Raw genomic sequence first — 66,836 nt, forward strand, 5'->3', positions numbered from 1 at the left:
CACCCTGGTGACAGAAATGAAGAGTGAGGCACCAGTCGGCGCTGATCAGAGGTCTGCTCCTCATTCCTCACTAGGTGTGCTAATGGCCTCAGACAACACTACGGGCGACAGGCAGGCACTCGGTGTCAAACAAGTCTCTACAGATCGAGAGATGAAGTTGAGTCTCTTTACATATGTGTGACTGAATCTGAAAAGACTTTAAATACGTAAAATGAAGTCCTCGGTTTACCATCCTGAGACCAACAGATAGTCACTTCCTTTATGTCTAATGAATATTCAGACTTGATTCTGGCTTTTTTTCTACATTTTCCTCACCTCATAAACAAAATTGTCTATTTTTTCATCAAATTACACAAAGCAGAGCAGAGCACCATTAACTGTAGCCTCTCTAAAATGCATGTAGTTTTATTGAACTGAATATAACATTTATTTCATTAAAAAAAGTTTGTTGAACTGAACAAGAAAGCTACAGCAAAACATGCTTTCCTTGTAGACTATTTGGATAGTTTTTAGTTTTTATTCAAAGAGAGTGGCACTAAGGCTCTTAGTGGCACAGTTTCGTTAGATTTAGCTAAAAGTTCAAAACCAAAACACATGCACTGCACTAATGTAGGCATGTGTGCTACAATGTTTAAGCTTCGTCTACTAAATTAACCCCTGGAGGGTCTTGGGTCGATTTGTGGCTCTAAGCCCAATAGTGTATGCATTTTTCTAGGACCCTCCAGGGGTTAAAAACGTATTTATTTTAATAAATGAATTGTAAAGGTTATTGTAAAGGTTAACGAACATACAAAAGTGTGCTTAGAGGAGCTACTAGTCAGATTTTCTTCACCTTCAGACAGCACCAGGCCGACTACATGCAGAAGCTGCTTAACCCTAATCAAGTTTTATATTTCCAAAAATCCAGGCCAATTCTTTCACACGAGCCAAGCTTGACTGTAAAATAATCAAATGAGGCCGATGCTGAGGCTGTGTTTTGTGTAAATCATGTTTAACTGATGCAAAAAACAGAAAAAATTGCACTGCAAGAGACTTTGAAACATGCATATAGATTATATATATGCATGTTTGGCAAACTTACAGCAAAATGTGCTTTCCTTGTGGACTGTATTGGGACATAAATGTCTGCAGAAACAGTTCAATTAGCTGATAATAAAATGTAAAATCATCATTATTAGTTAGATGAGTTGGACTCCTGACTTTATATGGGCTTTCTTTCTCAGGAGACATGTCGCTGTATAAGTGCGGATGTAAAAAATGAGATCTTTAAGGTGATTAATGTCCCTGGGAGCACCTTTGCTTTTCCTAGTGTGACTGTGAAAAGGCCTGTTGCTGTATAAATCCTGCCTTTGACCCCTGAAATTTATTGGATCCACCGGATCTCATAAACAATAATAAACACATAACGTTCAAGAACAAATCGTCCCTTCACCAGGACATTAACAAAACTAAAAAACTGGTTACGAAGAGCTAAAAACTGAATCGGTATGAACTGAAGAAAAAGTAGCTTGTGTAGCATTTCCAAAAGATGTAGTATTTAATGTTTTTGTTGACATCTGTCAGAAAAAGGGTGCTCTCACATTAACAAAGCTGTACAATCGCCAGTTCATATTTTAAGTGCAATTAATAGAACAAAAATTAGCTTAGATTTAAGGATGTTGTGGCGAGAACAACGAGAGAAGAGTTTTATGTTGACAGTTTGAGTTATGGAGCTCTTGTTAATATAGTACACTGAATGCTACTGCACCACATGAGTGTATGATCTCACATCAAACAGCAGAGAAATGCTTTCAGGTGGCAAAGGAAAGACCCCTGCTGGATACTGCAGATATTACAACCAGCTTCACCCTGACCCCTGGTGTTGGACCACTCATACCTCTGTTTCCCCTCAGTCCGCGTTCACCTTGAAAGCACATTTCTCTTAGTGTTTGGGAACTGTATTTCCAGAGATGTTACTGTAATGCAATGGTGTGAAGGATGGAGCTCAGACAACTCAAGCAACAAGCATGTAAATTTTTGAGTGTGACCCCTGTGCACTGAACCGATCATCCTTTATTTAAGAGCTTTTGAACTGCAATACAAGAAGAAATAAGAAGAAAGATTTCTGCTAGGGAAATTCTTATTTATTAAATGTCGAATAGGTTTATTGTAAATGTTTTTTAATTAATTAAAATTAAAGCTTATACATGAACAGTCTCTGCCGTGTTGATGTTGTCCTTTTATTCAACTGATGCAGCAACTTTTTGGGGACAGTGTAACAAATGTTTTTGGTCGCTATCATTTACAAACTTCCCTTAAATGCAGAACAATAATGAATTATGTACTTCACAAAAGAAGAGACGTTAATTAAATTTGGCTGTGCAGAAGATGCAGACTTTAGGATGCCGTGTTCAAAAAACACAAGTAAGTGGCTAACATCATTTATCACAGGAAACCAATGACAATAAATAAAAAGATCTCTTTCACGCCCCTCCAACTGTTTGTTTAATGACCTTGGTGTCAGTGTCAGAGGTAGCATTAGTGTTCAGTTAGGGCAGTGGTCCCCAACCCCTGGGGTTTTTATTGTTAACTCGGTTTCACTGGGTCTTTTCCCGTGTTGTAGCTGTGTGTCTTATTTTGAAAGAAATATTTAAACATTACCATAGCGACCAGAGAGCATTAAGTGGCAGAGAGGAGGATGTTACTCTCAATGTTGTTGGCGCACTTCAGGAGGACGCTGCTAATAAACAAAATAAACCACAAAATACCAGTTTTTGTCTTGGTCATATCGTTTTATTTTGTTGTATTTATCCACGACACCTTAAAGGCCGGTTTGTCTGACGTTAAACTGGTCCGTGGCGCAAAAAAGCTTGGGGACCGCTGGGTTAGGGTGAGATGGGTTTGATATACTTAAACTTAATTTAGAATGCTGCATACAATCTTTGCAATAGTGGATAACTTAATTGTTTGCATTTATACGTGTGGTGTGTATTCATTGCTCTGCCATCACAAGCGAAAGTTATCACAGGCTAATAAGGTCTTTGTTTCTGGATTTACATTTCTGGGAAGGTGGATTCTGTAGCAGATTCAGCAAATAATAAATTGAGGGGTAAGATATTTGTGAGTGCTTTAATGTCATGGGATGTCCTCTCAAAGTTAACAAAGATGCATGCCTTTGTGTATGTGTGCCCCTCTCCCAAGAAAATGTCTGTCCCTCAAACTGAGAACAACTTTCAGGTAAAATGTAAGACGCACTCATCCAAATGATCTCAGAGGCAGTGCTGCGGTTACCCGATCCCTCAGCAGAACACCATCCAGGTACGAAGTAGATTGAGTGGACAGTTTTTGAGATAAGTAAACAAGTACAGCACTGTAGACGATCAGAGAGTAAGTATTTAACCAACTACAATTTTACAGTCAGACAGAAAAACAGGGAAAATGACTTTTTTTTTCTGTCTATTGTCAGTCAGATGCTTTCCAGATGATATTGCAAGGTGAATCAAAATCTGATGGTGCTTTTCTGCATTCACTATTTCATCAATCACCAACAAGATCACCAACACTTTCTGGCTGAAATGCAAACCCAAACTATGACAGAGCCTCCACCATGTTTTAGAGATGCCTGTAGACAATCACTGTTGTACCGCTGTCCTGACCTCTTCAGTACATACTGAAAAATTTGATCCAATGATTTAAAATTTGGATTTATCACTCCATCAGACCTGTTGCCACTGCCAAAAATACTACTTTATGCCTATCAAACTGTTTTATCTTTGACATTTTCTATAGTGTCACCAAAGAAATCAGAACAAAGGTGTGTTTTTGTGACAGGCTGTGAGCATCCAAAAGAAGAAAGTTATTTTAGATGCAATTTAAAAGTTGTTTGTTTTGACACTGATTCACTCCTTCAGTTATGAGCCTTTTTATGCTTGAGCAGTTTAAAGGTCAGTGTTCAGCGGCTTAACGGCATTTTTAAAAAAAAATAAACCATTTCTCTGAAAATAATCAGGTAAAAGGAGGGACCTTCAGAACACTTTCCTGTCTCACAGGAAGCAAAACACACTGTTCAAAAAAATTAAGTGTGTCAGTGCCACCTGGCAGTTTGCTGCCCTCTGTTGTCTGATTGGCAGATGAATCTTGAAAATGAAATAGGTGTGCGAAGTGGGCTCTGCTCTCTTCAGTGGGAATTCAAGGACAGAATGGTCTCACTCTTGTGTGAGTGTTCATGAGTTATGTGTGGCCACAAGTTTTGATTGGAAGGATTCGTAGATTTGTCAAGATTTAGCATGTGGTGAAAGCCCTCCAGCAGGCCACTGGTGTGAATGTCTCTGACCAAACAATGAGGGTGCATGAAATGCTACACATATAAAGGCTAATTTACACCACTGAGCCCTGCTCTCAAAAGATGACATACATGTAACTCTGTCTGTGAAGCCAGATTTTAAAAAATAAGTGCTTACAGTTAAAGTTTTAAAAACATGTTTAGTGCTATCTTCTGTCAGTATGGAACATGACATCACGTGGTTGGTTGCAGCTAATAGATTTACATTAGTTTATAATAATTTTGCAGTAAAATTGTACATTGTCTCCTCCATGTATTACATTTGTTGTTATTGTTCCTCTTGAAATAAAGTTGAAGGAAAAAGAACTTGTGCTTATGTTAGCTAACTAGTGGCAGAATCGATAACTCGGAGGAAAATAAAGACACTAAAATGAAAAGTCAGTTTAAGGGGATCACTTTGGTGCTGCAACAATGAGTTTTGTGTTAAAACCCAGGATATACTGTCCACTTTCACTGACTGTCTCTTCAGCAGTAAGTGGCTGGTCGCTGTCAGGGGTGGACACTCCAGGCCTCAAGGGCCGGTGTCCCTGCAGGTTTAAGATGTGTCCTTGAACCAACACAGCAGATTTAAATGGCTAAATTAGCTCCTCAACATGTCCTGAAGTTCTCCAGAGGCCTGGTAACGAACTAATCATGTGATTCAGGTGTGTTGACCCAAGGTGAGATATAAAACCTGCAGGACACCGGCCCTCGAGGCCTGGAATTGCCCACCTCTGGGCTAGCTGCACCTATACGGGAAAATCCAGCTGTTAGCCGTAATGTTCTGTGTTGTAAAGCTATTTAAAAGTAAGAAGAGTGTGTAGAGTCTTTGAGCCAGGTGACAGGTGGTTCACGGACCCACAGAAACGGATTTTTCCTCCTCTGGCAGAGGATCAGTGCTATTTTATGCAATAAAATAATCTTTCTCTACTCAAGCATATCAAGACAGTTCACAACATAACATCCCCCTACATGCACACCACACCAGAAATATAACCAAGTTTCTTACCGAAGCAGGATCGGGAATCCCATCAGACCCCATGCAGGGAAAGTAGGTCGATGTGTGCGAAGGGGGGGCGGACTCTCCGAGGAAAAGTTACTACAATTTTGGGGACCTTATGTGTTTTTTTTCTCCCATCATCTCACTGAGCGGATTACTTCATATTAGAAGTGAGGAGAAGCAAAGCCCAAATGTAAGTGAAGGAGATTGTAACATGGAGATTTTTTTCCCTTGCGGAAATGCTAATGGATGTTAGGGTTTCCAATCGTCTTCGGTAAGAAACTGCTGTTTTTGGTGTGACACGCATGTTGTAAACTGTTTGATTGTTTTTGGAAAAGCGCAAATATTTTATTGCGTAAAATAGCACTGATCGCATTTTGGCGACATCTGCTTTGCTCGCTGATTGCACTTCTCGGTGTACCCGCTGTGTTGACATTTCTGCATACATGTCAGGGCCATGCAATGCGTTAATTCGCATGCCCACGTATGCGCACTGTCGAAAACCACGTGTATATGAGTCCTCAGCTCATCAGGGTGCCATAGGATAATTGCCATTTCTATCAAATGATGTCACTTCCTCTCCTTTCTAACACATTGCCATGTCCACATCAGTATAGATATACAGCATGATAACATTCAGGAATGTTAGATGAGCAGGTCTTATATTTCACTTGAAAGTTTATCTCTGTTAGACGGATACATCGACATGTTTGACTATCTTTAAGAGGACATTAAATATCTTTAATAGACATCTTACCTTTCAGTTTAAGAATCACAACTAATGCCTGATTTAGATGTTAAATTCGCACCATAGTATGACATCCACCTTCCCAGAATTATAACTACATGTAACAGAGATGCAGACCTGACCTGTGAAAAGCAGATTTGGCATCAATATGCAGTGTATCCACAGTAAATTGATTAGCACTAAGATAATAACTTCATCACAAAGTAATTGGGCCTAAGTCCATCTAGCTTGTTCATAAGTTAATGCAATAGCTAGTATTCTGCCAGTGTAGACATATGCTGCTTTCTCTTTTCATAGTTCTGACAATATGCATATGAACTGAGTGTCAGTTAAGGCCTTTTCTCTGTATGTCAGTGAAAGTAATGTGACCGACGTGTTCAGCTCACTTTCACAGCTCTGTGACGCAGATCCACTGCAAGTATAAATGCAAACACTGAAGTCACCCACTATGGGAAAGATTGTATGCACCGCTATAAATTGACCAAACCATACCTTGACCTGAAACTAATTCTCTCACCTTAAAACCAACTCCTTACCATTAACTGGGTGTCTGAAGGGGTGTGAAAAATAGTTTTTTTATTTGTTTCTTTGGTTTCCTGTGACCAATGATACAGCTTTTTCCTATGACCCACTCATTTTTGAATGGTGAAGACTGCAACCTACAATTTACACATTTTTTTTTTTAAATCAAATCAAATCTGCACAATCTGTACATTACATTAGTATCTCCCTAAAGTTGCCATCTTTTGAAACATCTCTTCTTTTCTACCTCAAAACCTGTCCTTCCAATCCACTTCGAAATTGGCACTTGTACTACCAGGGTCTGAGGAAGTACAGTATTAGCTTGGGATCCTTTGGATTAGTGGGTCCTAAAAGCTATTACCAGGACTCTCTCGTAATAGCTTTTCTTTATTACGAGAGACCATCGTCTATGTCAGAGATAGCCAAACATACATGCCTGCATCTGTATGCATGTGTACCTCTCTCCCTATCTCTGAGAAGACAGTCACAGATATGAATCTATTGAAAGTTTTAACGTAAGCAGTCATAATGCTTAAATGTCAGTTTAAGCACAGCAACTAAAGTCTGAGTTATAGTACTATGTTAAATCTAGGCCATAGTCTAACATCCACCTTCCCAGAAGTCTAATGGCATGTTGCAGAAATCCATACTTTAACAACTATAAAAGGTCTGCAATAACTTTCATGTGTAAAGAACTAAACAATGAAGTTTTCCACTTTGCCAGGGATTGCACAGTGTGCTTTAAATTAAGTGTAAGTGTCAAACCAAAACCTTACCCTGAACCTCATTCTAACTCTAACCTGAACAACAAGTTCATTAAACAGGTGTCTGAAGGGGTGTGAAAAATATTTTATTTTTTCTCTTTGGTTTCCTGTGACAAATGATATTAGTCACTCACTCATGTTGAGAAAGCTGCAACCTAGAGTTTGCAAGTCCTCCACAGTCATGTTTTGAACAGGCACAGCTATTTAAATAGTGTCTCCCCTTTTTCAAATATGCAAAATTCTTATCAATTCCCATCCCTAGTCCTGGGGATATCCTCCCAGATCTGGACCAGGGCATCACTGAGCTTCTGATGAGACTGAGACACAACCTGGCAGTGTAGAATGGACCAAAACACAATGGTGCTCTGTTGATTTAGGTCAGGCTTGTGGGGTCCAGTCAGTGTTATCAATTCTTTAATCCTCCAGGAACTGCCTATTTGCCATATGAGGCTGGGCATTGTCATGCATCAGGAATGTTGCTTCTCCAGACCCTTTGACGTCTGTCATATGTGCTCAGGGTGAACTTGCTCTCATCTGCGAAAAGCACAGGTTGCCAGTGGTGGGCCTGCCAATTCTGGTATTCTATGGCAAAACCCAGTCTGGCAACACAGTGCCGGGAAGTGAGCACAGGGCCCTCTAGAGGACGTTAAGTCCTCAGGCCACCCTCATGAAGTCTGTTTCTGATTGTTTGGTCAGAACCATTCACGTTAGTGTCCTGCTTTGTAGTTATGGTAGTGCTCATCCTGTTCGTCCTTGCACAAAGGAGCAGATACTGGTCCTTCTGATGGTTAAGGGTTTTCTACAGCCCTGTCCAGCCCTCGTAGAGTAGCTGCTTATCTCCTGGAATCTCCTTCAGGAAATCTTCTGCCAGTGGCACATATTGATGTTGGACTACCTGTGTAATCTCTGCAGGGGCCAGGTATCATCTCGTTATACCAGTAGTGACACTGCCCCTAGCCAAAAGCAAAACTAGTGAAAAAAGATACATTTTTTTCTTGCCCAAGGATACTTGACATGCAGACGAGGAGCCAGGGATCAAACCACTAACCTGATCAGTAGGTGACCTGCTCTACCTCCTGAGCTGCAGCCACAATGATGAAGTTAAGGCCTTGAGTTTGACTCCACCATCTGGCTGGGACCTTTCTGCATGTTCTCCCTCTGCTTGCATGGGTTCTCTCTGGGTACTCCGGCTTCCTCCCACAGTAAAACGATATGCAACCAGGGTGTACCCTCCTGTCCTTTGATAGCCAGGCTAGACTCCAGAAACACGAGAGAATGGATGTTTGTGCAGTGTGTAATGCTGAATTCACTATGACCCCAGCTGTACAAGTGCCAAGTTTGAAGTGGTTTGGATGGACAGTTTTTCAGATAGCTAAAGTACAGTGTTTCAAAAACAGGGCATCTATAAGGAGACACTAAGGAGACCTACAGGTTGTGCACATTTAATTTGATTAATGAGATGTGCAGAACATGCTGATTATAGGTTGCAACTTTCTCCATTCAACATGAGTGGTTCGAAGAAGGAAACTGCATCATTTATCACAGGAAACCAAAGGCACAAATAAAAGACAATATTTTTTTCACACCCCTTCAGACACCTGGTTAATAGTAAACACTTGGTTTTAAGGTGAGAAAATAGTTTCTCCTACTGCGGCATGTTTTCTTTTATGCTCATAACATCCTTCGTGTTCAGGGGGCAGCAGAAGTGAAGAGGAGAAGGAAATATTCCAGCTGTGTGTCACACATCTTCCAAGTGTTATGGTATAGTCGTATTATGGAAAGCATCTTTTAAGCTCCTTCCCCTGCTGCAAAAGAAGTGCAGTAAAAGCCTTGCTTAATTATAAACAATCTCAAGTCTATTTCTTCTTTTATGTCCAGAAACTTCCAGTGGTCTTTTAAAAGAAAGGGCATCTCATAATAAATGCAGTCCCAGTAAAAACACAGTCATGATATCACCAGTTTAATGTAATGTATAAATACAGTATGTGCAGATTTCCAACCAGCTGGATACTCATTTTCCTATTAATGACATATAAACAAAGGATAATATATTATCTCCTCTTTTAAATATGTGATTACTGAACATTTGTAACTCTTATTTAGATTACAGGTCAAAAACACATACAAAAATGTTAATAATATATATGTTTTGGAAAAAAAAATTTCAATGATAACATAACTAAAGCAGACAAATTCTGTCTTTGACTTTAGTTAGGCAAAAGGAATTGAAATTCTCAATCAAGAATCTCTTAGGCAAACGTTCTCATAAAGAGGAAGCAACAGATATCAAGTTGGAGTACTTCATTTTTTGGACAGTTAAATATATGTTGTATAGTGTAGCCCAGGGGCAACCCCAGGCCTCGAGGGCCAGTGTCCTGCAGGTTTTAGATGTGTCCTTGATCCAACACAGCTGATTTCAATGACTAAATTACCTCTTCAACATATCTTGAAGTTCTCCAGAGGCCTGGTAATGAACTAATCATTTCATTTAGGTGTGTTGATCAGGGTGATACCTAAAACCTGCAGGACACCGGCCCTTGAGGCCTGGAGTTGCCCACCCCTGGTGTAGCCTGAAGTTAGATTTGCCTGGATAAAGAGTCTGTTGTAACATATAAACTGAGGTTTCACAGTGGTTCTCCAGTGGAGTCAGGGTGTGCCAAAGGATACACACAGTATTTTTCTATTATCCATAAAATTGTGGAGTGTCAATGAAAACTGAGCACAGATGGGAATCAATAGAACCAGCTGTTTTTGTCCATTACTATCTAAACCTAGATTGTAATGGATAGTAATGCACCTTGTAGGTGGTCCCTGTGTCTGTGTGTGTGTAGGTGTGTCTGAATTAAAGGTCTGCTTAGATGTTCAAAAGTTTTGAACCATTGGAATCAAATTCTATACTCAATATAGAACATTTGCACACATAGCAGTTAAGGACACTGTTTTTTATATTTAAAGTCATGTGTTTTTCCAGTTTCTAGAACTATATATATGTATATATTCTTTACACTCTTTTTGCTCTATTTTGGTCTCCACCACTCCACCAAATTTTTTCTCAAACTCAATTGCAGTAGATCAAACTATCACAAAGCAGCATCCTGATAGAAACACCACAGAGAAAAGCAATTTTTAAGTCTTAAAGAGTTTAGAGTTTGTTGGGGGAAAAAAGAAATTCACATAAAAACAGCATATTGATTTAAGTAATCTAAAAAATTAAATGAATAAGATTTTATTGTATTTCCATTAATGTTTGTTGGGTATCTGAGGATTCCCATGAGCCAGTCACGGGTGTGCAGAAGAATCAAGAACAGATCCGCAGCACTATCTTCACTCTCCGAGTGGTTCATACGTGCTGTCCAGAATATCCACGGCTGAATATCCATGATCTCGTCCTTTCATGTGGTTTTGTCCACTCATTTCTGCAGTCTCATCTCATCACCACAGAGTTAAGTTTTCAAGATTAGCAAACCCTGGATTCTCTCGAAGTTTCCAGTAAGTCCCGTTTGTCAACCACACGTCCCGTCCAGAGGAATCTTTGGATCTCCTGATGATGTAAAATAACCATAAAGAATAATAATTTGCACACCGGCATTTCTACAGTTCATGAATTTGCATGTTGTTGATGGCAGAAATGATTTTAAATGTTTAAATAATGTTACTGAAGTTACAAAGTTACCATATAAAGCTGCAAGAACTGAATGGACTGTAAGTATTTTTACTGAATGATTTATCAGAGGTGTGGACTCGAGTCACATGACTTGGACTCGAGTCATTAATTTTATGACTTTAGACTTGACTTGAAAAAATGTTCTAAGACTGTGACTTAACTTGGACTTTTACACCAGTGACCTGGGACTTGAATTGGACTTGAACCGGTTTACTTGAAAAGACTTGATATTTCACCCCAAATCTAAAATTTAACACACATATTATATAGAAAGTGTGCACCATTAATTCAATTCATTCATTCATTTATTCCAACCACACTCCGTACGTATGTGTGCATGAGCTGTAGCACAGCAAATCAAATTAACCAGATTTTTTTTTAAGAAGAAAACAAACGCTCAAAAATGCTGCAAGGAGTTATTATTTTCAGGTACATAAACTATGAAGTAGTCAACAAAAAAAACGAAATGCAATATGCAAAACATGCAAGCAGAGAATCACAGACAGCGATGGAACAACTTCCAACTTTGTCCGACAGTTGAAGTTGCATAAAGAACGGTAGGTGGTGCTTCTCTTTTGCTACGATGAGATAGCTGACTTCATCTAACTTCGTGATGTCAACTAACTTTAATGTGTATGATATTTTTGTCATGCTATTTTAAAGCCGGTCCTACAAGCGCATCCAAGAATAACATGCAACTTATCTCAGAATTGTCGGTGAAAATTATTCTTGGAGCTAAGTTTATTTGAGCTGCATTTTATAGAGGTGCAATTTCACAATTTGTGTATATTTTCTAAGTTCACTATTTCGTCATGTGTTGAGAAAAACAGATTTAAAAATCACATGGTCTAATATTTACATGTAGCATAACTGCGACATTTTTTTTTTCGTTTTTTTTTTTTTTTTTTAAAGACTCGAAAGGACTTGAAATTCAAAGTTTCAGACTTGTGACTTTACTCGGACTTTTACACCAGTGACTTGAGACTTGACTCTGACTTGCCTGACATTACTTGAGACTTGAGGATAAAGACTTGAGACTTACTTGAGACTTGCAAAACAATGACTTGGTCCCACCTCTGTGATTTATCCATGTACTAAAGCAAATTTCAGTCTATGGAGCTGCCTGCTTTTTCCTCTAAAAGCAGTTGTTTTTAAATGTGGCACACAAATAACCTGAACTGTACAATTACTTCAAATATACAGACACAAAGATATAACCAAATATCAAGGTTGGAAGACTACAATTAAGATAAATGGAAATTATCAATGAACCTGGATTTTAAAGGGAATTGACTTACTTGAAAAAACGAGGAACATGCTCTTCACCCCTTTTGCCGAGCTCTTTTCTCCGCTCTCTCTGCCTTTCTTCAATCTCGTCCTTCTTTTTGTCAGCTTCATCCACCCTTCCATCCTCCAGCATTCTGCAAGAAGGTGACATCAAGCTTACACCATATTTACTCCGTGTTTCTGGATGATTTTAGCTTGTGCTACACTATAGTCTGTACAGTATTGCAGAGGAGTGCTGACTTTTACATACAAAGCCACTCTTACCTGGCTCCTCCTACGTAGTTGTGAAAACAACCATTATGGCCTTTACAGCCATTGCTCTCTTTCCCCTGAATGCACAGAAGGACTTTAAAGTGCTAGGGGAGTTTTCTGTTTGCCATGTGACAACAGCTACACATCCTTGATCTGAATCTCCTCTTCATCCACATCCCAAAGATGCTCTGTTGGAGTGGGATCTGGTGACTGTGAAGGCCACTTGAGGCCATTTGAACTCACTTTCATGTTAAAGAAACCAGTTTTAAATTGTTGTGAGCTTTGTGACCTGGTGTGTTATTCAGCAGGAAGCAGCCATCAGAAGATGGGTACAGTGTGGTCATAAAGGGATGGACATGGGCAGGAACAATACTTGTTTAGGCTGTGATGTTTAAATGATGGTCAGCAGGCCTAAAGTGTGTCAGGAAAATATCCCCCACACCAGCAGCAGCTTGAACTGTTGATGTAAGACAGGATGGATCTATACCACAGGTGTGGAACTCCAGGCCTCGAGGGCCGGTGTCCTGCAGGTTTTAGATGTGTCCTTGATCCAACACAGCTGATTTAAATGGCTAAATTACTTCCTCAACATGTGTTGAAGTTCTCCAGAGGCCTGGTAATGAACTAATCATGTGATTCAGGTATGTTGACCCAGGGTGAGATCTAAAACCTGCAGGACACCGGCCCTTGAGGCCTGGAGTTGCCCAACCCTGATCTATACCGTTCTGCCAAATTTGAACCTGAACATCTCAATGTTACGGCAGAAAATGAGACTCATCAGATCAGGAAACTTTTCCCAATCTACTGTTGTCCAATTCTGGGGAGTCTGTGTGATCTGTTTCCTGTTCTTAGCTGACAGGAGGGGCACCCAGTGTAGTTTTCTGTTGCTGTAGACCAGGGGTGTCGAATTCCAGGCTTCGAGGGCCAGTGTCCTGCAGGTTTTAGATATCACCCTGGGTCAACGCACCTGAATCAAATGATTAGTTCATTACCAGGCTTCTGGGGAACTTCAAGACATGTTGAGGAGGCAATTTGGCCATTTAAATCAGCTGTGTTGGATCAAGAACACATCTAAAACTTGCAGGACACCGGCCCTCGAGGCCTGAAGTTCGACACCTGTGGTGTAGACCATCTGCTTCAAGATTAAACATGTTATGATTTCAGAGATGCACTTCTGCCTACCTTGGTTGTAACAATTTGTATAATACTCTCTGTGACTAGGAGTCAGTTTCTGAACCCAGTGTCACAGAGTTGTTCTTAAATACCCAGTGCTTAAATCACATTTCTTCCCCATTCTGATGCTGGGTTTGAACTTCAGCTGGTCGTCTTGACTATAACTGCATGCCTAAATGCCCCGAGTTGCTCCCATGTGATTGGCTTTTTAGATATTTATTTCTGTTAAGGAGCAGTTGAACAGGTATGCCTAATAAAGTGGGCAGTACATGGATCTATCTACTTGTAGATAGATAATATTCCAGAGCATTGTAATGGACCACAGCTGTGTTCAAATCCCATCTAGTATTGTTTTGGTTTTCCCTTTTTATTTTTTGCATTGGAAAGATTTCTGACCTTTGGTCTGGGCGCAGGCGCGTATCTGTAGGAGGCAGAAGAGGCTTCAAGTCTGAAGGGAGTTCATTCAACTCCATGGCAAAGCTGGAGAAACCATAATACAGCAGGTAATCCTTTGGCTGTTGATCTGTGGGGTGATAGAAGCCTCTTAGGTGAACTGAGGCACAAACGTGACACTTGGCTTTATCCTGATTAGCTATTTTGGTAGAAAGAGTACCTAATCATCTCACTTAACCTCCATTTAAACTTCTAAAGAGACGTTTTTGCACCCACCACGTGACTCAGACTAAAAAGAAATGATGGTCAAAACTAAACAGACAACATTTAAGGAAGCATGTCTTAGTTATTTAGGACTCACTTGGCTTCCAGATGCATTTTGGAGTCGGCAGAGTGTCACAGAAGATGCCTTCATGCCACAGACCTCCAAACCGGTGAATGGCACTCCCACTTTGGTCCAACACCACACCCTGAACCTCATTCTTATTCGTTTCTGAACCCCAATAACGAGACTGCGGCAGAAGAAAAACCTGTTAATCTCGCATCTAAAGAGTGTAAGACACGAGCGCTGTGAGTGGTCCCTCACCTTGACAAAAGTAATCTTGCATGTGCAGATGTTACTTTTGAGGTTTTTGATGATGACCTCTCCATAATGCTCCAGATAGCGCTGCTGGCTGAAGACGTTATGGATGCAAGTCGCTACTTTGTTCCACTCATAGTGGTCAGCATACCTGAGGAAAACCCACAAATGCAGAATATTTGGTCATCACTGACACAGATGGTCAATTTTAAATAAAAAAAAGATGGCAAATAATTCTGATTGCAGCTTTTCAAAAGTGAGGATTCATACTTTTATTTGGGTTTTTTAAGGTTTTGAACATGTGTAATTTAAAAAAAAAATCAGTTTCCAGCAGCGACACTGAGTTTAGACACAGCACAGGAGTCCACAGTATCCAGACTGTGGCGAAACAATTCACGGGTATGACCAAGTGTTTTATTCTTTTTCGTTTAAGAAGTTTTTCTCATGGCAATGTAAAGCTTAACTACCATCCTAAGGTGTGGCCCTGAGGGTGAACCACTGGAATTATGGCACCTCAGATGGTGTGCCAGCTCAGTGCTTTGAAATCACTTTCTTTACAAAGCCAAACCAACTGCTGTTCACTGAATACTCTACTCATTCGATTTTCTGGCTATATTATTGCCCCTAAAATGGAATTTTAGTTGGAAAGCTACCTTTCTGACACAGTGGGAAAGACGCAGATGTGCTAGTGTAAATGGTCTCACAAAAAGCTGCTATGCCCCACCTGGAAGTGGGTAGCATCCAGGGCCCGTATCCCTAAAGATTCTGAGAATCCTCTCAGAGAGCTCCTAACTTAACCTAAAAATTCCTTGCCAGGAGTTTTAGCTTAGAAGTGATTCCAGAACATTTTCAGTGAACTCTGAGCAAGGAATGGATGGAAAATCCTATCTTAGTGAGGAGGTGTGGTTGACCCCGTTGCTAGGTATGAGTCATCATTTCAAAAGCCGTGATTGGTTGATCCTACAAGTTTGATGGAAATGAGCTTTTGGTGATAATGAGCAAAGGATATACCCTCAAATCAATAAACATAATTATACACTCTAATCTTATGCTGACTGTAATTGTAAATAATATTTCACATTCAAGAAAATATCTGGAAAATGAATAGTAAGCTGTAGGGGTTATAGCCTAACATTAGAATCTAAAATATGTGAAAACTTAAACTCATTACACCCTGTTCAAATAATGATTTGTGTCTTATTTGCTCATATTAATATCCTAGCTGACATATTTTGTACTTTCACTCCCATATGGACCCTGTTGAAAACAAGATGGCCTATCTCAAGGGGCTGTCCTTAATGAAGTAGAAATCACAACGTTACAAGTCCAGTGTGGTCTTAACGAGGGTAACACGGCTCAGCTTTTAGCAATGTCTGTGATTGCAGACCCAAGTCATCACTGCTGCATTGTTGCATTTTCCCGGATGCCAAATACCTCGGGGTTGTGATTACTTTCGTCTCCGGTGTAATAGTGTTGTGGCGTCGAGTTGGTGAAGTAATTGCATCTCTAAGGAGATCCACCACAAACATGATTCCTGCACGATCCAATCTGTAGCGTCTCAATAATTCCCTGTCATCCAGTGTTTGCAGGACATCTCTCCTGCCTCTTCTGTTGGCCATTTTGTGCAGCTGCTTAGGGGAACTCCTAAGCCACTAAAAGTCCTCTTCCCTGCTCTTAGCAGATCTCGCCTTAGGAGCCCTTTTAAGCATTAGGAATCTTGAGGAATAGCTTTTATATTAACTGGGATTGTCGTGTCACTTTTAGGGGAAATTCTAAGAAAACGTCATGACTCTGAGAATTTTCTTAGAATTTGGCCGCTAGGAGCCACTTTTTGCACAAAGATTCTTTAGGGATACGGGCCCAGATGTCTAAGTCACACCACACCACCCACACTTCCCATGTGTGGGACTAATAAAGGTTATCTTATCTTATCTTTGTATTTTATATCAGGAGCTTCTCATTGCATCTCATTTTAGCTAAACATTTAAATCTACCAACAAAATTTTCAAATATCAACAATCGCTGGTTGGGTTCTTTTATAATATGTCAGCCAGAGAGGAAAAATTGAAAATAAAGCCAGATCGTTTACCTCGGCAGAGTCACGTTTACCATTCCTGTTGGCAGGATCTCCAGCGACTTTCCCCAGAATTTATTTTTCCATCGCTGGTCTGTTCAGATGTAAGAAAGTATTGGTGACACTATACAATATACTCACATCCTTCCTAAAAGCATAATTAAGTCAGAAGACCGAAACAGCTAGTTACAACAGATAAAGAGAGTGTGCTGGTTTGATAAAAGAAGTTGTTCACCTTGCCAGAAGGAGAAGTTCTCTGAGTCAGCATGGCAGGCAGAGATGGGAGGATGGTGGCAGACCTGGGCAAGTACAGAGACTTCATCACAAAATTATGTCTTAACTATTTCATCCTCAACAATGAAACAAAGTTCCCAAGTTAAAAAAGCAGGAAACATTGTGTCCATTTAATACATCTTCCTCATTAAACCAACAGATTTACCTGCAGCAATTTTACCTGTATGCACTACAAAACCAAATCCTATTCCACCGACACTTTCCCACCAACCAATCTAGAGCCGGTTCCATGCATTCAATCCAAAAAACTAGAAAATTGACAGCCCAGACTAAAGACTCTACCCCGATCCTCTTACCATTGAAATTACCTAGATTTCTAATTCAGATTAGGATTGCTAATTAACACTGTCTGTTGAATATGTGGTTCTTAAAAAGCACCAAGGCAGAACTAATGCCGCACCAGCACTAGTGTTAGTATCAGCCTTTCATTTGCTGCACTTCATGGTATGGTTCATGCTCTAAGAAAGCGTTTCCCAAACGGTGTGACCTGAGGCAAGTTGAGGTATGCGGTGGGATTTTGTATCAACCGTACGATGCATAACAAATTTATTCGATTTTACAAAGATATTTAAAGAGATATTTCAGAGATCTGTCAAAAACCTGTTCAAAAGTAAAAAATTATTATTGATAGGCTTAGACAAACTGCATGCATTTTTTATACCCAAATATAAGCTGGAACACTGGAGTTCTCTAAATTAAAAAGAATAATCATTAGCTCTATGATTATCTATTATTAATTAATTAGATTATCCTTCCTAATTCATCTTTTCCTACTTTTCTATATCTGTTCAGCTGTATAAATATCCCTTCTAGGTAACTGAGTGTTTTCCGCGTATAAAGATAACCATGATACACCTGATTAAGATACCTGCTCACTGATGAGGCGGAAACCTCGGTCCTCTCTGATACACTCGTAGGTCTCCCCCAGAATCGGGTTAACGGGCTTGTAGCGGTTCCTGAACGTCGCAGTGGAGTAGCCAGAGATAGCGAAGGCAGCAATGTAAACCTAAACGAGATAAAACACAAAACATAAAAGGTCGCTTTGTTTATCCCCATGTAAAATAATTTTATTTAGTTATTGCTTTCTATGCTATATTTTCTTTCTCTTGCGATTTTAAATATTTCCCCTTTAAGGTCATCTCCTTGTGCATCTCTGGATCACTTCAAAGGCCCCTGTAAGTTCTAACCACCTGCACTTGTCCACCTGGAGTGCATGCTGGATCTGCCCCACTCTGTCAAAATTTCATTTTGGGTAACTGACAGAAAGTTCGATTTGATGAGTAGAGTAAGTGATATACAAAGCTTGTGTTAATGTGGAAAATACCAGTTCATAGCGAAGTGAGAGTTTTAACTTAGGTCACAGTGTGAGAAAGCTGAGGGCTGTTTTTTTATAGGCTGATATGTAGGCAGAGGTCTTTTTGCAAACAGAACAGCCGCCTCTTGCTGGCCATCACAAAGAATGCAGTTTTAAGGCACTTCCTTTAATCTTTTACTACACACATTGAGCTGGACGTATATCTTATGGTATGTTAACTCGTTTTAAGTGTGGACAGACTTACCATCCTCTGGTAGGGGTCTGATGTGTTGTTGGCAGTATCCAGCAGCTCACTGTACTCCAGCTCTTCACACAGCCTCTGCAGCAGGTTAATGGGCTCATTGAGAACAGCTGGCATGGACACTCGAGCCAAGTCTTTACCTGTGAAGAAACAAAACAGAGGGCTCTGAAAACTGCCACGAAGACTCTTTTCTTGCATATTATCAATTCGAGTACTGAGTAAGTCTGGATTCCTGGTTCTTACCTATGTTGTTATAGAGTATGGCCACGAGCCCCACGTGGCTATTGTCAGGACAGTGAACAGGCAGTTTTGTTCGACGTCCAGTGCTCTTGGGAACAACACTGTTGGGAGTCCTGGAAATGCTGGCACGGTACTTCCGGGTAGCTGATGCTGCAATGTTGATTAAAGAAAATAATATTATTATTATCAAGAATAAAAGTACGGCTGGATGTTTCTATTCAGGCAATAACAAGAATAAGAGTCTGCATCAGTGCCAGTGGTTTTCAGGTTGTACATAGTGTGAATTGTTGTTTTAGTTAGTACAATATTCACATCAAAGAGTAGATACAGAAAGAAGAGTAGGTAGAACTATTCAGCAATACTATTCAAGTACATTAAAGCTATTTTTTTTAGGATATAAAAAAACCCCACTGACTTTTTATACACTTTAAACCCTGGTCACTGATACTGGTGTACCCACTGTGTCCTTCCTCCGGCTCAGAATTGGTGGTGCTTCCGTCACTTAGTCCGGATTCATCAGACACCTCAGAGGAGCTGCCCCACAGGATGTCATCACTGGCATCAAAATATTCTGCAGCAGAGTCTGCCACTGAAGGAGGTCCTTGGGATGAATGCCTCACTGCCTCAGGCTGGCACCAGGGGAAGAAAAAAAAAGGAATGAACAAAGAAAATCAGCCACCAAGTATAAAAAACCAAACAGGATAAAGTGGGACAGAGAGTCCAGATGACAAATCTAACCTGAGCTAATGTGTTAGACTGGTGCATGTTGTTAGCATCCCAGACTGCCTGCAGCTTCTGCCTCTCCTGGAACAGAGTCTCATGCACCGACTTCAGAGAGTTGAGCACTAAAGGAGCATTAAACAACAGTTTCTGTTGAACAGGAAGGTATCTGTGGCATTTACATATTTTGCAATAAAGCGATTCCCAGGATAAATGTGCTCAAATTAACTTTTGTCTACCGGTAGATGACATATTTGTGTTTATATGTTTCTCTGACCTCGTTGAGACATAGCGTAGATGTCCTGTTGGATTTTCTTCCCTTCGGGCGAATTGACCGTGGAAGGGGAGAGCTGAGAGTACACGTAGTCGGGGATACACGGGACCGATGCACCGAGGTGGGCCGAGTTGCTCAGGTGACTTGAGGACAGCTGTGAAGTGAACAGAGGAAGGACTGTGGTTGATTCCCTTGCTATCTATCTTTGTGTGAGTAGATGTCACTGTTGTGTTGTGTTATCCAGCACAGGTTTAACTAGCACTATGAAGGGAAGTCCCAATGTTTATACCAGGGAATGGGAATGCACCACCAACATACAGAGATCTTCACAAATCTTACTAGTACTGCTGAAAGTGGGAGTCCTGTTTTACTGCCCATCTCAGGTTTGTGCTTACAGAACATCTGAGAGGATCCAAATGATCTTTGGGTCTATTTGGGACATCTGTGTGTTGTATTTGCATGTCACCTTTAGGCCTCTTTGGGTTTGTGAAGACCTCTAATGTTAGGGGTTAACAGAGACTACAAAAGCACCTACAACGGAGCGGAAAGAATAGTTTAATATTGGGGAAATGTGTGCTCTTTTAGATGAGTTGGATGAGTAGACTCCCATCATTGTCTTCACCTGCTGTTGATTTCTTACACCTTTGTCTTATTTCGCTACATAAGTCTTCTTACGTAATTGTCCACATTGTGTGTATATATAGTCATTTTTCCCTCTGTATCCTTTTCCCTGTCTGATTGTCTGTGATTGTGTGGATTTCATACATTAGGTTTTTGCAGTATTCTGTAATTGTTCCTAATAAAGCTTGCTTTTTGTTTATTGAGCCTATTTATCTACATTAACATGTATTTGTACAAACTAGAATAAAATCTGGAGCTTTTGGGTGTTACACATGATGTTAGTTAGTTAAGATGATGGCTGAATTGCACCGAATTTTTATTATTGTTATTAAATACTCCTATGCTTCTGGCTAATATAAAGACATGGCTAGGAGTGTAATCTATAAAATTACAACATTCTAATCAGTGACATATTAATGTCTTAAATGTGGATGTCTGCTACCACAGTCCTGCAGGTTTTCTGTCTTACAAGCTGCTTATAAATGCATTAATTTGCCATTTTTTAGTTTGATCACTTCCTGTTGTTTGGTAAGAAAGAAAACCTACAAAGCTGTAGAATAGACAGCTGACATTACTGGAGACAGGAAAAGCAGATTTGCTGTAAACAAGTTTGTTCATACATCTTACAGTCATGCCATTGTTATGCTCTTTTTTGTGCAAAACGGTTGATTACATTGTAACCTAGAGTGGAGAGACTCTTTCTCCACCTCCAGGGCTCTAAGAAATATGTTCCAGTCAAGATTAACACAAGAAACCACTCATACATTGTGCTTATACAGCCACAGCGTGAACACCATAGGTGACACATCTTCGGTTGCCGCTACCTGCTGCATTGGTCGCTTTGAGCAACAGCGATGACATCACACAGTCACACCCATTTATGCTCACGTTATGTTACAGCACAGGTAACTGCAGTATTCTCCTGAACAATTGGAGTTCAATATCAGCGCTGGTATAGAAGGAGAGGAGGCCAAACCAGGATCAAAGAAATTGCTGAGTTTTTGGGGTTTTTTTTCAACATTTTGTCCACAAAATCTTTCCAAGCAGTTGCAACAACTCCTATATCATCTTTGAGCTTTTGTACTTTTATATCATTAAAATGTTAGCAAAAACCACGATGATCATACGCCAGATTACAAAAATCGAGAGGTGCACAAGCAGCACCTTAGTCCTCGTATAACTAAGGAAGTCTCAACACAGTAGAGAATATGGGTTACACTGGCAGTGCTGTTTTCCTTTTTACCCTGGAAAAAAAACATCATTCATGAAGTTATAATTCATGGTTAGGAAGTCTGCTGTAGAGTGTGACTGAAGAACATTCAAACATTTTTAAGCATGAAGTTGTCTCATGTACTAATAGTGACTCACCGATTTAGTAATCCCACGAATAGGCTTTGGATTAGATTAGAGAAAGGTCCCAAAATGTTACTGAAGAATTGGGATTTCATAAACCCAATATGCTGACTCAATGTATAAATTCAAAAACCAAGATGTACTATATGTCAAATTGAACATGAACATTTAGCAATCTTGTTGATCGTGTCCTTTTTAAGAAAGTGAAGGTTACAGACCATTCTTACCATTCCCAGGGCCTCCACTCTGGACAGTGTGCGGGAATGACCCCAGATCTTCCCTGATTTCGGCTTCTTCGGTTTCTCCAGTGACAGATTCTGCACCAAAAAAGGTTTATTTTCTCATGTGATTATTGCTGGAGACATAATGCAGTATATACAACATGCTTGAATGATCAGCCTATATGCACCTGTATGCTGATGATCCGTTGCAGGTCTCCATTAGTAAAGGCCTGCCCCACCTCCAGTGCCTGCAGCCTCTGGATTAAGCGGTTTAGCTCAGAAAGGTCCAGATGACAACGGTTCAGCTCTGGCAGGAAATATCAAGGAAGCAAATTTTTTTAACTAATTAATCACAAAAGAGTCCTGCTGGCCACAGAGCTAATATACAGAAATAGCCGTTGCACTGCCTAAAGAATTTGCATACAAAATGTAAGATATAAAAAGTTTACAATATACTTTGATTTAAATCAAACTATCCAACAGTACATACATTATTAATGATAACTAATATTAATTTTAATGTTCCAGCTTTTTCTTTTCAACATTTGTAATAATTGAGATGTGAATGTGATTTTAATAGGTCTGACGAAACTCTGGATAATTGTATTAGGTTTCTTTCACCATTTTATCAATCAGTAATTCAATGAATTTAGTAAATAACACTTGTCTTATTGGAACAGTCGGAAAAATACCTGAACTCCAACCAACCTCAAAAGCAAATGTTAGTTAGACATTTTGCACACCTAATAAATAATCTAATAATAGTCACATAGGACACATTGGTCATTTTTAAGTCACCTACTTTAAGTCTTCTTTTCTGTAAATACTATTTGTGGGTGTTTTATATGGACACTCAATTATTATATATTATCAAAAAGAGAAAACCAAGTTGAAGAACAGAGGATGTCAGGCAATATAACCTAATGCTGAAACTTGAAGACTGTACTCAACAAACTGCCACTTTTAGAATCACCTGTTCAGTTTTGTCGTTGCAGCTAGGATTATTAGACAAATACCTTGAACACAGATGTCTGGATTGTGGCTTTGTTGCAGCCAGGCAGACACCTTCGTGTTCACGGCTGTGTTAGCTGACGGCAGCACGCCTGACACTCCAGCTGAATCTGCCATCCCCGTGGCGCTCTGATAAATTAGAGGCAAGAGAACACCGGGTTACTCTCGGTGGCCTGTAACAACTGTGGCTTTCAGTCTGACGTCACTTTCTTACTCCATTATTACCAAATCTCCATTTCTCTGAGCTTGTTCAGCCGCAGTGGGAAGGGACAAAGTGTGGAGGACGCTGCTGTGAAGATGAGCCGCCTCATTCTTCTTGTACAGGCGGTGAGCTTGTAGCTTGGTTACCCAGATGTAGAAGAGTTCATGACTCTTTGCCTTCATATGATACAGAATGTCCTCTGCATCCAAATCAATCCGATTTGATTTCTTGTTTATCGATATTACTGCGAGGCTAACATCTAGCGAGCCCTGGACTCGTCCCCTGGCCACCTGTCAAAAACAAAGTGATATGAAAGCTTGTTATTAAGATTATTTACTGACACTGAATAAATCAGACATCACATTAAAGTTGGGTTAGAGGTGGTGTGGTTTGGTTTGAAAGGTCAATCCTTGCATTGTCTGGACAAACATAAAATTTCACTTACATCTTGTTGATTTTTGGAGTAGCGTAAGATCCCTCCTTCCAAGACGAAGTACCGCTGAAAAAGAGATCATCTTTTTTGAAACTGACGGATTTTAAAGAGACCCGACGTTTGAGCAGCATTGTGAATGAGTGCACTGACTTCTCACCTTGTGCCAGCCTTTAAGTGGCCATTTCCTCCTCTTGAGAAGATATCCTTCACAGATTCCCGGGGCGGTCCTGTCTTGAGGATCGTCACCTGCTCCCTGCATTTCAACCTGAAGGTCGTCAATTACTTCCCAGTCTTTGATAATCTGTGGAAAGTATGAAGAAAAATTAAGTGTCCGATTCAACAGGAAAATTGTCGTTTCTTGCTTACAGTGTAAATAAATGGATAAAGATGAAAGTTTAAATGGATGAATGGAAATATCCTAAAGTTGTAAATTGAAGAAAATCAATCTGCAACTATTTTGATAACCGATTAACCGCTTTAATACTTTTTAAGGCAAAAATTCCAAATATATTTGAAGATTTGTGGCTTTTTTGCTGCATCTGATCATATAAACTGTTCTTTTTTGATTGTTTTTTGATTGTTTATTAGACTGATTAAGTTATGTGACTTTTTAAACATATAACTTCAGCAGTCTCAAAACGTCTGGGAGGATGGGGATGATCGAGAGGAAATGTGGAGTTGATGAATATTATTTATTTTCATGTTTTCATAGACCGAACTGTCTGACCTGTCTGGAGTGGCGAGATGACAGAGTGCTGCTGCTCTGAGAGTGGGCTGGCTTGTTCCAGGTGTGGGAAGTCTTCTCCAGGCCGCTTGCCAGCGATTGGCTGCGATTGAGTGAAGATCCAGACAGGTCCATCTCAGAGCGCCGACCTCAGACTCCCCTTCTTGTTGTGAGCGAGTTCTGCTGCGATCTACCAAAATCCCCCTGAAATCAAAGGAAGACCAAGGAGATGATGGTTATTCTGAGAGTACAAGTGCCTACTTCCTTATAATTATTTCCATTTTTAAGCTGTTATAAAGCAGAATTTAAAACAGAAATGAATGCCACATCTGATGAATCAATGCAGGCCCATTGTTCTTAGCCACATAAACATAAAACTGAAAAGCACATCACACATCCACAGCAGTCAAAGTCTAATCAAAAAATAACTGAAATAACCATCACAAGACTTCTTAAGTAGTGATTTCTCAAACATTTACATTTTCACTTGCCAGAGAAAATCTACTATCCTATAATATCAAAAACAAAAAACGGCACCAAACCTTTAAACCAAATCAGTGAACACTGGGCTTGGAGACACTTCCATGTACAATAAGCCTGTTTCCCATTTATTTCCGCCTGATCCAAACTGGCCTTTAAAAGGTAACACCAGCCCTTTAGCAAAGAGTTAGTGCACACTTATTTTAGCTGCAACAAAAATCTATTTTAGCCAAAGTAAGGCAGACAGCCTCTTAACTGGATGTGCATAATTATTTTTTTTATTAGTCTTCTAAATATCAGACAAAAGGTCAATTTTTTTCTCATAACCTTAATGTTCTGGGCGACAAATCTAAACAAATCTGAGAAAAATTATCATTTGAGTGTTTAAGATTCTGGCACCTCAAACACCATCAGCTGACGAAGCTCATTTGCTTAAACTCTGTTCTTAAAACATATTTAAATTCCAGTGGTTTAAAAAATATAATTGATCAACTAATCAGTGACAGGTGAAAACTGATATGTTCCTCTGATTATTAAACTTCTCATTGAGACCTGTGATATTAACTGTGTCACATATCATTCCTTCCTTTGACACCTTCCCGTTTCCTGCCTGTATGCCCGCTAGCACTATGAATAATAAAAATAAACATAATTATGAGCCTTTAAAAAGTCAGGACTTAAGTGAACAATAAGTTGGCAAACAATCCTGCATGAACAAACAAACAAAAACTTTAAATATATTGATACATTTCTACCTTGATGTCTTATTTTCACCAAATCTTGCATTAGGTCAGTTTAATTTAGTCCTGTATGAAGAGCTGTGAAAGGTGAGAAAGTTCCATGAGCAACAAGTGAAAGTGTTTAACAGACTGAGCAGAGCAGGAGACAAGGAAGGAATCGAAGTAATCCAGTTACCTAACACAGGTGAGAGCTGAGCTCTTGGTTCAAGCCTGCTATCATAAATGCTACCTGGATATAGCACAGCACACCTGAATCCTCCAACCAGATCACTCTGGATCCTAGAGTCAAGCACACTGATTTAGAGCATTTTACTGACCAAAAACCAAAGCCAAAGTTGGAAGATTTATCTAAGAATATGTTATGTTTTATCTTATCATAATGAATACATCACGCTTTAAGGTGCACAGATTTGGGGGGAAATATGTGACAATTTATTATCAACAGTTTTAACTTTAACTAACAGTTTTAAAGTTTGTATGTTTAGCTCAATAAGGCTAGCTGTTCCTATTTCCCCACCTGCTTCCTCTTCCCGTGATCGCCCTCTGTGTGTCCGTGTGTGTATACACATATAGTCCCAGTTGAGTCTATATTTGGGTCTTCATTCCTGACATGTTTTTATTGTTGTTCTTATAGCAAAATGATTTTAATTTTGTCTTTTAAATCAAAGTTTTTAAGTTTCACAAAAGGCAGGTTTAGTTGTACAAATATAAATAAAATAACATTATATGTCTTAAATTATTATTTTATTATTTTATTTACAAAGACACAAGAGCGAAAGCAGATTTCTAATTTAACAAGTTTATTTTGTAGCAGATGCAACATTTTAAATTTGTTTGATTAAAAAAGCAGATGTACCTGGTTCCAGATCTTTAAATGTGTGCACATCCTTAGACATCTGTGGCAGTAAATTTATTACTTTGGGTTTGAGGCTGATGGTTTTTTAAGCTTTCATTTGCTGATATTTAATAGGCCAAGAAAATCTTAATTGACATTTTAATCAGCCTGTGCAGACGTAATTATTTGCACGGGCTGGTTTAACAGCTACTGTATGACTATGACTGGATTGATCTGTTAAGGCAGGGGTGGGCAATTCCAGGCCTCGAGGGCCGGTGTCCCTGCAGGTTTTAGATGTGTCCTTGAACCAACACAGCTGATTTAAATGGCTAAATTAGCTCCTCAACATGTCCTGAAGTTCTCCAGAGGCCTGGTAATGAACTAATCATGTGATTCAGGTGTGTTGACCCAAGGTGAGATCTAAAATCTGCAGGACACCGGCCCTCGGGGCCTGGAATTGCCCACCCCTGTGTTAAGGGCTCCTTCTGGCCCTCCCCCTTAATCTAAATACAAACCACACATCAAACAATCCTGCATCAGTTTGGAGTCATTTGATGACACACCTCTTTAGCAATATGAATCTTTAGAAAAACTCTCAGATGGACTGAGGATCTCCAAATATTTAGCCTAATTAATTTTGGGTAATTAGCTGTTTAAGCAACTTAACACATATGTAGCTAATTAAACTGCTAAAACTACTGGAGGTGGGTGAATCTGTGGCTTCTGGGGGATCCCCGTGCAGTTTGCCTTATTGGTAATCCACTCTTGTGCAGTGTGTGGCACCATGGCCAATACCGTCTGCAAGGAGAGGATTACCTCTTCTTAATTGGTTTTTCAAGAGATGTTTTTAGCTACTTAGAGTAACCTGGACACGGAGTAACTCGATCTGAAGACGGAGAGCACTGACACAATAATATTAATCATGATTACCACAGAATAACACTTCTATACACTTAATATAAATATATGCCATGGTTTGTTTTACTTAGAATGTTTTATGACTTTCAAGAGCTGCAGAAAAGAAATACTTTTTTTCCAAAGAAAACTCTTCTATTTGTCGTATTTTATGTGTATGTGTTTATGTGTGTTTTATGTATTTGCGTTTAATTTGTGAGTCTGAGAACAAGCTACTAATATTCGTTGTGTTAAAATTTGCATTTTAACACAGACATCACAGCGTCAGTCTGCAGAATCACTGTACAGTTGTGGGAATATAACTTTCATATTTATATTTTTTGACCTGACTGACTTAAAGAAGGTTTCTCGGGTGCAACAAAATGCTTTACAAATCTTTCCAATACACTGTAGTAAGTAATTTTGCCAGTACTGGGATGCTAAGTCAGTGCATTCAATTTGATTTCTGTCTAAATCTATCCAGAAGCAGCCTGCCTTGCTGTTATGTAAGGGCAAGAGAGGATGAGAGTAACTGACCTCAGTACTGAAAGCCTGTGGTGGAAACAGGATGAAAGGATTTGCAGGTTTCTGAGCTTGCTTAGTCAGAAAGGTTCATGCACAATAGTCCGCACTGAGTTTGATTATGATTTCCACTCACATTTTATTTTGGTTTCATGTTCTAGACACAGAAAAATAAAAAACCTCTGTGTATCTCCCATGTTTAGAAGTTATCCTTACAGTGTAAATATCATAGTTGCATACATTTAAACCACTCACACTCCAGTTCATTTAACTCAACTTCCGAACTGCAATAAAACAATAAATAACTCAAAGATGATGAATGGTTATTTGCTGGACTACTGTTTGACCTCATTTGACCCAGAAAACCTAGATAATGCACGCTAATGACGCATGCGCCATTAGCGTGCTGCCTTCGGGATTAATAAAGTATTCTGATTCTGATTCTAAAACAATGTGCATGCAGATGGATGAGTGATTTAATGAGCTCACGGGGGGGGGGGGGGGGGGGGGGGGAATGGTGGTCAACACAACAAGTCAGCCAAGGTGGAGACTTCATGCATCATGCCTGAGGGTGGAGTTAAGATGCACAGATTATGACTGTTATAATCTCTTGTGTGGAATAAAATACTCTTACCAATAGTGTTCAGGACGCTAGTATATACAAGAAAACGTGCAACTTACATCAAAAAGACTAAATGCTGAGCACGTTTTTGGACTCCAAACTCAGAGGGAATTTTTTTTAAAACACAAAACATTACAAAGGGCAGTGAAACAGTTTTAAAGGTAGATTCTTGTCCTGATCACTTCACATCCTTGGTTAACAAGTCCTTTGTTTCACCTGTAAACTACTGAAGTCTGCATAGGGTCTAATCTGGATTAATATACTACTGCCTCAGCACAACGACAAGTAAAGGTTACTTTCATTTTAATCAAATGCTTTTAGTGTTGTTTCATACATATATATATGTATGTGCAGATTAACATATTCCCATGACGCATTCGCTGTCCAGATTAGACCACACATAACTGCTGAATTACACAGAATACTGGTGGTTATATTCTGTGTTTTCCATTAAGATTTAGCCCAAACTTTCACATTGCTTGTCTGGTATTTTCAAATCTATTTTGGAAAAGCAATTTTTTAAAACTCCCACCTGAAATCCACCTCCGACTCTCATCGTCTGTCCTTCCGCGTCTGATTAATCCGACAAAAGTCTCATTTGGCGTTTAATAATCTGTGAAAACTCAGCATTTCGATGAAAAAATAGCGACAAACGTTGAAACAAAAGAAGTCAGACTGCATGCTTTATCCAGAGACAATCACATAATCTCACCCACCGTGCCCTCTCTGCGGCGGGTGACAGCAGCTCCCTCAAATCCAAGGAGGGCCGTGCGTCGCAGGCGGCGCGCACCATGCGCAATGTGTCCTGCCCATTATCCGCATTAGCTGGAATTACACTGAGAGTCTAGGGCTGTAGTGGAGAGTGAATCTAAGCAGGCTCCTCTCTCTGAACACTCGGTTTACTCATTTTTAGGTTGAAGCAGAGATTAAATGGACAAAACCTGAAGCCTCTTCACACAAACTTATTAATACAGTATTTTAGGGGATATTAATGACCTTTATATGTTAATAACTTCCAGGAGAACACCAGAATGTCTTGATATGGCCTTCTTAATTCTTAATAATTCACAATAAACCATGATTTACCATTTCTTTAATATTATATCTTATTTTAATAGATTCAGTTCTGCAGCTTCTGTCGTTTTGTTAATAAAATCTTAAATTTTTTTAATACGGTTCCTTTTTTTCTGCACTCTAAATTACATTGTTGTACTACTGTTTGCCTGATCTTGTGCAGAGGTGCATACTGTTGAAGTGAAAATGAGTAATATGCATCTCTCCCATTTGACCCAGATTAGCATGCTGTAATCTGTAACATGGAGATTAACTCATCAGATCTGTGACCAGTTGTGTTTATTATGGCTGGAGCTGTTTTTATTATGCCACTTGGTCACAACTCCATCTGGCACTGTACTAAACAAAATCTCCTGAAATGTAAACAGAAGCATTATAACCCCAACCAATGGGAATATGTGATTGGTAGTGTCTGTGAAAAAGTTCTGCCCAGATTTGCATGAAAGTGCGAGAAAGATTTTGCCCAATAATTGGACATTTTGCACCATATCATCACAAATGCCCGTCACCCTGAAATAGGAAGAATATCACAAGCGATCCTAGTCCTTCTAAATCCAAAGACTTGACTGATGTATGGTGTGGAGTGTGCTTTTAACCGTGGCAGAAGTATGCTATCTCACACTGTTCTTTGTTCGCACTGTTCCCTCAGTAACAGAAAGTCTTCATAGAAACAACATGAGCCAAAGTAAGCGCTGAAGTCATTTATTAAACACTTAAATAAAGCCATTTGAAGCATTATTTATCCAATAACTCCAGACATCTCCAGGCTGAGGTGTCCGAAAGGTGGACGCTCACTGTGTCACCAATTTATCTCTTTCACTCAAGACTTTCTTTTCAATCTTTAAAGTCTGATTGATGCCAAATTAAAACAAAGACTGCATCCAGTCCATTTACAGTCGTTTGCTGTTCCACTTGGCTCTCGATCTGAAAGTCACCAGTCCCAGTAATGTCCTCTGTAGCTCTACGTGGCCTCCTCTGCTTTAGGAGCTGCCTCTGCGCTTCCATCCGAGCTCTGCTGTTTGATATACTGCTGGAGCAGCTGTGACAGGTGGGCCGGGTGGCGCTGCAGCAGGTAAGCTGTGTGAGAAGTCAGCATGGAGAGCCCGCTCACCACCTCGCCCTGGATGACAGTCATTGACGGCAGTTTGGAGTAGCTCACGATGCCCTGTGCACTCAGCAGCGTGTTGTCTATGCAGGCTCCTGATGAAAGAAGAGCAAAGATCATTACAGATATTTGCAGTGGATTCCTTCCATTTCTGGACTGATCTGAAATCTGTTTTACAGAGACAGGCTTCAGCTGGCAAAATATTATCTGTTTAATTTTACAAACAGTTTTTAACACCGGTTCACAAACTTGGGTTAATAAGCGTGATTTGGTGCAGATTCAGTGTTGGAGGGTTTGAAAACACACTTCCATTTAAGGAAGTGAACATGCAGACAAAGCGAACGTCTGTAGAGGACAGACTGAATTTGGGCCACAGTATCCTTGTGTACACTCACAGTACACTTGGCATTTTCTAGATGAGAGGCAGTAACTGCTTATCCCATCTAACTGGATCCCTAACTTCATCTACCAACCGATTGTGCTCCAAGGTTAGACGCAAGCAGGATGTGGAGCCTTATCTCAACCCACAGCCCCAAACTGTCACCAGCAGAAGATTGACGAGTTAATTTAGAAGACAATTTAGCTCAACTTTTCCTGAACTCATTTCATGGTTCCCGAGGCATCATAACAATATCCAATGCTAATTATTCCTCGCACGTGGATAAACGTACCCAGGAGTGTCATCTGTGGGCTGCCCCTCAGAGTCGTCAGCATCTCTTTCACCTTCGGCTCTTTGCTAACAAACATAACCGTTGGGCCGACGAACAGAAGACCCATGTTGCAGTAAATGGAGTCACTCAGGAACGACCGCACGACCTGAAAACAAACAACTGTGAATTAGAAGATTAATGATCCTTGATGTGAAATTGTGCAGCAGGATGTTCTTCTATATGAAGGACGCTGTGAGCTAAAAAGCTGCAGACAGAAACAACAACTCAAAGTTTATCGTCTTATGTATCATCAGAAAATGATTTATTGTTGCTGTTATAGTTTATGTAAAGTATAAGGGATGGTCCTGGGTGCCATCAGACAGTGAACAAATTCAGTCGTTACGCTGGGCGTCGACTTGACATTGGTTACACTTTTCAGAAGGTGCACATCAGGTTACGTGGAAGGTTAAGGCGTGGTTAAGTAAGTTATGACATAGATTCGCCACAGAAGTCTAAATCACGCATTAGAAGTATTACAGGACTACTCATCCATGGAGTGTGCAGCTGTCAACATTCAAGAGAATATAATCCACACTTTGTTGTCCTTTCTGACCCTAAAAATGTTACCAAAAACACCGTCTATTACTTAGATTTGGATTAATGAAAGCTGTTTTATTATGTTATTATTCAGAAACATCTCAAACGTATTTGATTCCCGATAAATAGGAAACGTCACAGAATCAACAACGTCAGTCTTACCTTGTTGGGGAAGAACTTGACTGTGATGTTGTGTTTATAAAGTCTGTGCCTGAGAGTCATCATGTCTTCAGCACTGCTGCTGCTGTTCTGGACCACGGCAATCATTTTACAATCCTCAAACAACTTCTTCAACTCCCTCTTCATTAGTAAGGTCAAATCATTATCCTGAAGGAATGAGACGGAAGAGATTGACACTCAGTAAAGCACGAGACCTGCAGACCAAACCAGGAAAAAAAAGACTACTACTTGAACAAAAGGACATAAGTGCATACTTTCAAAATCTGCTTGAAGTAACAAAATAAAAGCCCAATTAATTCTGTAATGTGTAAAATTCTGGTTCCAAAAAATGTTTTTATCATTTACCTACTGAGCAGCAGAAAATATATCGTATTTTACTGTAAAAGATGAAGCTTTCAGGTAAAAATAACCTCATCTTTGAAAATGGTAAGAGTAGCTAAAGTTCTGAATAAGCTTTACATCTATCAGAGTTGTATACACAGTTGTTATGCTACTTTTTAAAAAAGACATCCAAAGCAACAGACAGTACACAAGAGTGCAGGCAGGGTGGCGACATGTGTCGAGGTGACAGAAGCATAGCAGTACAAGTAAAAGGTAAGATTTTAAAGAGGTTAGTGAGACCTGCTATGATGTATGGTTTGGAAACTATAGTACTGACAAAAAGACAGGACGCCAAGTTTAAGATGTAAAGATTTTCATTGGGAATGAGCGGGATGGACAGGATTAGAAATGAGTGCATGGGAAGGACAACTTAGAGGGGTAAGGGTAAGAAGGTTTGGACATGTTTAGAGGTGGGATAGTGGATATACTGAACAAAGGATCGTGAAGATGGAGCTGCAAGCAAGAAGAAAAGAGGGAGAGCACAGAGACAATTAGTGAAGGAGGACATGAAGAGGGTTGGTGTGACAGAGGAGAATGCTCTGTCACATCATGGAATAGGGTAGGGTAACCGTGCAAGTTAAAGGTTTCATAATGACCAAGCGAAAAATAAATATGACAATATTGCAAATATTTAAATGAAACCAACTTTTCCAATTACCTTGCAAATTAAATACAAATGGTAAATGGCCTGTATTTATATAGCGCTTTACTAGTCCCTAAGGACCCCAAAGCGCTTTACATATCCAGTCATCCACCCATTCACACACACATTCACACACTGGTGTGAATGTGTGTGTGTGTGTGTGCTAATACAAAGTGCAGATGTGGAAGATAAAGTTTATCATGTCCTTAAGCACGTGTACAAACACTGTTGTATATTCCCATTTCTTTTGCAACAGTTATTAAACTGCTCCATCAGCTGCTGACTGCCTGGTAAAAGTTGTTTAGGATGCAATGCCAAATGCCTGTTTTTAAGCAACATATTTCAAAGGTTTTGTAAACCTAAGCCAATCCAAGAAATAAGCACACAATGCTGAGCAGTCCTATATGAAGTGAGACTTGTTCCGATCGTGCAGGCTTTCAGTAAAAGGCTGAACATGCTGGTGTGTTACCTCCTGGACGTGTTTGGTCTGGGACGGGTAAGCGCCTGGAGGAAACTCCCGTGCGGGGGGGATGTACTGAGTAACCGCTAGCAGCTTCTGTTTCTGGATGTGCAGAGGCTTCCTGTGGCGGGTCACAGCCTTGGACCCGTGTCGGACACTCTGTGTGAGGGGAAGCCATCCTGAAAGCCACAAATGTCAGGTAAATGTCTGCTGTACAACCTGTCAGTGAGCGCTGCGGAGCTAACATCGACTAACTGAGCGTAATAACAGCTAAAAACGGAGTCCCCGCTAACGCTACTAACAGTAGCTAGTTGCTGAAAATTAGACAGACTAACCAGAACCGCAATGTTTAAAAAAGAAAAAGTAATGGTATAAGTATAGTACTTTACCATGTTTTGGCAGCAATTTCGAACACAAGGTCGCCGCCATCTTTCACAGGGAAACGTCGTTATTCAGGAAAGTGACGAACGCATGCGTGCTGCGTTTACTGACATGTCGGCAAAAAGAAAACCTTCCTCATATTTAACAAACTTTAAGCGTAAAAAGAAAACAAAATTACCTAAATGAAGCTGTGCTTTGTGACGAACACGTCGGAAAACATTTAAAAACCGATAACCTGTATCCATATACGTATTATCTAAATAATTTGGCTAAAATAATAAGCAAATTGCTGCAATGCCGGAGAAGAGACTCCGAGTGGGCTTGTACGCGAACGCGTCCTAGCGTAATGACGCACAATTACCGACGTTCGTGTTTTTTTTGTTTTGTTTTTGTTTGCATTTTTAGTTCATATGAAAATAAATCCGTAGATTACATAGTTTCTAAATAAGTAGAGTAAAATGATTTTTAAAATCGATGATTTTCTTACAGCATTCTTTTGCGTAACATTTTACGTAAGGGAGCGTTACGTCAGCGTGTGTTTTACAGGCATGAGGCGCATACTCAGTACGATTATATTGAGACATATTTGCTTTATTGGAGGAAATCTGCCCTCTCGTGCCACTAGGATAGTAGGGCTGCCGCGCGTTTTTACCTCGAAATACTGCAGCGGAACCAGTATGGACCTGAGTAACATGAGGAAGAGGTACAAAGGAGATCTGGAGGTGAGAAACTGCTGAGTTACCTGCGTTGGGATACAGTGTATTGAGTCATGTAACTGAAGCCACTCTGTCAGTGCTGTGCAAATGCAAGGTCACTTTATACAGTGAGTGTGCACAGCTGGAATGTAATCTGGCTGCCATGGATAGAGTCTGTGACCAGATCCCACTGCGTTAAATGTTTCCGTATGGGTTGCGTCTTACTTCAGTGAAGTACCGGAGTACCTGGATAAAAAGCCACGCAGGCACATTGAGGTCATTGAGACTTAACACAGAAAAGCCCCAGGAGGTTCAAAACAGGGAAGTTATTGCTGTGAGGGACACTGCTATCCTTGTTTTTGTTTTTAAGCACGTTTCGTGTGAGATTCATATGAACTGATATCATTTAATGAAACACACACCCCTGAGTAGTACTGAAAAATGACCACAACAACAACAAAAAATTGATGAATGGTGTGCTGTCACCACCATTAAAATGGGACATCCTAGCTGTAGCTGTAGATGATGCCACACACTTTTATCCTTTGTCCCTCATCCCACATATTCAGATGATATCCCACATATTGGTTGGCTCTAGTATTTAAAACCATTACCCATAAAATCTGGCTTATATCTTCCTGGATAAAGTGCCAGTTAACAGTTTTTTTTCACTTATCCCATGCTTAACAGGGAAAAGTGCAAGGGAAGTCACTACAAAGTCATGAGCTCTGCAGATTTCTGCAGGATATGATGTATAGAAACTACCAAAAAGAGAAGGAAAAACTACTGAGTGGGTCAAGCCTGTGAAATAATATGGATTTAAGAATACTATCAAGCAAAAATCTTCCTTTTATTCTTATTGTTTGGAAAGTTGCATTCAGATAAAAGGCTGTGTAATTATTGTCCCACACAAATTTACTTTTAGGAAGTTTGCATCTGGTCACGCTGTATACAGCTGGAGAAAGCAGGTGTTCCCCAGATGTTTCACACCTCAGCTTTGACCTCTAAATAGGACATATTTCTCTGGCATGTTTAAAAGTGATAAACACAATTGAATAATTAATTAAATCGTAATTATACTGCCTACAGCCTGTACTCACTATAATCCAAAAGCATCAGTGAATCATTTGAATCCTGCATTATGTAAAAGTGGCTGTTTTCCTGTGTTTTTTTACATCTGTATCGGTTGTTTTGTTTCCAGTGCTTTGAGGAGAGTCAGCTCGTGTCTCTCGACCCCATCAAGCAGTTTGGAAACTGGTTTGATGAAGCCACCAAGTGTCCTGAAATAGGAGAGTCCAATGCTATGTGCCTCGCCACTGCCACCAAGTAAGAAACGCTGCCCCCCGAACAGATTGGAGCTGATTTCTTTTCACAGTTTTGTACAATTAATCGTATCTGTTGTGTACTCAGGGATGGACGTCCGTCCGCTCGCATGGTCCTCCTGAAAGGTTACAGCAGTGAAGGTTTCCGTTTCTTCACCAACTATGAGAGCAGAAAGGGCTGCGAGCTGGTAAGAAGCATCTTTATCGCTGACTCTGTCAGCAGCCGTCTACATCCATGCTCTGCTTCTTTTGCCCTCAGGTGGTTTTGAATAAATGTGTAATTCTTCCTGTTTCCTGTGTTATTGTCTCACAGATAGTGCATTACTATGTTTAAATGCTATTATTGAGTCCAGCTCTTTTGCTTTTATCAATAATGTATTTCTTAAGCGAGTAGTTAGCAGGCACAAAAAATTACAAATCAACATCTGTATCAGTCATACAAACAAAAATGGCACCAATTCACTGGTTTGAGCTTTGGAAATACATTTCTATGACTTTGGGGACAATAAACTCTTTATCTTTGGATTTTTGCCCATAATTTATGCAGAACACGTTATCAAGCCATTTCTTTGCTTTAGAGTTTCAAAGGGTTTTTGATGCCTTCATGAGCCAAGGCTGAGATGGTTTTAGCGCGCACAGACGAGGGATAGTGGATATAATGGACAAAATATAATGACTATGGAGCTGCCAGGCAGGAAGAAGAGAAGAAGACCACACAGAAGGTTCATGTTAGATGCCAGTTATAGGGTGAGATGGAAGCAGGTGATCCACTGATTTTAGACATCTTTAAAAAAAACATTTGAAAATGCATTTTTATTCTTTGGCTTTTACTGATACTTTTACTGATAAGTACATATTGCTTTCTGAAGACTTTGTTTTTATTATTCTAAATAAAAATTATATCGCGGGAATTTTTTATTCATCAGGTTTCAAATGTTTTGCATGAATTTTGATATGCATTGTCTCCTTTTTGTCTTAAATCAAATACTGACACTTGTCGCCCCTTGTTGATAAAGTCTGCCTCCATCTCACCCTGTGTCCAGCATCCTCCACTGTCACAACAACCCTATGCATGTCCTCCTTCACTTCATCCATGAATCTTTAAGGCTTCTTCCGTGTTGTCGGGTCCTCTGATCACTTTCTTCTCCACAGGAGAGCAATCCGCATGCATGCCTGGTCTTCTACTGGGAACCACTGAACAGACAGGTGCAGAAACCTTAATTTTACTATTACGTTTTAATATTACGTTCTTCTTTAAACTTTTTATTTTCATAGTAAATGTAAGTTAAATTTAATTTTGATTTTCAGATTCGCATTGAAGGCACCGTGGAGCGGATCCCCTACCAGAGCTCCTGCAATTATTTCCACTCCCGGCCAAAGAGCAGCCAGGTCGGCGCTGTCGTGAGCCGACAAAGCACTACTGTGCCTAACAGAGATGTAAGCGCCGAAGCTGCTCCACCTGCACGTTGTAGGTAATGCGTACAATGTCTAAGTCTCAGTTTTCACAATTTCTTTCAGTATCTGAGGCAGAAAAATGCAGAACTGGAGGAGAAGTACAAGGACACAGAGGTGCCTATGCCTGATTACTGGTAAACCTTTGCTCTTAATTAAAGTTAATAACATGTTGGTACGGCTTCTTAAAGCTTTTTCGGTTCGTTGCCTTTAACTGTCCCATGATTTTCTTTTCCAATAGGGGCGGCTACATCGTAAAGCCTTTTTCAATAGAGTTCTGGCAGGGACAGACAAACAGACTTCACGACCGCATCGTCTTCACCAAGCTGAAGGACGGAGAGTCCGAGCTGGGAGAGTTTCAGCACGCTGCAGAGGGAGGCTGGGTGTACCAGCGACTGTCCCCATGAGGAGCATCAGCAGGCTGTGAAATAAAGGAGAGGACATGTTTCATCTCGACTATCACTGATTTAAAAAGATCACCATCTTTACCTCACATTAATAACCTTGCATAGGTGCTGTTGTGCGCAGTTTATCAACAAGCCAAATGTCACTGTGCTGTTTTTGAGGTGAACCATGTGTGCTAAGTGGATAAGTGGAGCAGCGTGGCACAATCTGACTGTGCAACTTTTGAGTTTTCCATGCTTTGTAATGGAAAAAGGGCACTGGCCTGAAAAAGTGGAGCAAACTTTACCCACTCAAAATAATGATTAACAGTATGGCTGTGGTTGTTTAACAGTGCAGTCGTTGACCTTCTAGGACATGAAAACTGTTTCTTATTTCTTAAAAAGCACAATCTGTTCCACTCATCAACACTTAGCTGCTGTTCTTCTCCATTGGTGTGATTATTTCTGTACAGGTGTGTAGTTTTCTAAAGAAAATATGGAAAATTGAGACAATTGCTTGAGAAAGAAAGAAAAGTGTGACTGTTTTGCTAATTATGGATTCAGAACATCATCTTTGGCCATAACCTGAACAATAAATATAAAAATGAATTTAGAGGCTTTTATATGGGGAATATGAGAGCATGCTCAATGTGTCATCTTAGAATTTATGACAAAAAGAGCTTGTTCCTCATGAGAAAACTAATATTTGTTTCAAATTCATTGTTGTCTCTAGACAGAGTTTACTGCCTCAGTCGTGTTAGCAACTCGTGAAAAAATCACAAGTCTGTTAACTGAACAACTAAAGTATATTTTTCTTCTAATTGGTGACAAATATGATTTTACACTTACAAATGGAAAATATGTGACCTGTACTGGTGGTTAACTTAATTTAAATTGATTGTATCAGGCTTAAATCTATGGCAGTGACTGCCTTTTAATAGTGAGATTAAAAGAGCACGTGATGTCATTTGTGCCAACTGTTGTGTGTCCTGTATTGTTTGAGGATGAAATTGTGGTATATAGCTTGAAGTAACTGTGGGAAAATAGCTATTAATAAAGTTTTAATTTGTAACTGAGGACAGAGTGTGCGTTTGACCAGCAGATGTCAGTAGCACAGCTAACACAAACACCAAGATTCAGCGAAACACGATCACTCAGAATCACTAGAAACATGCAATATTCTCATGGATTAACTGTTGACTTGTGGATTTCTGTGAATCACTCGATGATATCTGTCATTTTCTCAGCTAACAGCAGGGCAGCTCCACTACAAAATGCAGAAGCAGACCACAGGGTGTCAAATATCACCCTGCTTACTATCACCATGTTAACAAAACAGGCTGAACAGCTCACTAACCCCAAAGAACGACCTCACCAAGATCATCGCGTTTAAACAGGCCACCATCTGCATGTTAAAAGCTCTCCTCGCTGTAGACTCCAGCACAAACAGAAGAAAATCTTACATGTTAACAACTTTTATATTTATTACAAACAAAAAAGCATCTCAGAAAAAAATTACAGACAGCATTTCTTGTTGTTGATGTGTCACATGCAATGGCTGCAGGAGTTATTTGGACAGTTAAACCAACAAAACAGCATGAAGTTATTTCACAATGACATAAACAGATATTTGATTCGTACAAAAGCACAATTAGCATACCCAAGTCATGTTTTCTGATATGATTGTATCCATAAACTGTACCGCGGTCACCTGGGGCAACCTCCAGGCTCGAAAAATAAAGCCAAAACCTGCAGTTCCTCTAAAAGCCTGGCTCCAGATATGAGTCAGTCTGAATTTACAGCTTGAATTTTGTCCCTGTAGCTAATTCCCCCCTTAACAGCAACTATGAGAGGATGATTTTCTTTTAAAGAACTGACTTTTTTAAAGCATATTAAGGCTTAAAGCTTGCATTATTACGGTTGTGGCTGGAGTGACAGACATTGATATAGGCAACTGTAGCTTGCCATGTACATTTCAAAACATCTAAACCATGTTGGTGCCTTTTAGAGCATTTTAAAGGAATTTCTGCCACTTTTCTTCCTGTGTGATCAGCTGTACTGACCGATACTGAACATTATCGAAACTCTGCGGTTTATGACTGCACCTATCTAATCAGGCTTTCTAGGGATAGCTGATAATTTAGAACTCCACCCTCTTATCCAACTTCTACATCCAAGGAAACCAACGTGAATTTAGATGTTTTCATATGTGAAACATGAGAGCATTTTTCAGGGTGTCAACTTAGAATTCATGACAATGAGAGCTGTAATTTGCACATGTATTCCTCACAAGTAAACGTTTAATATTTGTGGCTGCAAAATATGTTGTCAAACTGACTGTTGCCTCGAGAAAAAGTTGACATTGTTGCATGTTTGGATGACAAGATCAACATGGTGATCGTTAATGGTTACATTAATCTTTCATATACAATCTATAATTTTCATTTAAGAACATGTGGAAACAAGGATGGACGAAAGATGTTTGTCCTTCCCCGTTTGGGGATATTTTACTTGACAAGTGTATATAGATATATAAATAAATACATTTACTTTAACATTTTGTTTCTTAGAGCTGAGAAATTCAAGTCTTTTCAATGATGACTTGATACTTTTGGGGGCCTTTATATTTGAAAGCATCCACCATAATGTTTCAGATGTAATCAGTGACGTCAAGTCTTTGGTCATAAAAATGTAATAAAAATTTCCTTTGACATTTAACAAAACATAAAAACCTGAAACATAACATTACATCTACAACATTAAAAAATGAAAACTTAAATGACACCAATGTTACATTTGAATCATGAGGCGAGAATTCCCCAAATTTTCCTTCATGTCATTTTTGAAAATATAAAACAACAGCGTGAGCACAAGGAAGTAAATATAAAAGTTAAAAGACAGAAAATCTGGAGAAAAATGTGTCCAGGACTGTGTTTAGTTCCCGTCTGCCGGGTGGATGTTTAAATTTTGACACCTCGTTGTTTATTTAAGTGTCTTTTTTCTTGTGTTTTCCTGTGTGTGGTGAATAGTAGCACAGTAGTAGTACATGTAGGACAACATGGTGGTGTTTGCATACATTCAAGCCATCTTTGAAGCTTCTTATGTGTATATGACACATTACTGATCAAGTATGTGCATTTTCTGTGCTATTTCTCTGTCTTCTTTTTATGATTCTCTTGACTGAGGTTGTTGTCTGCAAACAGATTTGGGTTCTCGGCCAGCGTGACGCGGACCCTCTTCTTCTCCTTGTAGCGGCCGGAGTTGGAGACCTTGACGTGGCGTCCTTTGGTGGCAGATTTATCGACGATTTTCTCCAGTTTGGCATTCAACTGGCTGTCCAGTTCTGGAGAGCCGTTACTACTTGGGTGGTCTTTGTTCCCAGTGTTACTGCCATGCTCTGCTGGGATTTCATACAGAACCTTGGATTCAGACTTCTTCTTGCGTGAGAAGGTCAGCCTCCACCAGCTTGAGTCAGCCATGGCACCAACAGAGACTGGAGGATCGACCTGTAAAGTTCAGAGATCTTAGCGTGTGGTGAGCAATAGCAAAGAATTCTAGGTAAATAAAGTGTTTTAGCATTACTTTGTACACTTCAAAACAGCATTTATTCTGTCAGTTTTAATGCAGACATGTTAGTCAGTCTTTATCTATACAAAAAGTCTTTTTATTTCCATCTATAAATGCATATCTAAATGTAGTCAGGAAAGGGTCTAGGCCACAAAAAAACTACAGTATGTACAGCTAGATCAAAACTTGGTAGAATTTTGAAATATACCGAGTCTCTTTATCACTATCATTTGACCAGAGGAAGATTTGAAACCAGTCAAACATTTACATTTATTCATACCTGGTCAACAATATAAATAAGAGCTTTGTAGTGTTACGAATCAACTGAATAGCCAAGTATTTATGAAACTTTAATGTATCACTTGCAACCAGTTTTAATTTAAAGGTCTGAAATCATGAAAGGCTAAGCTGGAGAAAGTTTGGTAGTGGCAGTCAAGACAGCATCATCAGCATAAAAATGTACATTACACTTCTGAGTGGGAAATTACACTGAATAAATGCACTTTGAAAGTAATTAACAGTGGGCCCGGTGTTGATCCCTGAGAGACGCCATTATCAGCCATGTTTTTTCTGTCAAATTGTTTTTGCTAACGTCAATAAAATTCAGGTTTTAATATAAAAATACAAAACATTGGATTAGATTATCATAACTCAAAATGTACTTTAAGAAGTAATTCAGTAGTTTGTATAAAATAAACTCCAGTTCCACTTACTTGTTTTTTTTTCCATTTTGAATTAATTAAAATAATTTAAAGGTGATTTTATGTGGTAAATTGCAAAGCCTCGTACACAGAGGTGGCCTAAAGTTTTACAAGGCCTTAAGCAGGATTTGATTAAAGGCCCTCAGCCACCCACGTCAGCAAAGCCACTATTAGCTATATTGCCCTTGCCAAACCATTTCTGCATTACGCATCTAACACAACAATTCTAATGGCTTAGTTATTCTGTGCTGGAAAGAAATACAATAAACAAGCAGATGATGATTTTTAAAACAAGTTCACTGTTTAAATTTTTTTTAAATTGTGCAAAAGGGCAGCACAATCACAAAGAATTTACCACAGACCGAAATATTATTTTATGTAACAGCGCAAATTTAAAAACAGTGTTAAATAAATTAAATGGAAACTAACTGTCTAGAGAGTAAAAATAGGTTAACACTGTAATTGCTGTTTCCATACAATATCCCCTGAGCTCACCACCCCTTGACATTTCTGTTATTGTTGTTATTGTTAGTGAATGTTAATAATAAATAACTTGCAAAAGCTCAGCGCTCACAGTGAATGATTAAACCGGTCAGTTAACATATTTATTAAATTAATTGGGGGCCCTCTGCTGATGTGGGGGCCCCCAAGCAGCTGCTTCTGTGTGAATTTTGAGTGTTGTCTATGCTGCTGCGCTTGTTTCCCCAGGTAGCTCTGGTTTCTCCTGCTATTGAAAAACATGTTAAATTAGTACCACCTCTATTGCCCCAGGGCATTCTCCTTTAATCTCAGCAGTTTTGCTTCCGGGTTTAATAAAGATTAAAGCAATGATATTACAGTGTAGGAAAACCCAGAGATTTGCAACAGTCATTTATGGATGTTAGTTAAATTTATACATGCTCTGCCACACTTCATTGTTTTATATTTGTTCCTCTGTGTTTTAGTTCATTTGCTCAGGATGTCCTTTATTTACATTCATGCGAGAACAGCAAAGCTGTAAAACTGTGACTGAAGTTCTTTGATAAGAACTTTAATTGATCTGAAGTTAAATTATACATATAGCATGTAATCAAAAGATTTAAATTCTGAAATTCATTTATAAGGTTTTTAAAGGGAAAATGCATTAATATTTGAAGTTCTGCTAACTTACAATAACTATAGCTCCAATTACTTACATTTAATGTCAAAAAGTAGATGCAAATTTTTCACTTGTACAAATTTTCTGCTGCAGATTTGCATTCAAATTAATCTCAGTCTGCACTGAACATCATGCCTTTAATGTTATATCATTCTCTCATTGTTGGTGAACCAGTTCAAAAAGACAAACAACACTGTTTACTCCGCTGCTCTGTGCAGGACTAGTTTGTAGAAAGCAGACGATACTACGGCTGGCTTACTTCATCCAGTGCACATCTCCGTGATTACGAGGTGTAACCCAATGGGGGAGCAACACCTGACACTCTGCTCTCAGCTGATAAATTAATGATTATCTGCACAGGATCCTCTATCGCTCGCATGTGATCTGATATAAAGTCAGGAAAGCAAATACTGGGGAAGCAAGCTGTCGTCCAGGAGTTTGGAAACGTGTTACATAATGACAAAGGGTGTCTTTCTGTTGTTCACTTAAGAATCACAACATGACCAAAAGCCTCTGGGTTTTCTCATCAAGTGATATCATCTGTATTATTTCAGGTGTATGGATACATACACAGGTAACGATAACAGAATAATACACCCAGGTCTCTGTGGTCCTCGGTCACCTGGTAACCAAACAGGTCAAATAACTTCCTTATGGAGCAATCGCTGACTCTTTCATGCCAACTCTTTTATCGTATCAAAGAGGTCATAAACATGTTCATGGGTCGGATCATGCCTTACATAAATCATCTTGAATACACACAGAAAATATGTTTTGTGTCTTTATTTTTCTATTTCTTCCACCTTCTTTTAATATATTCTTATGTCTGTAAAGAATATACACTTACAGCCACTTTATTAGGTGCACCTGCTCAGCTTCTCCTAAACCTCAGTATCTAATCAGCCAATCACATGGCAGCATTTAGACTTGGTCACGATGACCATAATCAGAATTGGAAGGAAAGGTGATTCAAGTGACACTGAACGTGGAATGGTTGCTGGTGCCAGATGGGCTGATCTGAGTTTCTCAGAAACTGCTGATCAGCTGGGATTTTCCCACATAATTAAAATCCCTATGATGTCAGAGGGCAAAGGATGACCAGACTGCTTTGAGCTGATAGGAAGAAAACAGAAACTCAAATGGCCACTTCCTACAGCCAAAGTATGCAGAAGAGCATCTCTGATTATGTAACATGTTAAACCTTGAAGCAGATAGGATACAGCAGCAGAAGACCACACGGGGTAACGCTGCTGTCAGCTAAGAACAGGAAACTGAGGCTACAGTTAACAAGGGATCCCCAAAACTGCAAAACAGAAGACTGGAAAATCTTTGCCTGGTCTGATGAGTCTTAATTTCTGCAGCAAAATTAGTCTATCAATGGCTCAGGCTGCCGGAGGTGTAATGCTGTGGGTGATATTTTCTTGGCATATTTTGGGCCTCTTGGTAACAACTGAGCATTGTTTAAAAGCCAAAGCCTGCTTGAATATTGCTGCTGGTTGTTGGAAGATGATAACGCACCATGTCACAAAGCTCAAATGATGTCAAACGTCACCAGTTCTCAATCTATTAGAGCATCTTTGAGATGCAATGGTGCAGGAGATTCACATCATGGATGTGCAGCAACTGTGTGATGCTGTCATGTCAACATGAACCAAAATCTCTGAGGAATATTTTTATTATTATTTTACTGCATTTAACTGCAGGCGTGTTTGCTTGGCTTTACAGTTTTCAAATTGATCCTTTGCTTGACAGAAAGCTAACCTGCAACTGTTCTGATGGTTTATTTCCAAGTAAAACTGCCAAAATACAAAAAGTCAGAAATTACTTTACATATTTTAAACTGAATTTTGTAAGTTTCACGTTTAAAGCAGTGCATCATGTCCTCAAAACCACAAAATAAGCTGTGAACTTGTAAATAATAGCATTTTTACTGTAGTTGTAAGCACAATCAGTGAGACTATTATGGTAAGTCCAGCTCTGAGGTCTTTTTATTTTAGTTTTACCAGAATTTAGAGGAATTTTGTTGAGCTACTTTACTAAAGCGGGGACCAGATAGATTCAATGAAAACGTGAATGTGCGATAAACACATAGTGAGCAGTTTATTAAGTATTTTAGATTAACCCCACCTCTCACTGCAACATTTAAAACTTAAACTTGAAGGTTGGGATGAAACATTTAAAAAAAGTGTTTAGATAAAAGCGTGGCTCATAAACCAGATTTTATGACTTTCACAAACACAGCCATATCGCTCTCTTTTATGATGGCTGACAGGAAGTCAGGCCCTTTGGTGTGGTTATTTTATCATGTAGCACCTATGCAAATAAAGAGTCTATGCACTTTGAAGAAACACTCGTCCTACTCTTATCTGACCCATGTGATGTTTGGCAAATGGCACGAACGAAGAGTGCAAAGGTTCTTTGATTTTAAGTTTTGGAAACAGCAATGCAGGCACCTTTTACATTTATTCCTCTGGACCCAGGGTTGCTCTTTGCTTAATAACCTGGGTGTGTGGTTTTCACAGATGCTCAGGTAACAGATAGTTGCTCACCAAGAAGAGCTTTTACAAGGGTCTGAACCACTTCAATGTGTTTACTTGGGTTTCCATAGCTTCTTTTATGTCACATTCCTCAGATTTTAGCATTTTTTCTCTCTGTTTCATCATCTGTTTGTTTATTCCTACACAAAAAGGACAGGTTTCTTCATAGCAAACATTTACAGAGCATTTGCATAATTTTCTTGACTCTCCATCAAAACAGCTTCTACAAGACAGAATACCTTCTCGGCACTTTCACACCATGTTAAGTAAGACAGCTTGTCGATATGCACACATATTTCCAAAAGAATGCCGTGTTTGACTTAGATATGACCTTTGAGACAAAAACTCCTGTTGACACAAAGGAGGCCCTCCATTTTAATAAGTTACCATGTATTCTGTTATGTGTGGGTGAGCCGCCCAAGCAAAGCCTCAGAGATCACAGCAGGAACTGTGGCGCACAATCAGAAATCACTAACGACCTGCAAAGTCTTTGAAAAGAATAACTTTTGAGCCACAGAAAGACAGAGAGGAGCCTCCAAGGGCACCGAGGGCTTTGCTGCCCTCGTAACTTAAACTGAAGGTTCACTAGATTCTCAGGTTTCATCCCTTGTACCAGACTCGTCTGATTATTTCCATTAATAAAAATGTCTTTTAGTCATTTGTTCCAGAGGCCTTCCTGCCTTCTCAAAGGTCACAAAAATCCACAGGCTGATTGAATTGTAAACTTCACACAGGTGCAAAGTCCAAAAAGGTTAATTTGTGACTGTAGCTCTTTTATGACTTAGTGTTATTCTAACCAGCTCAAACATGACAAATAAAATCATGTTAAAACATATCTGCACTATGTTATTTAGCATGCATAGTAACCCTGTGGGCCTCCTAATATTTTCTGATGTAAGATAATGCATTAGTGTCTCCTTCAGGCTTCAACCCTTTTTAATTATTCAATTAACTGTCTTTAAAAACAGTGGCAAAGGTCAAAATGTGTCACAGTTTGTCCAGCTCAAGCTGATTTCTTCCAATGTTTTCTTCTGTAAATCAAAAGCTCTCAAACTCTGAATTTGTTTGATATAAGACAAGTAAAAACCCCAAGTTTTCACTTTTGAGAGGCTGAAATCATCGAAAGTCAGGCCTCTTTTCCAAAGAATTTTACTTCAGCCATAATTTGACTGTTAAAACACAGCACTCACCTCAAGTTACCCAAGCTAATGTCTCCATATTTATTGTTTTTGTCCCTGAAAAACTCAAAAATATCCAGTTTGCATCTACATACTGTGAAAAACTAAAGTCGTTTCTCCAACTTAAGGATCTAGAAACAAAAAACTTTTGACATTTTCACTTGGAAATTTGACGTTAGCTGTTGTTTGGCTATACAAATACAGTACTGCAGTTCTAATATGTTGATCAGGGTTGCTGAGCTGTGGAAATACCAGCGAAAAAGATGGAAGTAGCATGTTGATTTTTGTAATTAGAGTTAAATGTGTATTTCTTGCACAGATAAAAGTCTAGTTTCCACTGCAGTTCATTGGAGGCTTTCAGGTGCGCTCGTTCTCTTACCTTGTTCACAGTGTGCTGGCTGAAAGGGGACTCTCTCACATGCGACACTGTCTCACCATGCTTACAAACTTTCTATCTCCTCTCTTTGTTTTTCTGTGGAATCTTTTTCCTCTCCTCAGGTGAGCGTGCACAGGTGCAGCATCTCTCTCCCTCTGCCTCTCCCTCTTACCTTGTCCCTCTGCACTCCTCTTTAGCACACACCCTCCTCAAACACACACATACACACACACCTAGAGCCCGCCCAGCTGAGTGCATGACTGAGTAAATGTTGCAGCCATGTGATTTTCAGCTCAGTCCCATATCAAGATCTCTGACATCAGGGCTAATGTGAACCTGAGAGGTGATTGGCTTTCCAAACTGTAAATAAAACCCCCGTTATCAGTCTCACTTTAAATCCAAGTATTGTTTTAATGTGGACTTTGGAGTCAGAATAAAGTCACCTTTCACTGAGCATTTTCTCTTACATAAGTCTTTGTGATGGCTTTAAGCTGGAGGGAGAGAACGAGAGCAATCGAGCTGCTTTGCATGGCTTTTTTTAAAATCACAGACAGTGAATAGACGCTGAATTTGCAAGTTAGGTCACCATTCAAATGAACTGAAATTAGGCCACTACAGAAACTCTGTTGCTGCAGGGATTTAATGCTTGTGTTTTCAGGTTTGTCCAGTCTGGAGTTCACAAGAAGCCAAATTGTTGAATTATTACTGTTGTTTTTCACCCATATCACTTTTTTCAATAACAATAATACACTGTGTCAGTCTCTGTTTTCTCATATTTAAAATTATGTTACATAATGAACAAAATAAAACTGTAACGACACATTTAACTGTTTAAAAAACGTGTTTAGTAAATAAATGTTTTGTTAATAGTTTAGTTAACAAAGTTTAATGTTTAGTTATTGATCACTGAACGGCCAAAATCAAACATAAATAAATAAGTATTAATAATGATTCAATTCAATTCAATTTTATTTATATAGCGCCAAATCACAACAAAAGTCGCCTCGAGGCGCTTCATAGATACAGAGAAAAACCCAACAATCATATGACCCCCTATGAGCAACCTTTTTATACATTTGATGAGATAATGATATCTTATCAAATGTATAAAATATAACAGATGGACATAAAATGTGACGTTAATTGGTGTCTGGTGTTTCCGCCAGTTCCTTTCTGTGCCCCGCTCATGTATTGAGCCACATGCCTGTTCATCTTAGCCGATATGATGCCCGCCAGGAGCTTCCATGTGGTACTGAGGCAGGTTATTGGCTGGTAGTTGGATGGGACTGGTCCCTTCTGGGGATCCTCAGGGATCTTGTGCCTCTTTTATTAGCAGTTGGTTCCTTTGTGCAGTTAGCTTCTTCAGCTAGCAGGAGTGAATCATGTCGGGGGCCTGTCCGACTCTTCATACTGGAGACCCTTTCTGGGATGTCTGCCACTGTAATGGTTACTATAAACCCTGTTCAGGAAGGTTGCTGTGGTCTTAGATCTACTAATCGCTGAGGTCTCACTCAATGACTTCAACACACCAGTTGTTGGGCTTGGTACCACATCTCGGGTGGGGGTGATGATCTCCCTCCTGACCTGACATCCTGGCTCCCCCTTGCTGTAGCATTTGTGTTGTACCTCATCAATCTCCAGCTGTGATAGCAGTTGCTTCTTCCGAATGCTGGAACACTGAGTTACTAGTTCTTTCACCGTTGGTCTAGATGTTGGGCATCAAAAAGTCCAGAGGTCCCACATCCTCTTCATTTAACCCTTTCTGTTGGGGTTAATTGCATAGTGGCATTCCAACAGCGCCATGTTCTCATCCCATGTCCACGTCTGAGCTTCTTGTTCCACTAGCCCATTTCTCATCATTTCATCGTCTCATTTCAACAAATTTCATTTTTTAAGTTTTTTTTAAACAATAAATTTAAGTTTAGAATTCAAAATTTCCTATTTGTGGATATAAAACTTTGGATTAATGTTCTGATTCTTTTCCCCTCAATTTTGTGCATGAATTTAAACATGCAAAGCATTAAGTGCAAAGAAATAGCATACAATAGTGTGCTTGGATAATAGAGTAATAAGTATATAGGAAAGCATGAAATAAACAAATAAAGAGAGATATAAATGAGATGTAGACACAGAACCAGAATAATTTAAATACATTTTTAAAGAAATTGGAGCACATTTGTTACAACTGTGTCAAATGTTTTTATTTTAACAGGCTTGCAGGTAATAACTGTCTAGATAGATAGATGTAGATTTCCTTTTCTGAAGGTAAACTACATTTATGTTTATTTAACTGTGCAAGAAATATCATGAGACCTTTTTTTTAACAAATGACTGACCCATAACAAGAAATGGCCAACATTTTCCAGGTATTCTTCCACATTTTTCATGGGCTACTCTTAGTTTGGGAACAACTGACCTTGGTAAAGTGACACTACCGCCCTCTAGCGACAGTCTCATTAGTTGCACCAATCAGGGGCCACGACGATTCACCAATCCAAATGCAGCTATCGACATGGCAACATCGCCTCCTCCTATTGGCTCTCTTTCTCCTAACGTGTCATAAACAGGAAAGCTCCGGATGGTGATGATAATCCTGGATATAAACCGGAATATAATCGTATAATGAAGCCCTGAATGGTCGGAAACGTTTTTAAAAAGAAAAGGAAATAATGGAGGTGAGATTAAATTTAGTTTTTTTTCCGAGCTGGCTTTAAAAACTAGCCTGCGAGCTAACGCTAGCTAGCTGACACAGTCAAAAGTCCACTTAAGTGACAGAGAAATGAACACTTTACACTGAGTTTAAGTTAGCAAAGAAAACAGTCTGTCCTATGACATTTTTTAAGATACTTATTCACAATGTCTTCCTAACGGTTTAATGTGATATTGTCCTTTACGTTAGTTAAATAAGGTGTAAATAACAAAATCTATTGGCTGTCTCCCTTCAGCGGAACATTCAGAACCTTCCCATCGACATACAGACCAGCAAACTTTTAGGTAAGACAAAAACACGCACATTTAAAACAAGCACTTGCTTTTCTATGTGTTCCTCTGCAGCTGAGCTACAAGCAGCTAATACAGCCCTGTAGTCCTTTAGCCTGCTGGCTGAAACAGATGTTACAGACGTAAACTTGCTCTGTGTGGTTGCAGACTGGCTGGTGGATCGGAGGCACTGTAACCTGAAATGGCAAAGTGCAGTGAAGGTGATCAGGGAGAAGATCAATGCTGCCATCCAGGACATGCCGGAGAACGAGGAGATCAAGGCGCTCCTCTCCGGCTCTTGTAGGTCCCCTACAACTCAATACACCCACCCATCCTTCCACTTCTCTGAGAGATGAATCTATTATGGACCCAGCAGGCTATTTAGCACCATTTCTACTCTTCTCAGGGACTCCCCTTTCCAACCAGATATAGGTTTTGGGTTACTTTATAATCATCAATGCAGGCTTAAACCCCACTTCACAACTTTATTAATGTTTTTTTTTTCTTGTTGTTATCATTATTCTTATTTTAAGGTGGTGTTACAACCCTGCTAATGACTGCAACAAAGTGGAGACTAACATTGGAGTTTTTTAATGGTCTTATTTTAAAATACTGTCTAATCTAAGCTAATAATGGTAGTCAGGAGAGCATCACAGGGTTTAGCAATAAGTGCTGTCCCTCCCAAGCCAACCTCAGGCATGCTTTTGCACAACTTTTGGACAACTAGCAGTTAACCTCAGGCAACTCCCAAAGACTCTTGCACTGCTACTGCAACACCAGCAGGGGTTGCAGAGGAGCATGGCTTTGGTGTTTATTGTATTTTAAGCAGCTGTTAATATGCACTGTTTTTAAATCTTCATCTATTTCTGTGCTTTGTTTACTTTCACTGACAGACATTCACTACTTTCACTGCTTGAGGATCGTGGAGATCCTGAAGGGAACTGAGGCTTCCTCCAAGAACATCTTTGGCAGATACTCATCACAGAGGATGAAGGTGAGAGGATTCATACATGTCAATGTCACATGTTAAGGGGATTTTTTTTATTTGGGTTTTCTGCTGTAAAACTTTCTCCCTTGTGGTTTTGTTTTCATAGGACTGGCAGGAGATTGTGTCTCTTTATGAAGCAGATAATGTCTATTTGGGTAAGTGTGTTAGGAAAATAAGGGAAAGACATATCAATATGTCTTCTTTATAGTATAAAAACACCTGTGAACACAGCTACGTATCTTTGGCTCCTTTGAAAATAAATCTTAAAATATCTTTAATTCATATTTACTGACAGTATGGATGAGTTTTAAGTGTTTTTTGTCTTCTTAATGTGCAAATTTCCATCTCTCAGTGCTGCTATTTTTGTCCCATTTAAACATTTAGGTCGTGAAATGCGACTGTGTACAAACATGTGTTAATGCTTTATAGTTCAGCTAAGACTTTCATGCTGTTTAATATGCTTTAAACCAGTTAGCAATGAGATAATGTATCTGGTTAACCTAATTATTGTAGCTTATGCCTAAAAGAATGTCTTAAATATAGGGACCCCTGTACTTGGGTCCAGGTGGGAAATTGGTTTAGGCCCAGTTGGATGCTGACCTTGTAACATACTGGTGGAAAAGGCAAAGAAGACGAGTCTACTTGTTTACACAAAGTGCTTATGAGACCGTTTGTTGTCACTTTATGTCATATTGTCTATTTTTATTTTTTTAGCTTGTTTATTTTGTAGGGACAATAAACAAGGCATATATTTGACCTAAAAGCTCACTTTCATCTGTAGTTTTTAGACAGATGAACCGGATCAGTAAATATAAAAGCATTCTTTAGTGCAAATAAATTTCAACCATGTTAACCAAAGTTCATTTTCACACAGTTTGCTGTCTGCAGAACTGCGACTCTTTCAACCGCGTTTTCTGATGTTCTGTGGTCACAAATTTCACAACTCTGCTGCCTTAACAGAAAAACAGTTTAATCATCCGGTGTTGGGGACTAAAATGTAAAACTTTCCATGTACAGATTGCTTATATAGCAGCACGAAGCAAGTCCAAGAGAACTTCTTTAAATTCTAGAGCTCTATGTGCACCTTCTAATGATCAAGTTTCCCAAGTAGGGCCTCGTGGATGTACAAAGTCTAACACGTGAATATCAAATACAGCTGATGTAGAGGAATATAGAAGTCACTTCACTATGGTTAGAAAACTTTAAATTAGCAGCTAAAACTGACATCTAGCAACATGAACCACCTTATATTTTGTCTTGGTGATTATTTTTAACTTTACTTTAAAAGAGTGTATTTTCACCATAGACTGTATGTAATTGGTGGCTGTAGAGGAGTCGCCCCCTGCTGGATGGAAAGAATGCAGCATTAAAGCACTTCCCATTGCTGTTTCAGATCTTGAAGCTATGCTGTATCTGTTATACAGTCTGTGGTTTTTGGTGTATTTTTCCAGCCCTTAAATTTAGTCTAAGATATGTTAAAGTTCCTGAAGTCTTGATTTAAGTCAAGATTTAACTTGCTTATACCTGTAGGCTCCCTCTTTTAAAGCAGGAAGGTTATAAGTGTTAATTTTGCTGCTGCATTTGTGTAGCTTAGGATATCGACCACAAAATCCAGCTGAAGAAACAAAATAATTGCATGTGCTGAATGATAAAAAATGTGTTTGTGTGTCCCAGTGGAGTTGGCCAGCTTGCTGAGCCGCAACGTGAGCTACGAAGGCCCGGCTCTGAGGAGGCAGCTGGCCAAAGCTCAGCAGCTGCAGCAGGAGCTGAGCAGGCGGGAGGTGGAGTGCCAGAGCTCAGCTGCAGACTTGAGGGAACGCTACTATGCTGCCTGCAAACAGTATGGCATCACAGTAAGTGCAAGAACGCGCACACCTCTAGGAGAATATTCAGACACAAACACTCAGAGTTACACATTTTATTAACTGATTGATGCGAATGTGAACAGAAAGCAGTAACCTTAGGCGGGGGCCTCACCCTGTAAGGCCATGAATGTAAGAACAAAGATTTTAAACTCAAATCTAAACTTCACAGGAAGCTGGTGGAAAAGCTTTAACAATCGTGTGCTATGTGAGGATTTCTGAGCCTTTGATTGACTTATTTGCTTCTTACAGGGTGAAAATGTTCCTCGAGAGCTTCAGGCTCTGGTGAAGGACTTGCCAGCGGTTCTTGACGAAGTCGGGAAGGATGCTGCGAGGCTCGAAGAGCAAATACAACTTTATGCTGCCTTTACAAACTTTGTCTGTGACTGGTGAGTAAGGGATACAGTAGAGATGCCATGTTATGGGGGAAAAAAAACATAATTTCTGTTATTTTGGGCAATATTGAAATCTTAAGTATTTAAAATTGGTTAGTTACAAACTTAACAAATGGTTAAAAACTTTTCACGGGGAATCTCCTTGAACTTTAAATGTCGTTCAAACTGAAAACAAGTTAATAATTGAGTTATAAAAGGTGGGCCATTCTGTGAAGAGTGAGCCAAAAACAGATGGGATGAGAGACAATCTGAGTTAAAAAGACAAAGCCGGCTGCAGGCAACTGTTAATGATCCTTCAAGTTTCATGATCCTAACTCGTTCAAGATAGACCAGGTTGTCCAAAGGCTCACTCATGAGTTAAAGCAGCTCCTTTGCTAATCAGAGGTAAAGTGGTTGACTCTTCCAGTCCACATGTTGATGTGTGCTTGGACCAAAAAAGCATGAAAGGCCTTTATAAATGCATCTGTGACTGGGCAACTGCAGCTTTCAGTGTAAAAACTTTGTGTTTTCATAATATTGGAAGCTAAATTATTTTCAGTTGTAACTGAAATCCAGTTTATCATCCAGACTTAAAATATTATGTTTTGTTTTGTCGCAGTTTCACTCAAATGTATATTTTTGCAGATACAGCTCAAACATCGGTGTATATCCATTAGAGCAGTTCACAAAAAACTAAGAAAGTAAACTTGAAAGAAACACTTTCTGTTCTGTTTAACTACATAAACCATAGATAATGTTTGTGCTGGGTCACATGAGCTCACATGTTGTCATTTGTAGGTCTGAGCCAGTACTCCCTATGCTGACATTTGCCCAAAAAAGAGGGAATGCAACATTTTATGAGTGGAGAACGGGGAAAGTCCCCACAGTTGTTGAAAGGCCAGTTGTGGGTGAATCACCACCTGATACCATCACAGAGGACACGGTTAGTTTTACTGCATGTGTATTCTTGTTGTTGTGCTCATATAATTAAAACTAGTAAGAACCATTCATTATTCTATCTTAATGCAGTTCACTATGTAAACTGGGCCATAATTGAAATTATCAGTAAATGCCTGCATGTTTCAAAGTGATTCCAAATGTCCACTCACAGCAGGAGTCCTTTCTTACCGCTGTTTTTGCTTCGTCTTCTAAAATCTGTTTTAGATCGACTGGGGCGACTTTGGCAAAGTATCAGATTCCCTGGGTGTGAGTTCAGGCATCACAGCCGAGGATGGAATAGACTGGGGAATCAGCCTGGAGCCGAACTCCAAGGTAGGGCGTCTGAACACGTCTGCGTTGCATCCTTTTCTCTAAAACAATGATATATGATATAGTGATTTTTTTTTAAAGGTACATCCTCATCTTAAACCAGCTGCAGTGCCTGAATTTTGCAGCAGAAATTCAGTGTGTGTGAAAACATGTTAGCAAGCTGATTAACACCAAATAGGTCACAAGTTAACATACAAATGGCCAAAAATAACTGGCTAAAACTACAAGGTAAATCGTACATATGAAGCCTGGTAAAATAATAACAACAATAATAATGAAAACTTTTTTTCATTGTGTAGGTTCCACTAAAGCAAAGTTGCTTGCTCGCTATTGTCCCCCTTATGTGCAGCAATTTGCAACATAATTTGTGCCATTACTGCTGGCATGCAACTCCAGCTCTTTGGCACAACCAATGGTGTGGAAAATTGCATCTCCACAGTCTATCAGTGCAGGGTCCTGCAAGTGAACAGAACCAGTAGAGAGGTTTGGGAGTGGGGTGGGGGGTTCAAGAAAATTAGAAAAAAATTGAAAATAAAAGACACTTTTTTTGTTTTTGTTTGAGTGACGCACTACCAGGTATATTTTTCCCTGCAGAGACACAATTAATTTCAGGAGACTGCAGTGAGTGACGTATACAATGTTGTGGTGATGTATTGTGTTGCAACATCAGTGTGTGTAGGAAGTGGCCATTGAGTCAAGCATAACCTCAGATTAATGGATAAATGGTCAAAATAGATATCTTACTGTATAGTTGCTTGGAATATACAGGCGCTATGAATGAATGGTCAAAAACATTGCACCATAAAATATTAAAAACGCTTTAATGGCATTTTTGTTAACTTTTAATAAAGTCAAATTAAATTTGGTTTGTTTTTTTGTTCTTTCATTATAATTGTTAATGCTTGATAATACATTTTGTTCTGTTTGGTGCAATCTCTCAGGTTCTGAAGGGAATATGCCAGAAAAAGTTTGAGAACTGCTGGATAAAGTAAAAGTATATGGTTACATGATTGCGGAACTACAGAATATATTGGGTGAAAATGTCTAAAAGTACTGTAGAGCTATGCCAGGCAGAAAAAGCTGTAATAAACCACAGTGTTGATTACTTTTTGGGAGAAGGTAGTCAGTTGAGTAATGGGAGGTAAAAGGCTGAACTATTCTCTCTCCGTCTCCCTCATCAGGACCCCGGGGCAGGCGGTATCGACTGGGGTGACAGCGCAGAAGCTCCCATTGAAATTGAAATTGTGGATGTGGGCACAGACTGTGAGAAACTTTTTTTTTTCCCCCCTTCTAATCCTTTTTATGTTTGCAGCTGTCACATGCTCAGCTGCTGAAATGTCCATTTGCTAAAAAAGACTCATTTTATTTTGAAGGCCCTGAGGGAGTGGCGAGGGGTGAAGATGCTCTAACTATACTGGAAAACCCTCAGTCACGCAGCCGGTTCATTGACGAGTTGATGGAGGTAAAGACTACAGTCATTCGATCTCAAATTACTTCAAGAAGACCCACATATATTTGTATATAGCCTAATGATATAAAGCTATAGGCAGAACACACAAGTGGAGCATTAAGCAGCTTAGAGGGAGAGTGTGTTGTTAAAAACTTTTTGTTTTACTCCAAACACACCAGGTTTGCTGGTGTGTTTGGAGTGAATGATAGTGAAAAGCATTTAACAGCATCAGTTTTAACTTTCAGACAAAAACGTGTAAGGTAACAGTTCCACAGACTGACACGGAGGACATTTTGTAATTTTTTATTTTATTTGTATGGTTTTAGTCTTTTGTTGTTGTTTATATTTATTGCAGTTTTTAAAAACTAAAATTTTGAAGGATAGAAGGAGTGACCTTTCAGTGACTAGCTAAGTGTTGCTCAGTTTTTTAGGTTGAACATTTGTATTTTAACTTAAGGTTGTGTGATGATTGTAAAATGTTCTGGACAAAATTATTGATGATGAAAATTTGTAAATATCATTTAGTCCCACAGGTCTCCTCACTAAGCCATTAAATCTATTTAAATTAAGGAAAAAGGTCTAATTGAACTGCTTAGTTTCAGATAGAAGTGCCGGGGAAATGCTTTTGGGGTTTTTTCTTGGCCACCCAAAAAGTTAGGAACACCCTGTTCCTGGAAGGTTAAAGCTTATGTCGTCTACAGGTTTTGTTGGAACACAACTGTGCGAGGGTCCACAAGCCAGTGTATGTGTAATGCTGGTCCCGAGCCCAGATAAATGGGAAGGGTTGTGTCAGAAAGAGCATCTGGCATAAAATCTTGGCCAAAATCAAACATGTGGATCATGAAGAATGAGATTTCCATACTGGATCAGTCAGAGCCCAGGTTAACGAAGACCACCTTCAGTGCTGAATGTTCGTCAGAGTGCTGGTGAAAGCTTTGCTACTGTTGGCGAATGCAAAGGAAGAGGAAAGGGGGAAGGCATGTTAGGAGGCAGCGAGAGAGAAGGAAAGGCAGGGAGTGTGGAGGGTGAGAGGAGGGACTGTAAATGTTGGGATGACGCAAGAAAAATCTTGATGTCTGAAACATGACTGTAGCCACCAAAGGTATTTCTGCCATTAGGCTACAAATAAAGTACGCCATAGTCTTATGACTTCACCATCACCTCCTGCATTCACTTTGATGACGACTTATCTGCAGTCTTATTTAGCCATTTGCCAGTAAGCATCTTCTCTAGTACACATAATATATTAACCAGTGAGCTATTTACATGTGTTTCATGTTGTGGAACAAAAGGTAAAATGTCCAAGGTTTGCGTTAACAGCCAAACTCAAGAGTTGACTCAGTTTTTAGCAGTCAATCCATGTAGTTGTGTGCACCATACTTATTATTTAATCCAAATCAAAACATTTTATTCCCAAGGCCATCAGAGCAGCACACATCTATCTGTACTTTTAATTAAGTGGGTACAGGGGGTGTCTGAAGCCTGCCTCATTTGATTTTTGTCTGGAGGCAGAGCACACTGCAAACAGGTTGCAGTAATTCACATGTTTTAGGTACTACTGAACATGAATAATAGTGCAGTAAAGTGTAATGTAGTATTCAAAGTATAACTTCAGATTTGAAGAATCTCCTTGTGTGTCTCTTCTCTGTAGCAGTGGCTAAGTAAGAATAAAGACACAGCTGCAGCTGAAAATTGCTGGTGTATGTAATTCAAATGCCTTTAAGAAGGTTATTTCAGATTGTAGAAACATACATATGTTGGCAGGTAAGCAATCCAGTCAGGACGAAGTAAACCAAGAAGAAAGAAAACAAGAAAGCTGAATAAAGTAGCTGCAGTGTGTTATCAAGGTGAAGGCTTTGAGACCACTAACAAGCAGCCTGACGTTCTTGTGAGCACAGCGGCTACATGTCATTATAAAGTTTTAGATAAGCTCAAAAGAGATGGCAACAAAGCTGCAAGAATGAAGTTAAAATGGTGAAAAAAGAACGCCAAGATTGAGGTCAAACAGTTTCTAGTTGTAGCACTGAATCAAGACGAATGCATAGCAACAGTGAAATGCAGAGGCGGCCACTTTATACTCCAGATGAAGTGAAAAGGATTGGAATTGGGTCATGGTTTCGGTGTTTGGTACTAGTCAGGAGTGTCTCCCACGTGTGGGACTAATAAAGGTTATCTTATGGTTAAACAGCTGCTGGTGCGATAAGGAAGACCTCTGCACAGAGAGAACTGCAGAAATTCAGGAAAGAGGCAATAAAGGCAGATGGTGTGATTTCATAATCTTTTACGTGGATTAAATAGAAAAATCTGGTCCTGATAAATGTTTAGCTGATATGGTCTTATGCATTCAGACATGACAGAAGATTAGGATCTCAGTTTAACAATATTTCACCTGAAGGAATGCTCCCACTGTTGAGGTGCAATTGCATTTTTTACTGTGATATTTATATATAAGTGTTTGAATGCCAGATTTGGTTTTCTGTCACTAACGCATGACTCTGGCTTCATTTGTTGGTGCAGCTGGAGGTGTTCCTGACTCAGCGTCTGAGTGAGATGAGAGAAGAGGGCGATGTGGTAGCTATGAGCCAGTTCCAGCAGGCCCCCTCGGTCATCCAAGGCCAAACCTGCGAACACATCCAGGCGATGCTGTCTGAGGTGCAGGACCTTCTGGGGAGGCTCACCTCTCTCCGGATGCAGCACCTGTTCATGATTCACGCCTCTCCACGGTATGATGGTCGCCAGAATATCAGCATGATCACCACTGAGCTCTATTTCAGGAAACAATGTGAATACATAACCTTGTTGTAAAATAACACACATAAGATGAAGAACTATCATTTCAAACTTCTCTTTTAGCACTTTATTGTGACTTTTGTATATAATAGCTTAACAAGTTTATAGCTTAGAGCAAGGGTGGGGAACTCCAGGCCTTGAGGGCCGGTGTCCTGCAGGTTTTAGATCTCACCCTGCGTCACCACACCTGAATCAAATGATTAGTTCATTACCAGGCCTCTGGAGAACTTCAAGACATGTTGAGGAGGTCGTTTAACCATTTAAATCACCCGTGTTGGATCAAGGACACATCTAAACCCTGCAGGACGCCGGCCGTTGAGACCTGGAGTTCCCCATCCCTGTGCTTATTTCAGAAAGTGAAAGTTAGAATTTGTGCCACAAAATCTGGAGTTTCTGTACTCTTAAGGATCCCCTTTCTCCAATCAGACCCAGAAAAAACCTTTGCAGATAAACAATTGCAAGCCTGATATTACCTTGACATTCATGTCTGTGGTTAGTGTGATTAGCTCTGTGATTCATTTCTACCATAACTGGCTGTGATTTAAGAGACAGTTAACTTTTATTATTCTGTCTCTCTTCTGTAGAAGGGAAATTAAAGTATAGAATGCTTAATTAATTGCCTTGTAGCAGGTCCTTTTTTATGTAAAGTACACTGACAATACATTTTATTCTGTATAAATAATATAAGCTACTTTGAGCTGCTCACTTATTCACAGCGGGTAGCTCTGCATATTTGATTTGGCAGATTTTTACACCAGATGCCCTTCCTGACACAAACCCCTCTGTGACTCCTTGTGGGCTCAAACTGGGGCTCTTTTGCTTGTTAGGCAAATAAGTTAACCGCTACAATACAGAGCCACTTATTCAGTATAAATGACATAAATCATTTCTATCATGAGCATCAGTCTTTAAATAAAGTGGAAAAACCCCTTTGTATGCATCAGAAATGTTGCACCTTTTGTTCATTATTTTTAATGTGATGTGCGTGTTCAGGTATGTTGAGCGCGTGTCAGAGATGCTGAGACAGAAAATGAAGCAGGCTGACATTCTGGTGCTGAAAGGAGCCACAATGGCAGAGAAGAGGCAGGAAGCCCTGCAGGAGCAGTCCAGGCTGGAGCCTCGTGTTGACCTGCTGGCAGGATGCACCCGGGAACTCCAGAAGCTGGTACAGCATTATTTTTTGTATTTGTTTCTGTTGGCACGGTGGATAATTTACTAACTATGTCAAATGAGGAGGCTGCAGGAAGCAGAAAATACTGAAAACTGTCATTGTGAGATCTCTGTTTAAATATGAGCAGACACATAAAGGTATTCATATTCTATGTGACATGGAAACGGTACAAATTCTAAGTGTTACGCCGACAATGTTCTCAGAAGTAACTGATGATTGTTATGTTTGTTTTCACAGATCGAGGCAGACATTTCAAAGCGATACCACAACAGGCCTGTGAACCTGATGGGGGTTAATATTTAGTGAACTTCAGACAGTCACTGAAAATATTTTGTCATGATCTACAACAGAAATTAAAAAAGTGATATTTAATGTAAACTTTTGTTGGGGTTTTTTTTTTGTTCTTTGCGTTTTTGTATAACTGCTGTAGAGATAAAGAAACAAACAATGTTGAAAATACTAAAACGTGATAAAAATAACTTGTGTATTGTTAGGATTGGTTTAAAACCAGGGAATAAAACTGGATTTTAAGCAGGTTTCAAGTTTTGATGCCCCTGTATTAAAACAAAATATATTACTGTCCAAGAGTCCGGAGCCACCACTCATTTCTTTATATTTCGCTTCCAAGAAACCTGATTTTCTTGAAATTTTTCTAAAGTGGACCTCTGAAGTTTTTCTTTGGACATTGACTGCTTTTTCACTCATTTTCAGTCCAGTCCTTGTACCTAACCATTTTCAGAGGAATGCTTGAAAAATGCCAAAGACAACACTGATTTGCAGTTATAAACTGGTATATTTGCACCAACAAGGTGATTCTAAAAAAGCTATTGGCCAAAAAACAAACACACTGCGTAGCGTGCAGTGTGACCTTAAGAAATTTGAGGAAACTGGACAAGTTTGGGGCAAAAGGAGCGACAGACTTGAAAACATTTTTGAAAAACAGCAGATGAACAGTATCTGAAGGTCATGTCATTAAGAAATAGGAATAAATCCATCAAAGACCTGAGAGATGCATCTGGACCTTCAGCTGAGCCATGTACTATTCACTGAAGCCGCGTCGGAAATGATGAAAACTTTTCATGACCACTGGCTGAAGAACAAGATCTTCTTTGTCGCTGATGTTTGCCAGAATTTTCTGGTTTATTTTGTTTTTCCGTATGTGTGTTTTGTTTCTTTAGACTATGCATCCATAATATGAATGTCATACTTTGACTTCTATATGTTATTATGACTGCAAAGGAACCTTACAAACCTCTTTAAATATATTTATAATATAAATACATTTTCATTTTATTATCATTGAAAAGCATTGTCATTGCTTTCAAGACTCACTATAATTAAAAAACTAAATATTTGAAATTTAAAAGACTGGGTGAAGGTGATTAAATCACCCCCAACTCATCATTCTTGATTTACAAATTCTTGTAAATCAAGAATTTACAATATTTAAGTTGTAAATTTACAAGAAAACACTAAGAAAAAGGTCAAATTTATGTCAAAACTTAGCTAAATAAAAATGAATATTTTTACCTAAAAAAAAAAGTCCTCATAAATATATGAGGGGAAAAACGGAAAATGAAAATTAGTCAATGACATTAGTCATAACAAATATGACTAAAATATGACTAATTCAGCTCAACATTACCACTTTGTTTAGCTGAAAAGTGCAGTAACCAACTGTAACAAAGTGATTCCCTCAATATTTCCAACAATATTACAGCAGAATAAAGGGCTGCTGTGTTTTATGAAAAGGACACTTTGGCTGTAAAGTTATTACTTAATATGCATGCAATGTGCTTTCCCGTTCTGCACTTTTTAGACTGTCCCAATGCAAAAAAGGGTCGGAAAAATACAAAGCATATGAATGATGACACAGTGTTACCACTAGTTCTTGTTTAACAGGCTAAAAAGGTTTCAGTAACAGCGTTGCACATATGCTGTGAGGCACAACCTGCTATGGACAATTACAAAATAAAAATAAAAATGGTTTAAAAGTTCCAAGAGAGGTCAATAAAATCAAAACAAAAACGTGGATTTATAACTTAACACTGATTTTTTTTCTGGGTTCTGGAGAGCTATTTTGTATTTAAAATTATATTTTGAAACCACTTTTCAACAACTAGGTTTACATTTAGTCTCAGGACAGATGTTTTTTAAAATATTTTGTGCATATTGTTTTCAAATTCATGGCTGGGCCAGAAAATGGCCTGCAATTGTAGAATGCACTGAATTTCTCCCCAGCTTGAACCTTGAAAAGTAAAGCTGCCGATAATTGACTCAAAAAACGAAAAAGAAAGGAAATCCAAGATTTCCTAAATGTTCCAATTATATTTTAAGTAAACTAACTTCCCCCTTTTCACGTAATTTTGCGTGTTTTTCCCGTAATATTTACTTTTATTTCTTGTAAATCAAAACATTACAAAATATTTTTTATTTCGAAATTTTACATGCATGTCCTCACCCTTGACCTTTTTTCATTATCATCATTATTATTATTATTATTATCTTTATTTTGCCGTCGTATACTTGTGGAAGATTACCAGCGGGGGAATTTTCAGTCGGCTGATGAAAGCTTGCTTGCCACTAGAATGTTCTACGCATGCTCTGTGTGAAAGCGTGTTTTGGTGTCAAGCGGCGCTGCTAGGCTAGCCGGGCTAGCTAGCAATTTTGCAAGTCATGGTGGGCCATTCAATGAGGAAAGGCTGGAGAGTGCTGTATCTGGCATCACTGTGGAACTTTTAATGAAAAAGGACTTGTTACTATTCTAAGCTGACTTTGAGGCATGAAGGCACACTTGCAAAATCTTCATGCGTAAGTATTGCAATCAAAAGGTTTTAAATTAAATAAGTAATACTGTGCGGCGAAACCGCATTGACTTACGGCGCAAGCTAACGTTAGCAGACACGTAAATTAATAAAAGTGATGTTTACGGGAGGGCAATGAACATAGTGGTGTATCTTGTTTACGTTACTTTTAAAACTAACTGAATTGTTTAGGTAGTTAGAAGAAAACTAGCTCATAAGGCTAGCACAGTGTACGTTTTGAGCTCCAATAGTAGTTGGGCATTTTCTGTCAACCCCGCCCTTGCCCTATTCTTATTGGTCGGGAGTAACTGGAGTCATGTGTCGTCGCTGCGCCCAAAGCATGTGGATGGCTGTACTTTCTGTCAATCACCTTTTCACCACTTGTTGCTAGGGAGATTGTTGATGCTAGCTACAGCGGAAGTAGGCAGTCCTAAAATTAAAATATAAACAGAGAAAGCTGTCATTTATTTAAGGGTAAGTGGATAAAACGCATCACAGCTACTTTGTCTTGTGTAATAAGGTAATGCGTAGTACCGATAGCCGGATTTTAAGAGACAGGGCAGCTAACAGCTAACGTCGTAAGGACGAAAGGAGGGAGGGACCGTGCCATCCACCTAACATTGGTGCGTATGCTAGCAGCCCAGCGAGCTTTCTGGACTCCCTCATTCACCTTCAGCAGCACCCACACGAAGTAGTTGTCCTGTCAAGGGTGGGGTGATGCCTGGAGCTCTCTCTTCACCATCTCTGGGCTGCTGAATGTCCAGCAATGAGGAGGCATTGCGCGTTGCGAACCGACATCACTTATTTAGTCTTTAGAGGATGGAGTGGTTGCAATGGGCTAGCAAGTCCTGTTTTCATTAACATGTGCCTAAAGCAAATGTAGGTAGGTAAGGCTTGGCGTGCTTCAGGGCTGAATGTATTGTAATGTTTAATTTTATTGCAAAAGAGCATTAACACATTTATTTCTCACTTTTGCCAGGAATGGGATGATGACACTCTTTTGAAGAGCAGAGCTTTGACTTTAAACTGGACTCTCTAAAAAAGTGAAAACCTCATCTTGGATCCTATACAGCTTTTTGACATAGATAATCCTGTTGACAACCCTCCCCTTTTGCTATATTTAACTGGTTTTTATGTTCATGTATCTATCTCAGTCTTTTAGTGGTAGTGGAGAACTATTGATCCAAGAAAGTTGGCCCCCTTTTTGTTTTTGTTTTTTACTTTCACCTTTTGTTCCTTTGTAAAGAAATGCTTTACCTGAAAAAGTACTTCACAGAGGGCCTGATTCAGTTCACCATCCTTCTGAGTCTCATTGGGGTGCGGGTGGACGTTGACACCTACCTAAACAATCAGCTGCCCCCACTGAGAGAGATCATCCTGGGGCCTAGCTCAGCCTACACCCAGACACAGTTTCACAACCTGCGCAACACGCTGGACGGCTATGGCATCCATCCAAAAAGTGTGGACCTCGATCGTTTCTTCACCACTAGACGACTGCTAAACCAGGTGCGCCAGCTGGATCGCCTCTTCGTGCCCAGTACAGAGCTCAACACCTGGCTAGTGCATCGTGACTCTGATACTGTGGTGTCCGCCAGCAGCCAGTCCAGCCCCACCATCACCCTGGACAATGGGGCCGGCCTAGAGGACGTTAACAACCCTGACGCTACCCCGGCCATGAGGGGAGGAAGTGGAGCGCCTGAATCCACATACAGTCTGAACACAGCGGACAGCAGCCTGGGAGCTGTGGCCCCCGAGGGCAACCAGGAGCACGGCAACAGGGATGGCAATGATGATCTCACAAAAGAGGTATGTTTCCACCAGGAGAGCATCAATCAAAATGTAGATGCTCTCCGTTTAGCAGAATTTATGGATTTGAGTTATGTTAAAAGAGAATTTTTTTCAACAAATGAGTAAATTTGTTTGTTACAGAAGCCAAAAATTAAACGCAGCATAAAGCAAAATAATTTAAATAATTACAGTAACTATGATACATATAGGCCATATAAAATCATATATATATATATATATATATATATATATGTGTGTGTGTGTGTGTGTGTGTGTGTGTGTGTGTGTGTGTGTGTGTGTGAATGTGTGTTTATGTTGTGAATGGCAGATTTAAGAGTAGTCTAGCCTAGCAAAGTAAAAAAAAAAATATAAAAAAAGAAAGAAGAGAGGAAAAAATGCTTTTTTTGTTACCTGAAAACATTGTATATATGTATTTATTAATAAATCCAGTATTTAGTATCCGTTTCCACTAAAAATAAATACAAAAAAGTTCATTCAACATAGCTTTACGGTGAGTAATAAAAACAGCCTCCACCCTAGGTCTTTTATCAGTGTGTGATATTTTTAGTCGAACCAGTTGAGTCACATTTAATACAGCTGTGGTTCTGGCCATATTTAACATTCTCCAACTTTGAAATGCATGGCGAGCAGCCCCCCCCCCAAGTTTACTTCCTTACCTTAAAATGGAACGAAAGACATGATAACTATACAATCTTTTTGTTTGTTTCTTTTACGTTTAGTGTTTATGTGTTGTTATTTCTCACATTAACTATTATGTGAAGTATTCTCAACACACAATGGCCATATTGACACTGTGGAGATCGAGTTCACAGTCATTATTGGATTGCAATAAAGCAAGACTTCTTTCTGATCACATGATAACTACCGTGCCCAAGTGTTTATGTCACGGTTACATCATCTGATTTGTGTTATATCCACTCTCAGATGAAAACGGCCCATATAAAAGGTTTAATAAAAAGTGACGATTTATCATATATTAGGTCATATTTTTAGTTGTGCACATGCCAAATATGTTGATAGTCAGTATGTGGCTATTAAAGTACCTTTCCTCTCTATACAGGGCCATTTTTCAATGGTTGCTCTGTGTTTTTTCAGGACATTGACTTGATTGACATCCTATGGCGACAGGACATTGATCTTGGCGCAGGAAGAGAAGTTTTTAACTACAGCAACCGTCAGAAGGAAAACGAGGAGGAGAAGCCCAGCCCACAGGAGAACAAAGACAGGAATGAGGAACAAGAAAGCTGGAGAAATGGTGTGAACTTACAAGGGGCTCCACCAGTGGATGGAGAGACTGGAGAGAGCATTCCTGAGCAGGTTTGTTAACACCAAGCCTTTCATTATATGCTATTGTTTTTAGTCGGACGCCTGCCTTTTAAGACATAAAAAGGAAACTTAAAAATAGGAGCTGTACACTGGTGATAAAAAGGAAATTTTCTCTGCTCAGTATTAATTTTATAAATGTAGAGACTTTCCACTTAGTTTCTTTGCTGCATTTGACCAAGATGTTGCAAGTTTAAAAATTTGTGCTCAAAATCAAAATTGCTCCGCATGTATGTAATAGCATCATCTCGTTGTTGAGTCACACAAGCCGGTAATATAAAGCACATCAAGCCGTTGCAGTTAGATTAAGGTAGAAGTTCATTTCACAGAGACGCACATGACTGTATTGCATTTATTTTAAGGCTTCCCATCCAAGAGAATTTTCCAGCGAACCAGAGGCAGTTCAGAATCACAAGATCATGTTACCCACCATAAAAGTACAACTGCATAGAGACGCATAGTGTCAAGCACAGGGTTTATACAAACCCATAACGAAATCAAAAGCAAAAGAAATTTGTGTTAAATATTGATTAGATACATTAGCTGGGGATTGACTTGACAAATACACAGAGTATTAACTAACTGCATTAATAGTCCAAGAAACAAATGAGAGATTACAGGAATTTGTCTGTTTAGGCCTTAAAATTTCAGCAGCTAGACTTAAAAGAAGGGGTTGGGGTTTGTTTGTTTTTAAACCA

General features: G+C 39.4%; 6 protein-coding genes across 8 annotated transcripts in view; 3 read left to right on the forward strand and 3 right to left on the reverse strand.

The window, feature by feature from the left end:
• Positions 1 to 10,766: 10,766 nt before the first annotated feature.
• On the reverse strand, positions 10,767 to 24,541 carry osbpl7 (oxysterol binding protein-like 7). Of its 3 annotated transcripts, none has more exons than XM_085361031.1 (21): positions 24,410 to 24,541; positions 23,840 to 23,983; positions 23,695 to 23,748; positions 23,273 to 23,539; positions 23,053 to 23,176; positions 22,225 to 22,343; positions 22,043 to 22,132; positions 21,831 to 21,854; positions 19,845 to 19,995; positions 19,586 to 19,692; positions 19,308 to 19,476; positions 18,851 to 18,997; positions 18,611 to 18,747; positions 17,920 to 18,057; positions 16,993 to 17,056; positions 16,773 to 16,851; positions 14,690 to 14,834; positions 14,465 to 14,615; positions 14,107 to 14,233; positions 12,297 to 12,419; positions 10,767 to 10,875 (listed from the first exon to the last, which is right to left on the reverse strand). In XM_085361031.1, exons 1-21 carry the CDS (start codon positions 24,539 to 24,541, stop codon positions 10,767 to 10,769), a joined length of 2,601 nt encoding a protein of 866 aa, XP_085217157.1. The 3 variants fall into 3 exon arrangements, with proteins under 3 accessions (XP_085217157.1, XP_085217156.1, XP_085217155.1); XM_085361030.1 differs by having other exon boundaries at positions 22,034 to 22,132; XM_085361029.1 differs by having other exon boundaries at positions 19,263 to 19,476; positions 22,034 to 22,132.
• A 5,727-nt stretch (positions 24,542 to 30,268) lies between these two features.
• On the reverse strand, positions 30,269 to 34,039 carry mrpl10 (mitochondrial ribosomal protein L10). Its single transcript, XM_085361032.1, has 5 exons — positions 33,979 to 34,039; positions 33,599 to 33,768; positions 32,088 to 32,252; positions 31,350 to 31,494; positions 30,269 to 30,773 (listed from the first exon to the last, which is right to left on the reverse strand). Exons 1-5 carry the CDS (start codon positions 34,016 to 34,018, stop codon positions 30,535 to 30,537), a joined length of 759 nt encoding a protein of 252 aa, XP_085217158.1. The 5' UTR covers positions 34,019 to 34,039; the 3' UTR covers positions 30,269 to 30,534.
• Positions 34,040 to 34,428: 389 nt separating this feature from the next.
• pnpo (pyridoxamine 5'-phosphate oxidase) lies at positions 34,429 to 38,856 on the forward strand. Its single transcript, XM_085361034.1, has 7 exons — positions 34,429 to 34,692; positions 35,867 to 35,991; positions 36,076 to 36,175; positions 37,140 to 37,193; positions 37,296 to 37,424; positions 37,506 to 37,576; positions 37,681 to 38,856. Exons 1-7 carry the CDS (start codon positions 34,429 to 34,431, stop codon positions 37,844 to 37,846), a joined length of 909 nt encoding a protein of 302 aa, XP_085217160.1. The 3' UTR covers positions 37,847 to 38,856.
• A 495-nt stretch (positions 38,857 to 39,351) lies between these two features.
• On the reverse strand, positions 39,352 to 47,498 carry prr15lb (proline rich 15 like b). The gene is made up of 2 exons (XM_085361035.1): positions 47,323 to 47,498; positions 39,352 to 41,328 (listed from the first exon to the last, which is right to left on the reverse strand). The coding sequence occupies exon 2, from the start codon at positions 41,299 to 41,301 to the stop codon at positions 40,969 to 40,971; it is 333 nt and encodes a 110-aa protein (XP_085217161.1). The 5' UTR covers positions 41,302 to 41,328; positions 47,323 to 47,498; the 3' UTR covers positions 39,352 to 40,968.
• Positions 47,499 to 49,867: 2,369 nt separating this feature from the next.
• cdk5rap3 (CDK5 regulatory subunit associated protein 3) lies at positions 49,868 to 60,560 on the forward strand. Its single transcript, XM_085361036.1, has 14 exons — positions 49,868 to 49,994; positions 50,265 to 50,313; positions 50,467 to 50,598; positions 51,192 to 51,292; positions 51,393 to 51,441; positions 52,961 to 53,139; positions 53,401 to 53,537; positions 54,321 to 54,465; positions 54,687 to 54,794; positions 55,973 to 56,054; positions 56,165 to 56,253; positions 58,759 to 58,964; positions 60,025 to 60,196; positions 60,440 to 60,560. The coding sequence occupies exons 1-14, from the start codon at positions 49,989 to 49,991 to the stop codon at positions 60,503 to 60,505; spliced, it is 1,521 nt and encodes a 506-aa protein (XP_085217162.1). The 5' UTR covers positions 49,868 to 49,988; the 3' UTR covers positions 60,506 to 60,560.
• A 2,268-nt stretch (positions 60,561 to 62,828) lies between these two features.
• nfe2l1b (nfe2 like bZIP transcription factor 1b) overlaps positions 62,829 to 66,836 on the forward strand; it is a 10,922-nt gene continuing 6,914 nt past the window's right edge. Inside the window, exons 1-3 of the mRNA XM_085361590.1 lie at positions 62,829 to 63,013; positions 63,986 to 64,812; positions 65,911 to 66,132. Coding sequence (XP_085217716.1) covers positions 64,255 to 64,812; positions 65,911 to 66,132 — 780 coding nt within the window. The 5' untranslated portion in view covers positions 62,829 to 63,013; positions 63,986 to 64,254. The remainder of the gene's footprint in view (positions 63,014 to 63,985; positions 64,813 to 65,910; positions 66,133 to 66,836) is intronic.

The sequence above is a fragment of the Diplotaxodon limnothrissa genome, linkage group LG8, assembly GCF_057381915.1.
Source record: "Diplotaxodon limnothrissa isolate DT_005_m linkage group LG8, D_limnothrissa_male_GT1.1, whole genome shotgun sequence".
Lineage (NCBI taxonomy): Eukaryota > Metazoa > Chordata > Actinopteri > Cichliformes > Cichlidae > Diplotaxodon > Diplotaxodon limnothrissa.

Excerpts from the sequence above, each read along its gene's own strand:
- prr15lb (XM_085361035.1), bottom strand. The coding sequence starts at position 41,301 with ATGGCTGACTCAAGCTGGTGGAGGCTGACCTTCTCACGCAAGAAGAAG.
- pnpo (XM_085361034.1), top strand. The coding sequence starts at position 34,429 with ATGATTTTTAAAATCGATGATTTTCTTACAGCATTCTTTTGCGTAACA. Across the intron at positions 36,176-37,139 it reads GCAGAAAGGGCTGCGAGCTG|GAGAGCAATCCGCATGCATG; the intron begins GTAAGAAGCATC and ends TCTTCTCCACAG. Across the intron at positions 37,577-37,680 it reads GTGCCTATGCCTGATTACTG|GGGCGGCTACATCGTAAAGC; the intron begins GTAAACCTTTGC and ends CTTTTCCAATAG.
- cdk5rap3 (XM_085361036.1), top strand. Across the intron at positions 50,599-51,191 it reads GGCGCTCCTCTCCGGCTCTT|ACATTCACTACTTTCACTGC; the intron begins GTAGGTCCCCTA and ends TTTCACTGACAG. Across the intron at positions 51,442-52,960 it reads AGCAGATAATGTCTATTTGG|TGGAGTTGGCCAGCTTGCTG; the intron begins GTAAGTGTGTTA and ends TGTGTGTCCCAG.
- osbpl7 (XM_085361029.1), bottom strand. The coding sequence starts at position 24,541 with ATGGACCTGTCTGGATCTTCACTCAATCGCAGCCAATCGCTGGCAAGC. Across the intron at positions 22,133-22,224 it reads AACGGATCATCAGCATACAG|AATCTGTCACTGGAGAAACC; the intron begins GTGCATATAGGC and ends TTTTTGGTGCAG. Across the intron at positions 14,616-14,689 it reads GCAAGATTACTTTTGTCAAG|TCTCGTTATTGGGGTTCAGA; the intron begins GTGAGGGACCAC and ends CTTCTGCCGCAG.
- mrpl10 (XM_085361032.1), bottom strand. The coding sequence starts at position 34,018 with ATGGCGGCGACCTTGTGTTCGAAATTGCTGCCAAAACATG. Across the intron at positions 32,253-33,598 it reads AGACCAAACACGTCCAGGAG|GATAATGATTTGACCTTACT; the intron begins GTAACACACCAG and ends TCATTCCTTCAG. Across the intron at positions 30,774-31,349 it reads CCCACAGATGACACTCCTGG|GAGCCTGCATAGACAACACG; the intron begins GTACGTTTATCC and ends TTCTTTCATCAG.